At 42.0% G+C, this 72,089-nt stretch overlaps 1 long non-coding RNA gene across 1 annotated transcript; it reads left to right on the top strand.

Annotated features, from left to right (window-relative positions):
* Positions 1-50,235: 50,235 nt before the first annotated feature.
* On the top strand, positions 50,236-67,883 carry LOC109026204 (uncharacterized). The gene is made up of 3 exons (XR_002005166.3): positions 50,236-50,317; positions 59,447-59,929; positions 67,695-67,883. It is a non-coding gene; the product is annotated as an uncharacterized lncRNA (long non-coding RNA).
* Positions 67,884-72,089: the final 4,206 nt, after the last annotated feature.

The following is a 72,089-nucleotide window of genomic DNA, read 5'->3' as shown; positions in this document are numbered from 1 at the left end:
TTAGCATCGTGAATTGAGCCAGTAGGAAAATGCGCCTGATTTCCTCATAACAATAGCATCTTTAGAAATTAGAATCTTTTACATATAAGATTAAATCTCATCATAATATTTTTGTAGAGCAAATATATTGTGTTCACTATAAAACATTCAGAGAAATTCAGAAGAGATAAAGAAGGAAATAAAAACCACCTATAATCCCAACCTTCAGAGGTAGGTACTGCTAAATTTTGATATGTCTTTAATCTATGCTTATATGAGAGTTTGCCAAATTGGTATCCTGAAAATGCTGTTTCAAAACTTGCTTCTTAACTTAATAGTGTATTATGGATATTTTTTCATATTAATAATTTTTCTATAACATAATTTCTAAGGACTGTACAATATAACATTGTATAAATGCATGTACCTTTTTTTCAAAAGCCAATTTTCTTTTATTGGCTATTTATTGTTTTCCAATTGCTTCTATTATAAATACTGTTGCAGTAAACATCTTCGTAAATAAATCTTTGCACATACCCAGTATTATCTCCTTAGAATAAATTCCTACAAGTGAAATCAGTGGGTCTGTGTCAAAGCGTATGCACACTTGAAAGGCTTTTGATAATATTTGCCAAATTGCATTTCCGAAATATTACCTCAGTTTATACTCCCACAAGGAGTATATAAAAGTATGTCCCCAGCCATGGCAATACCGGATACCTGAACTTAAATTAAAAAAAATATATTGTTATAGTATGGTTGAAATGTTTCACTTTTTTTTTTTTTGGTTTGTTTTAGCCCTCGTGTTGACTGGATTTCTTTCGTCTTTCAAGTAAAATTGTATGTTCCCTCTCCTGCAGTAGCCCTAATGATCAAATATGAATGATAGGACTCAGAAGTCTCACATGTATGCACGTATTTTAAAATTTCCACTTAAAACATGAAGGGAATCCACTACTAAAAAGGAAGATAGTAGATTTTGCCCGTGTTAGCATTGCTGTTCTCAACTGAATTGCTTATTTACCTTAACTAATGCTGCATAAGGCGTTCTAAGCACACTCATGTATTGTTAAATTACCTAACAACCATTCATAGAAATTGGAAATCAAATGAGTCCAGTGTATCAATTTGCCAAATTCAGCAAACTCTGGAGCAATCTGCTTATAAGACCTTGTGGGGGACAGCAGTCACGAATGGGTTAGAGAGCCCATTAGCTTATGAAAAGGGCTGTCAACACAATCATAATCTATTTACCTGTGTTTCGCTGACAGATTTTTTCTGAGCTAATGGTGAGAGAAAGCTATTTCCAACATTCATACTCAGACACTCAGCAGCATAATGGCAGGTTCAATCCCAATAAAGCAAAATAAAACAAATATTACTACGATGCAACTCTTTCTAAAACGGAAAGAATGTTAGGCCCCAGGTGGAATTCCATTTCTTTAAAATATATATTTTTTATATTATAAAATCCTAACACAACAAAATAATTGGGACAGTGTTTTGGCCTGAATTCTATCGGGATTTGACTGATTAGTGATAGCTTGATTAACAAGGCTTCTGGAAAGAAATCTCCATTGATTAAAACATCAGCCTAGGGGAAAGAAGTTTGGGAGAAGTATGGACTTGTTTCTTGTTATTCCCGAGCTCTAGAGGGTAGAACTAAGAAGGCGAGTGTGTGAAAGTGACAGAGGGTCTGACTTTAGGTGGTCTGAAGAAATACATTTCTAACAATCAGGGTTGGTCTGAGAATGTCTGCTTTGTGAGGTAGGAAGCATCCTTTTTCCTTAAGGGAGGACTAGTTAGGAATACAGTTCCTTTATCATGGGGACTGGAGTCTGTGATTTCAGGTAGGAATCACATGAACATAGTTTGGTGGGTTGTTCCACCAAAATGGCTGTGAGCTCAGCAAACAAGAAACATGAGAAATGCCCAGTTAATAACTTTCAAGTGGCTTTTTTGTTTTTTTGGAGATGGAGTCTTGCTCTGTTGCCCAGGCTGGAGTGTAGTGGCACAATCGTGGCTCACTGCAACCTCCACCTCCTGGGTTCAAGTGATTCTCCTGCCTCAGCCTCCCAAGTAGCTAGGACTACAGGTGTGAGCCACCACGCCCGGCTAATATTTTTATTTTTAGTAGAGATGGGGTTTCACCATACCAGCCAGGGTGGTCTCAAACTCCTGACCTCAAGTGATCTGCCCACCTTGGCCTCCCAAAGTGCTGGGATTACAGGCGTGAGCCACTGTGCCCAGCCAAATGGCTTGTTTTTGAATAGTATACTGGTCAAAGACAGATCACAAGGGGCCATCATCAGTTGGGTTAGGCTTAGTGTCAGGGCAGATCATTCTCACCTAATCTCAGAGACACCTAGTTCTTTCTCTCAGAACCTTCACTGATGGACAGGTGGTTCTCCAGGGCAGGTCCCTTTCAATCAGTGACTTAAGGGTCCAGTCTAGGTTAATTTTGCATCTCCACTATCTAGATATATGACTTCTCCGTGACAGGGGAAAAGGCAGGATGGAGGATTCACATCCCTCTTCTTTGCTTCCACTTAGGTCAGTTCTACTTAGAGTCTATTGGTCAGAATCAGTTATATGGCCCATTCTAGCAGCAAAGGAGAACGGGAAGTACAGCCGTCCCGTGTACCCAGGAAAAAAAGAGGTAAAATAGGTCTTATGAAGTGTTATTTTTGCCAAGGTGCTCAGGGGTTTTCTTTATGTTTATATTTTACCCTGGTGAAAAACATGTGTACTTTACTGTATTGTAGCACTAATTGTACATGACTTATGCTTACCATATAGCATCACAGACAACTGATTTTATGTAGTTTGGGCAGTATTTTACTTATTCCACATTTGTAAAAAATGTTTTGTTTTGTTTTTGTTTGTTTGTTTTTGAGACGGAGTCTCACTCTGTCACCCAGGCTGGAGTGCAGTGGGACGATCTTGGCTCACTGCAACCTCTGCCTCCCGGGTTCAAGTGATTCTCCTGCCTCAGCCTCCCGAGTAGCTGGAATTACAGGCATGTGCCACCATGCTCAGCTAATTTTTTGTATTTTTAGTAGAGACAGCGTTTCGCCTTGTCGGCCAGGCTGGTCTGGAACTCTTGACTTCAGGTTATCTGCCTGCCTCTGCCTCCCACAATGCTGGGATTACAGGCATGAGCCACCGCGGCCGGCCAAAAGTGTGTTTTGTGTGGGAAGTTGGGGCTGTGTACTCTACCTGTGTATTCATGCCTTCTCTCCTGCCACTGTGTTTATTTGGGGAGGAGCAATCAAAGATGGCTTCTGAGCCTCCAGTCTAGTTAAAACATTTTTCTGACTTTAAGTTCTGGATTCCTCAGTGCTGGGCCCTCTGAACACTAGCTGTTGAGAAAGAGAGGTGTTATTAGTTTGCTGAGGCCATTGTAAACAAAGGAAATGTATCATCTCACAGTTCTGGAGGCCAGAAGTCTGAAACCAAGGCGTCAGCAGGGTTGCTTCCTTCTAAGGGCTGGGAAGGAGAACCTGCTCCAGGCTTTTCTTCCAGCTCATGGTGGTTTGCTGATAACGCTTTGGTGTTTCTTGGCTTGAAGAAGCATCGCTCTGATCTCCGCCTTCATCTTTACATGGCATTCTCCCTGTGTGGGTGTTTCTCTCAGTGTCGACATTTCTCCTTTTTATAAGGACACCAGATGTATTAGAAGAGAGTTCACCCTAACCATCTCATTTTAACTTGATTACCTCTGTAAAGATCCAGTCTCCAAGAAAGGTTACATTCTGAGGTCCTGGGGGTTAGAACTTCAGCATCTTTTTCTTGGGGGCGGAAAAGGTAGTGATGACACAATTCAGCCCATAACAACGAGAAAACTATTCTTCTAAGCACAGACTTCTGACCAGCAGCCCAGGCTGGGCATGACTCCCACATGCTCCCACACCCCTTTGCCGGCCAGTGGTGTTTTGCTCTGGCTCTGCTCAGAGCCATGGCTAGTCCAGGACATGGGGGTGGTGCTGGTGAAGCAGACTGTCCATAGACTTTAAGAGGCAAGGAAGGCTGGACACTGTTCTGACACCAAAGGCCAGGGAATGAATGACTAGCTGTTTGACCATAGCGAGCTAGTGAGTTACAGTGGGGAAGAGAATCCTAATCACCACTGTCTGCCACAGTGAAGTTCCTCTGACAAATGTGTACGAGGATCCGTTTTCTCTGGTGACAGACATAGAGTCAGGTACCCTAGCAGGTATGGTAGGGCAGCAGGGAAAATTATCGGACAAGGAGGTAAGAGACCTGAGTTTATACCTCCTGTATTTCCTTTTTGAGCTTCCGTGCTTTAATCTATAGAAAGACCATGGAATACTATGCAGCCATAAAAAATGGTGAGTTCATGTCCTTTGTAGGGACATGGATGAAATTGGAAATCATAATTCTCAGTAAACTATCACAAGGACCAAAAACCAAACACTGCATGTTCTCACTCACAGATGGGAATTGAACAATGAGAACACATGGACACAGGAAGGGGAACATCACACTCTGGGGACTGATGTGGGGTGGGGGGAGAGGGGAGGGATAGCAGTGGGAGATATACCTAATGCTAAACGGTGAGTTAATGGGTGCAGCACATCAGCATGGCACATGTATATGTATGTAACTAACCTGCACATTGTGCACATGTACCCTAAAACTTAAAGTATAATAATAAAAAAAAAAAAAAAGAAAGGCTGGGGTTGGTAAACTCCGAAGTTCTTGCCTGCTTTCAGCCTCTGTTAGATAGCTGGTGACACTAAAACATACTAAGGCATCATAATACAAGAAGTCATGTCTGAAAGGGTCTATATGCCTTTCTGGGCCCCTAATCTCCTAATCCAGCATGACTTCGGTACAGGGAAAAGAGGATCACAAACTGTGGCTTATGTGCTGAAGGTCTCACTCTGGCAGACATGCTTGAATTCAGTCACTATCTATATCTGTATCTATATTGATGTATCTATCTCAATCTCTGTCTCTCTCCCTCACATACACAGTTTTGTTTTTGGCTGGGGGAGGAAGATATTTTTAATGGCAGGTTTTTTATTCTCTCTTTTTTTCCTGGAAAAAGATGAAATCATCCGTTTATTCTGGACCAATTATAAGCACTAGAAAGCGCAGGAGGAACAGACAGCTTCATCACAAATAAATACACACTGTGGGAGGGGGAAAGGAGGAAACTGTTATTGATTGGCCTTGTAAAATCTGCTGCTGAATCGATAGCAATTTCTGGAAATGCCAGACATTTATTTTGTGCGGCTTGAACAGCGGAGATAATAATAAACGTACTTATGAAGTGAGTCTCCTGACACTATTTCCTAGAGCCCCTTATAATAACATACATACATAATGGGTACTATAACTGTACAAGCCATAGTGAATATACTTCAGATTTAAACCCCCAAGCCGAGTTGCCCTCTGCTAACCTCTCTTCTGTGCTGGATATAGCATCTGAATGTCTTCTCTGTTAAAGAAACACAGACAATTCATCTGCATGAACAGATAAGAGATGTGTCCTCCTCAGTTGTGGAAAGACAGGCCGAGGATTGCTCTAATGGTCAGGGAAGAAAATCAGATGCTGAAACTGCCTGACCCTGCCTGGCCACTCTGAATTTCTGGACCTGCCCCTTCACCTGTGCCTCTCTCAGAGCTCCATTCATCATTTCTTTCTAAAAATGGGCAGCTCACCTTATGTGGATGCTGTCTCATCCCCACCCACCTTTCATCCTCAGCTAGTCTCCTTTCCTCCTGGCATAATGTATTCTTTCTGTAGGCACATTTGGCAATCTTGCCAGGGCTATTGGCCTGAGAAAAGACTCAGGGGTATTTGGGCAAAAGGGAAATTGTTCAATGTGGTTGAGCATAGTACAAATAGCTACCATTTATCGAGCACCTATTACATGCTATAAAATTTATTCACCACGTTGCTTATTCTTCATGACAGCCCTTTGAGTTATTATTTTAAATCAAGTTTTTAATGAAACTGAGGCTCCTCAAGGTAAAATATGTTACCTAAGATCATTAAACTATTAGGAGACTGAGCTGGAGTTGAGCTCAGGTCTGACTTAGAGACTGTATTTTTCCCATCCTTCTTTTACCTGCTTAGGTGTAACTGGGATAGTGAGAGGTAAAGCTATATACCATGAGTGCCTGGTGAAGGTATCTGGACATTATTACTGTGCCATAAGGAAGAGATAAGGTTTCTTTGAAAATGTAGATGGTGCAGAGTCCAGTTTTAGGGAGATGATTTTGGTGTTTGTGTTTAGCATGGACTGATGCAGAGAAACATGCAGACTGGGAGACCATGTAAAAAGATACTGCAGCAAACATGATGGGGAGAAAAGAAGCTCAGACAAGGAGAGGAGGCGGAATCATCAAGGAGTGGCTCTTGACAGTTACAAGAATGGAAAACTTTCCCTCTTCTCTCCTCTTGTTCTCATCCCTAGCTCTTCCTCCCTTCCTAGCCACTTTACCTTCTCCTATTTTGTGACAGTGGGAGAGCTCCTTGGAAAATATTCATTCCCAGGATAGATCTCTCAATGCAAAGCCAATCTCAAGTATATTGTTGGATATAGATATGTTCTGAGCTAAGAATAGATGAAGAAGATCACTTTTCCACCCTGCTTTTAAAATATATGCCCTTTTAGTTTGGCACTGCTAAGAAGAATTTGAACTACTAATTTGGATGATAGGAGGGGTTATTTCTATAAATCAGCAGATTTCTGGATCTCTGTCTACGTCCCATCTTTTCATAATCAACCTGTAGTCTTACAAGAGAGTCTTCATGGTTTTGAAAACCACAAAAAGTCTTTCCCTAGAGATCTGGCTTGGTACAGAGAGTAATGCTTTCCCTCCAATTACTCAAGAAACCAGCTCTCTTTAGATGCTAAGTCAATCCTTGCCTCAAGAGCCAGTCCTAGAAAACAGCTCCCTAAATACTTGAAGATGCAAAGTCAATTAGACTTTTTGGATGGACTATCATGTAGGGAACCATGTGAGTTATTGAGTTAATTCTTCAGATGCTCTTTGTGCATGTATTTTGTGTCATGCCCTGTGCCAAGGCCTGTGGAGAAGGCCAAGAGGAATCATACAGGGCTTCATCCCTCAAGGATCTTATAATCTAGTAGTGGAGATAAGTTTATATTTACATGTAACTTCTACACAGGCAATAGGCAGTCCACACCACAGAAGTGCCACAGATAACGTAGGTCATAATTCTAAGGGAAGTAGAAAAGATAGGTTGTAGTTTCTAAATGACCCTTAAATGGGAAAGAAAAAATTTGCATTTTTGGGGGGTGTCCTAAGTATACAGAATAGCTAGCAAGTTGAGGCAGCAAGAAACCATGAAGAGTTTTCAGGGAATCCCGACAGAAGTCCAATTCACTGAGATTCTAGGTCCTGTGGAAGGGAAGAGCAAGAGATTAAAGAGGTAGGTAAAAGTTACATAACGAAGACTTTAAACAGCAGTCAGATATGTTATATATTATTCCAGAGGCAATAATGAAGATTCATGAGAGTTCTGCAAAAAGGAAAATGGCATGGTCTCTCAGTATTTTAAAGAGGGTATGACACTTTATCTGCAAGGATGAGACACTGGGGAAAGAAATCCAGTTTTAACACCATTTCAAAAGTTCAGTGGAGACTTTCACTTCTGGAAAGATTGAGTAGACACACTTTTCTCTCTTCCTCCTGCTGAATGCAACTAAAATCCTTGGCTGTTCTACACAAAACAAATGTGAGAATATTCTGATAGGTACAAAAGAGAAGGCAGGCTAACTAGGGGTTCAAAAGCCAAGGAACAACATAACGGTGAGTTCCCCCAGTTTTCTTGTGTCTCTTATATTCCAGACTTGGAGCTGAAGCCAGTAACTAGAAGCACCTATGAGTACGGACAGAAAAGCTTCAGCAAAAGCCTGCTGTCTTTAGCCAAAGGATCAGGAAAGGGAAAGCATGGCAAGACCGAAATCTTTTAGATGATAGCCATTCTATCTCAACCAAAGTGATAAAGGGGTCACTCAATCAAGAAGATATAGCAATCCTAAATGTGTATGCACCATACGGCAATGTTGTAAAATATGTGAAATAAGAACTGATAAAACTGAAAGAAGAAATAGACAAATCTATAACTATAGTTGGACATTTTAATAACCACTCTCACTCATGGCATGATCTCTCACTCATGCCAGCAAAAGCCAAATGGAAAACCTAGACTTCTGCCCTCACTGGGCTGTCCTCAAACTCTTCCCTGCACTGGGGTGATATTAGAAAAAGCCGAGTAAGGGGCTAGAATTTTCCTCCCTGCGGACTGGTAATCAAACACCCTCCCTCACCATCATTGTGTAAGTGGAGATCACATGGATAGCCCAGATTCCCAGTTCCACCCAGCAGTAATGAGGCTCCTGTCCCCTCCCCACAGAGATGGTGGGAAAGTTAGCCTGGTGGAGAGTCAGAGCTTTACCACCTTCTTTTTGGTGTCAATGGAGACAATATGGGAAACAGCAATGAGGCATTCCTGCTCCTACTAGCCAGGAGGTATCAGTGCAGGCCTATTGAAAGCCAGAATTTCTCCTCTTGCCCAGCGGTAATGACAAGCCACCACCCTCACATGTAAACTGAGGCTGAGTGTAGAACTTGGATTTTTGCTTCCACCTGGAAGTAATGAAGTGACACCCCTTTGTCTGAAAGAATAGTGTCAAAAAAAAAAAAAGCCAGCTGAAAACTTCTCAGATTTGGCAAAAGACAGATTCACAAAATTGGCTAAGCCTCAAAGGGAATAGACTCACAATAAATTCATACCAAGACATACCATAGTCAAACTTCTGAAAACTAAAGACAAAGAAAATCATTTGAAAGCAGTAAGAGAAAAATGATACCTTCCCTATAGGAGAAAAGCAATTTAAAAGATGTATCAGACACCACATAGGCTAGAAGGAAGTAGCATAATATTTTTCAAGTTTTGAAAGAAAACAACTGTCAATCCAGAATCCTATATCCAGCAAAAATATCCTTTAGGAGTGAAGGGGAAATCAAGACATTCTAAAATGAAGAAAAACTAAGAGGATTTGTCACCAGCAGAGTGTCCCTAAAAGGATAATGAATGGATGTACTTTGAACAGAAAGAAAGGGTAAAAGAAGAAACCTTGCTATGTAAGGAAGGAAGAAAGAACATAGTAAGGAAAAGTATGTGCAAACGTGAAAGACCTTTTTTCTTCTTTTGAGTTTTCCAAATTGTGCTTGACTGTTGAAGCAAAATACAGCAAACCATATCAATGTTACACTTTGTTTTAACATTACGCAAAGCATAACGTTGTCTGACATGGCCCCAAATGTATGTAGAGAAAATATTTAAGACATTTGGATTAAAATAGGGAAGGATAAAGGGAAGCAAAGATGAGTAAGGTTTCTATACTTCGCTCAAACAGAAAAAATTACGACATTAGTAGATTATGATATGTATATGTAATATACTACCTAAAACAACCATTCAAAAAGCTTTACAAAATGAAACACTCAAAAACATTATAAATAAATTAAAATGGAATTAAAAAAATGTTCAAGCAGCATATAGAAAGGTAGGAAAAAAGAAGAGCAACAAAAAACAGAACAAGTAGAAAACATAAAGAAAATGGCAGACAAATTCTAGCAAATCAATAATTACATTAAATGTTAATGGTCTAAATATACCAATTAAAAGATGGAAATTGATAGAGTGGATTGAAAGACATGACCTGATATTTGTTGTCTGTAAGAAATTCACCTCAAATATAATGATTTGAAAGTAAAAGGATATTAAAAGATATATCTGGAAAATATGGATCAAAAGAAAGCAAAAGTGGCTGTGTATATTAATATCAGATAAGGTAGACTCCAGAGCAGAGAAAATTACCAGAGACAATAAGGAACATTATATAATGATAAAGGGGTCACTCAATCAAGAAGATATAGCAATCCTAAATGTATATGCACCATACAATAATGTTGTAAAATATGTGAAATAAGAACTGATAAAACGGAAAGAAGAAATAGACAAATCTATAATTATAGTTGGACATTTTAATAACCAACTTTCAATAATTAATGGAACAACTAGACAGAAAATCATCAAGGATATAGAATTCAACACCACTATCAACCAACAGGATCTAATCCATGTTTACATAACACTGCACTAAAAAACAGCTGTATACACATTGTTTTCAAGCACCACAGAATATATACCAATATAGAGCATGTTCTGGACCATAAGATAAACAAGTAATTAAAATCATGTGGAATATGTTCTCTGACCACAATAAAATCAAATTAGAAATCAATAACAGAAAGATAATAGGAAAATCTCAAAACACTGGGAAACTAACCAACAGTTTACATAATCTAGGGGTCAAAGAAAAAGTCTCAAGGAAAATTACACTGCACTGAGTGAAAAAAAACAAAACAAAACATAGAACTAAGTGAAATACATTGAACTAAATGAAAATAAGAACACATTGCTAATATGTGGGATACAACTAAAGAAGTGCTGGGGGAGAGAGAGATTGATTTATAGTACTAAATGCTTATATTAGTAAAAAGTCTCATGTCAATCATGCAAGTTCCTGCCTCAAAAAAAAAAAAAAGAAAAGTAAAGCAAAATAAACTCAAAGTAAGCAGAAGGAAAGAAATAATAAAGATAACAGAAACCAATGACACAGAAAATTACAACACAATAGAAAAATCAATGAAACAAAGAGCTTGTTCTTTGAAAAGATCAATAAAATTGATAAACCTCTACCAAAGTGCAAGAGAGTGAGATAGAAATGGAGAGATGGAGAGAAAGAGAAGGAAAACAACTTATTAATAGCAGGAAAAAAAACAGAGGATATCATCACAGACTGAATCACTAAAAGAATAATAAGGGAATACTGTGAACAACTCTCCACACAAAAATTTGACAAATAAAATGGATCAATTCCTTAAAACTGTAAACTACCACAACTTATCTAGTATGAAATAGATCATTTGAATAACCCTATAATTGTTAAGGAAACTGAATTCAGAATTTTAAAAACTCCCAAAAAGGAAATTTCTAGTTACAAATGATTTCACTAAAGAGTTCTTCCAAACTAAAGAAGAGTTAACACCAGTTCTACATATGTCCTAGAAAATAGAAGAGGAAGGAATAATCCTTAATTCACTTTATAAAGGTAGCATTGCTTTGATTTTAAAACCAGACAAAGACAGTACAAATAAAGAAAACGACAGACTAACATCTCCCAAAAATATAGAAGCAAAAAAAATTTCAAAAATAGAATGGGACAAAACAGAAAAAAATCTCAAATAAAATCAGCAATTATAAAAGGAATTATGCACCATAACCAAGTGGGGTATATTTTATGAATTCAAGGCTACTAAAGGTTTATTTTGAGGATGAAAGGCTGCTAGAATAGCTAAGTAGAAAGAAAAATATAATATATGATTATATTAGTCAATGCAGAAAAAGCATTTGACAAAATTCAACTGTAATTTGTGATTTAAAAAAACTCTCAGAAACCAAAGAATATGTCTACAAATCCCTTTAGCTTATATTATACGTAATGATAAAAGACTGAATCCTTTCCCCCTAAGATCAGGAATGAGGCAAGAATTTTCACTTTCACCGCTTTTATTCAACATAGTTTTGTTTCTAGTTCTAGCCAGTGCAATTAGGTAAGAAAAGGCAACAAAAAGAATAAAGATTAGAAAAACAAAATAAAATTGCCTTGATTTGTAGATGATAGACTTTTATATCAAATTACAAGGAGTCTACGAAAAAAAGGCTCCTAGAAGAAATGAATTTAGCAAGGTTACAGAATGCAAATAAACATAAACAAATGAATTACATTACTATATACTATCAATGAACAGATGGACATTGAAATTAAAAATACAATACCACTTATCATTGCTCAAAAACTGAAACACCATGTATAAACTTAACAAAATACTTACAAGACTTGTATGCTGAAGGCTATAAAATGCTGAGAAAAAAATCAAAGACGGTCTAAATGGAGAGACACCATTTTTGTTCATTGATTTGAAAATTCAACATAATTGTATCAGTTTCCTATTGCTGCTATAACAAATGACCACAAACTTAGTGCCTTAAAAAATACTTATTTTCTTACAGTTTTGGATTTTTGAAGTTTGATACTGGATCTTACAGGGCTAAAATCAAAGTGTTGGCAAGGCATGTTCTTTATGAAGGCTCTGAGGGGAGATCAAAGTCCCATATCTGCAAAGTCTCCTTTCCCATAGAAAGGAACATATTCACATGTTCCAGGGATTAGAATGCAGAGCTCTTTCAACAGTCATATTCTGCCTACCACCAGAGTAAAAATGAATAATCAATTCTTCCCAAAGTGATATGCAGATATGTCACAGTTTCTCTCCAAATCACAGCAAGATTTTCAGTACATGTCAATGACATTATGCTAAAATTTATATGGAAAGACAAAGGAATTTAAATAGCTAAAACAACTTTGAAAAACAAGAATTAAGTAGAAGGAATATGTCCACTGGATTTTAAGACTTATAGCTACAATAATCTATACTGTATAGTGTTTGTAGAGCGATAGACATACGGATCAATGGAATAGAATAGAAATCACATACATAGGCTCACATGTATCTCTCATCAATTTTTTAAAATGTACAGAAACAATTCAATAAAGTAAAGATAGCCTTTCAACATATGGTGCTGCAGTAATTTGACGTCCGTGGGCAAGCAACAAACAAACAAACAAACACAAAAACTTCAACCTAAGTCTCACCCTTATGTAGAAATTAACTAAACACAGATCATAGAATTAAATATAAAGCATGAAACAAAAAACCAGAAAAAGAAAAAAACCTATAGGGAGAAAATCTCCAAGATCAATGGCTGAGCAAAGAGCTCTTAAACTTGACACCAAAACACAATCCATAAAAGAAAAAAGTGATAAATAGTACACTATCACAATTAAAAATTTTTGCCTTGTGAAAAGGCCCTGTTAACAGAATGAAAAGACAAGTTACAGACTGGGAAGAAAATATTTGCAAATCACATATATGATGAGGGATTAATATCTGGAATATGCATAGAGAGAACTCTATCACTTAAAATTCCTAGAGGGAATGTAAAATGGTACAACCTCTTTGGAAAACAGGTTGAAAATACCTTTTTTAAAAAGGATACATGCAACTACCATACATCCCAACAATTGCACTTTTGATTATTTATCTCAAAGAAATAAAGATTTGTGCTCATGCAAAATCTTGTATGTGAAAGTATACAACAGCTCCATTAATACTAGCCCCAAACTGGAAACAACCCAGAAGATGTTCTTCCATGGGTGAATAAACAGTGGTACATTGGCCGGGCATGGTGGCTCATGCCTGTAATCCCAGCACTTTGGGAGGCCAAGGTGGGCAGATGACCTGAGGTCAGGAGTTCAAGACCAGCCTGGCCAACGTGGTGAAACCCCATCTCTACTAAAAATACAAAAATTAGCTGGGTGTGGTGGCACACGCTTGTAGTCCCAGCTACTAGGGAGGCTGAGGCAGGAGAGTTGCTTGAACCTGAGAGGTGGAGGTTGCAGTGGGCCAAGATTGTGCCACTGCACTCCAGCCTGGGTGAGAGAGGGAGACTCTGTCTCAAAAAACAAAACAAAACAAAACAAACAAAAAAAAAACAGTGGTATTGTGGGAAGTCAGGGACCCCAAACGGAGGGACTGGCTGGAGCCATGGCAGAAGAACATAAATTGTGAAGACTTCATGGACATTTACTAGTTCCCAAATAATACTTTCATAATTTCTTACGCCTGTCTTACTTTAATCTCTTAACCCTGTTATCTTCGTAAGCTGAGGATGTACATCACCTCAGGATCGCTATGATGATTGTGTTAACTGTACAAATTGATTGTAAAACATGTGTGTTTGAACACTATGAAATCAGTGCACCTTGAAAAAGAACAGAATAACGGCGATTTTTAGGGAACAAGGGAAGACAACCATAAGGTCTGACTACCTGTAGGGTCGGGCAAAAAAAGCCATATTTTTCTTCTTGCAGAGAGCCTATAAATGGATGTGCAAGTAGGGAAGATACCGCTAAATTCTTTTCCTAGCAAGGAATATTGATATTAATACTCTGGGAAAAGAATTGCGTTCCTGATGGGGTGGAGGTCTATAAATGGCCGCTCTGGGAATGTCTGTCCTATGTGGTTGAGATAAGAACTGAGATATGCCCTGGTCTCCTGCAGTACCCTCAGGCTTACTAGGGTGGGGAAAATCCCACCCTGGTAAATTTGAGGTCAGACCCGTTCTCTGCTCTCGAACCTTGTTTTCTGTTGTTAAGATGTTTATCAAGACAATACATGCACCGCTGACCATAGACCCTTAGCAGTAATCCTGCTTTTGCCCTTTGCCTTGTGATCTTTGTTTTTGTCCTTTGCCTTGTGATCTTTGTTCTCCTTTTTGCCCTTTGAAGCATGTGATCTTTGTGACCTACTCCCTGTTTGTACACCCCCTCACCCCTTTTTTTAAAAATTTTTTTAGTATTTATTGATCATTCTTGGGTGTTTCTCGGAGAGGGGGATTTGGCAGGGTCATAGGACAATAGTGGAGACAAGGTCAGCAGATAAACATGTGAACGAAGGTCTCTGGCTTTCCTAGGCAGAGGACCCTGTGGCCTTCTGCAGTGTTTTTGTCCCTGGGTACTTGAGATTAGGGAGTGGTGATGACTCTTAACGAGCATGCTGCCTTCAAGCATCTGTTTAACAAAGCACATCTTGCACTGCCCTTAATCCATTTAACCCTAAGTTGACACAGCACATGTTTCAGAGAGCAGGGGGTTGGGGGTAAGGTTATAGATTAACAGCATCCCAAGGCAGAAGAATTTTTCTTAGTACAGAACAAAATGGAGTCTCCTATGTCTACTTCTTTCTACACAGACACAGTAACAATCTGATCTCTCTTTCTTTTCCCCACATTTCCCCTTTTTCTATTCGACAAAACTGCCATCGTCCTCATGGCCCCTTTTCAATGAGCTGTTGGGTACACTTCCCAGACGGGGTGGCGGCGGGGCAGAGGGGCTCCTCACTTCCCAGACATGGTGGCTGGGCAGAGGGGCCCCCCACCTCCCAGATGGGGCTGCTGCTGGGCGGAGGCGCCCCCCACCTCCCAGTTGGGGTGGCTGCTGGGTGGAGGCGCCCCCCACCTCCCAGATGGGGTGCTGCCAGGCAGAGGCACCCCCCACCTCCCAGACAGGGTGGCCGGGCGGAGGCATCCCCCACCTCCCAGACAGGGTGGCTGCCAGGCAGGGGTGCTCCCCACCTCCCAGATGGGGCGGCCGGGCGGAGATGCTCCCCACTTCCCAGAAGGGGCAGCTGCCAGGTGGAGGGGCTTATCACCTCCCAGGCGGGGTGGCGGCCGGGTAGAGACGCTCCTCACCTCCCAGATGGGGCGGCTGGGCAGAGGCGCTCTGCACATCCCAGACAACGGGCGGCCAGGCAGAGAAGCTCCTCACTTCCTAGACGGGATGACGGCCAGGAAGAGGCGCTCCTCACTTCCTAGACTGGGCGGCCGGGCAGAGGGGCTCCTCACATCCCAGATGATGGGCGGCCAGGCAGAGACACTCCTCACTTCCTAGACAGGGTGGCCGCCGGGCAGAGGCTGCAATCTCAGCACTTTGGGAGGCCAAGGCAGGCGGCTGGGAGGTGGGGGTTGTAGCCAGCCGAGATCATGTCACTGCACTCCAGCCTGGGCAACACTGAGCACTGAGTGAGTGAGACTTCGTCTGCAATCCTGGCACCTCAGGAGGCCGAGGTGGGCAGATCACTCCAGGTCAGGAGCTGGAGACCAGCCCGGCCAACACAGCGAAACCCCGTCTCCACCAAAAAATACAAAAACCAGTCAAGCGTGGCGGCGCGCGCCTGCAATCCCAGGCACTCCGCAGGCTGAGGCAGGAGAATCAGGCAGGGAGGTTGCAGTGAGCCGAGATCGCGGCAGTACAGTCCAGCCTCGGCAACAGAGGGAGACCGTGGAAAGCGGGAGACGGAGATGAGGGAGAGGGGGAGACCGTGGAAAGTGGGAGACAGAGATGACGGAGAGGGAGAGGGAGAGGGGGAGGGAGAGGGGGAGGGAGAGGGAGAGGGAGAGGGAGCACCCCCTCCCCTTTTGAAATCCTTAATAAAACTTGCTGGTTTTGTGGCTCGGGTGGGCATCACGGTCCTACCGATATGTGATGTCACCCCCCGTGGCCCAGCTGTAAAATTCCTCTCTTTGTACTCTTTTTCTTTATTTCTCAGACTGGCTGACACTTGCGGAAAATAGAAAGAACCTACGTTGAAATGTCAGGAGTGGGTTCCCCCGATACAGTGGCACATTTATTCACCGAATAGTACTCAACAATGAGAGAGTACCAACTATTGATACACACACACCCTGGATGAATCTCCTGATAGGAATCATCCGGTTTCGACACAGCCAATTTCAAAGGGTTACATATGGTATGATTTTACTTATATTACATTCTTGAATTGACAACATTACAGAAACAGAACAGAATAGTGGTTGCTACGGTTAAGGAAGGGGTTGGGGCAGAAGAGAAGTAGGTGTGGCTGCAAAAAGACAATGTAAAGGATCCTTAGGGTGATGGAAAGATTCTGTATCTTGACTACATGAACATCAACATATTGATTATAATATTACACTATAGTTTTGCAAGATGTTAACATAGGGAGAAACTGAGTAAAATGTACAAAGGATTTCTCTGTATTATTTCTTTCAAGTACATATGAATCTACAGTTACCTCAAAATAAAAAGTTTAATTAATAAAAGTTCAAAGGAGACCAAACTAGGATGGTGATTCTGGGAGTGGTGGAGCTTCAGAGGAGGGTGGTGATGGAGAAAAACACAAATGAGAGAAATAATTTAAAGAGCTACTTTAGTGGTGCTTACTCCCCCACCATAATCATGGTATCTTGGGTTGACTGAGATTGTGTGTATGCCTCTGGATGAGGGCAATTCTTGTTTGCTCAGTTACTTGGTACAAGGGATGGCGAGGGACTTCTCCACCTTGCGTCCCTTGTTGCCTTGGAGCACTGTCCTGTTCTGATCTATTAGTAACTTTTGGAGGCAAATCAAAGAGCCATTCATAAAAGGCTTTGAGGGGCTAAACTGCCCTCTCACTGGTCCTAGTATCAAAGTTTGGAGACGTTACATAAAGAAATTTTCTAAAACTCTCTAAGATAGTGAGGAGGTGGTGGTGGAAGGGTAGTGGGGATGTACTAAATGAATATGAGCTTGCCTATTGAGCCCATAGAATAAAAAGAAGAAGAAAAAGTAGGGGAACACTGGCTTCCAGAGGGAAGGCAAGATCATCCTTTTCCCTCTCCTTCACACCCATGTCCTTGCCACAGCCACACGCCCCTTCAAAGATGAGTCAGGGCTGTCAAAGGCAAGAGTATTATGGACCCCTGATTTGGGAGGTGAGCTTTCGAAGGGCTGAGCTAACAGCTTGAATGTTCACCCTTCTCCCTCCTTCTCCTGGGGCTTCTCTCCCTGTTGCTTGGAAGCGGACTGTGCTTGGAAGGTGACTGTCCCTGGGAAGGCCCGGGGGCTGGGGCATCAGGAGGGTTTTGTTCTGTTTCCTCCTGTAGCCCAGGCAAGAGAAGGCTTGATGAGTTCTTGCGGCCCAGCTAGACAGGAGCCTGACTGAGGTCTAGGATGTGGGCCCAAGCTTGTGGTGATGAGGTGCTCCTCTGCCCGCCCCTGCCCTGCACGGCTCCTGGAGAAGCACCCATGGCAGGGTGCTTGAGGGCTTGGATCCTGGATCCGGAATTTCCAAAACTGAGAGAGAAAGCATGAGAACAAGAAAGAGCAAAAAAGGGAAGTGAGGTGGAGAGAGCAACAGACTGTATGCCTTGGCTCATGCCTGTAATCCCAGCCCTTTGGGAGGCTGAGGCGGGTGAATCACTTGAGCTCAGGAGTTTGAAACCAGCTTGAGCAATATAGTGAAACCCTGTCTCTACTAAAAATTAAAAAAAAAAAAAAAAAGAATTAAGCCAGGTGTGGTGGCATGTGCCTGTAGGCCCTGCTACTTGGGAGGCTGAGGTGGCAGGATCGCTTGAGTCCAAAAGGTTGAGGCTACAGTGAGCTGAGATCATGTGTCTGTACTCCAGCCCAAGTGGCAGACCGAGACTCTGTCTCAAAAAATAAAAGAAAAAAATAAAGATATAGAGAGAAAGAGAGCAAATGAACAGAATATAACCACTTCATTTCTTTCTTCCTTTCTTTCCATATACCCCTTACCTTTTTATCCCGTTTTCCTCACCGTCTTAACCTCCCCTTACATGATTTGGTTGTTTGCATTTTGCCCTTGTCTTGTTTTTATTTTAGCTTTGTCTTTTAGTGCTTGTATTGGTTTTTAGTAAATGACAGAAAATTCTCTAAGTCAACCCCAGGTCTTTACACTGGGCTACGTGCTCTAATCCCCATTCTCCATTCCCTGCATCTTTAGCCTCTCCCCGTCTCTCCCTCCAGTCCAGCCACACTTGACTGCTTACTGTTCCTTGGACATGCTAGGAGGAACCACCTCAGGGCCTTGCATTTGCTGTTTCATTTGCTGCCTGCCTGCCCCACGCACCACCCCGCAAACTGCCACATGGCTGGCTAGTTCCCATTCCAGGTCTTGTCTTAAATGTCATGTTTTCAGTGAGGTAGTCCCTGAGCATCCTATGTGAAATTGCATCACCCCTTCAACACTCCTTACCCTCTTCTTGGTCTGCTTTATTCCCCAAAGCACGTGTAACTCCATGACATACCCTGAATTTCACTCTTTTATCTTACTCATTGTTTGAGTTCTTTAATTAGAATGTGAGCGCTACAAGGGCGGGGTTTTTTGTCTGTTTTGTTCACTACCAAATGTGTCTATAACAGACCCTGGCATATAGTAAGCAGTCGGGAAATACCTGATAAATAAATGAATGGAATAAGGGAATGGATAAAATTCTTACTGGTGCTAGACAAGATATAGTTTACATAAGATACATCTCTAATAGTGTAAATTAAGTATATTAAATATTCTGTCAATTAATGTAATATTATTAAATATATTTAATATTAATATTTAAACATTTCTTAAAAGTATATGACTTTGAAAAGAATACTGGACTGAAATTTAAAGAGTTGGGGTCAGTTCTGGCATCTTCAAAACAGATTCAACAGGGAAGAAGCATTTAATTTCCCTGCCTTGGTATCTACACTTGTGAAATGAGTATGATACTCTCTGTGTACCTCAAGGGATTATCATGAGAATCAAATAACATATTGAATGTGGAAGTGTAAAAATGCAAAGGTAAATCACACGTATCCTCAAATCTCTGCCATGATAGAACAGTGGTATTAATGGTTAGTTATCATGTAATGAAGGAATTCAGAAAGTGCTCTTACTTATCCTCGTGGTGATAGAGACACACAGTATGACAAGAGCGCCAACTATTCTGTGGGACTTAATTGTCATGAGGTACTGTGCGGTTCTCTGAGAAACTTATCCTATGAAACCTGAGTGTCATTCGGGAGCTTATCAGCAGTGCTTCGTGAGGGGAAAGGAGAGCAGAGCAGCAGAGCCTGGCGATGTCATGGAATATTCCTTCCTTTCTTCCATTCCCCGAGCTCTGTGCTGTTGCATTTCTGGCTGCGTATTATTGACAGAGGAAATGCTGATTCATGGGTCTGAGTTATAGGAAACCTTGTTTCCTGGTGGAGAAACAAGCCCGGTGGTGCTGCCAGCATCCTCCTCTGCCAGTTTCTGCCACATGGCCCTGCTTCTGGGCCTGCACCCAGGCAGGCTGTGAAGCAGTAAGGCCAACTCAAGCGCGACCAATGAGGTCACTTTCCCTGGTTAACTGAACTAAGCTGAGACTCCTCTAGGGCCTCTGGAGGCTCTTCAGCTCTGATCTCACGATACCTTTCCAGCCCATCTCCAGCTGCTCCCTCTGGCTCCCCATGCTGCTGTCATACATGACTACTCCCAGTTCTTTGTGAACACCTTGTATTTTCCAGTCTCTATGCCCTGGCTCATGGTGTTCCCTGCCTGGAATGGCCCCTGACCCAGTGTCGGCTCATTGAAATCCTACCCATGCTTCAATTCTGCTAAATTGCTTCTCGCTATGTGAAACCTGCTAGATTTCCTTGTATTTCTTCCTTTCTTCCTTTCTTGCTTTTTTTTTTTTTGTAGGGGATTTTCAAATATACACATAAATAGACAGAATTATCTGATGAACTTCCATGTACCCTCGCCCAGCTTCAACAATTCTGATTCTTCTTGAACAGCACTTGTTCTTTCCTTCTTTGAGCTTCCTCAGCAGCTCTCGTGTTCTGTGCATAACCCATAATTGCTGAATTGAGTGGGAAGAAGGTGACTCTGTGGATATAGGGCACTCCTTTTAGCCACACCCCACAATAAGGAAACTGAGGCCCAGAGAAGTGAAGTGAGTTGCCTGATGTCATAAGACAGGTGGTGGCAAATTGAGATCAGATTCTTTTGAAGGGCCTCACAGTCTAATTAGAAAGCATGGATAACATACTTATAACATGTGTATGTTAGCAGATCTCAAGTACTACAGGGGCTCAAGTTATTAGTGAGTGTGTATTGAATGAATAAATTAAACTTCCATTCAATTGATTAATAAGATGACCTCTTAAGCTTGGCACTGAGTAGTCCACTGGTCCTCTCCATTCTATCATCTGACATCAACACGCTGAAGGAGATTCCTGACTTCTATGGAGAAAAATCCTATACAATTATAATGGCCAGTATGAGTTAGTGAGAAGTTTAAACTGGTAAATATTCAAAAATAAATTTTGTTTTCTTACTACATGGAGTAGAGAGTAGGCATTTTGTATCTGAAGAACCTAAATACTCAGAGTTAATTCTTACTGGAAAGGTAAGAATATAAATTAAGGGAGTCCCAAGTTCTGTGGTTTGAAGCACTTGTACATTTGATGACTTGGGAAAAAGGCATAAAGAGTGTGGCAAGATAAAGCAAGACATAAAAAGCCAGTCCTGGGATAATGGCAATTTTTCATCTTGATCCAGACCTAGCTCAAACCTGGATCTTAGAAGTACGGCAAGGGGTCATCTGGATGTCCAGTCTGAGGTGCCCTGACTTTACTCTGTAGCCATGGGAACACAGATCTGGTCATCAGGCAAGCACCAAAGCTGTTGCCAGTGGGACAGGGTGGTGGATAGAAAATGTGTGTGACTTTTCTTCATAAAAGCGAGTTAAGACACAATTTGAGACTCTTTTTTTTTTTTTTTGAGACAGAGTCTCACTCTGTCGCCCAGGCTGGAGTGCAGTGGCGCAATCTCAGCTCACTGCAAGCTCCGCCTCTTGGGTTCACGCCATTCTTCTGCCTCAGCCTCCCCAGTAGCTGGGACTACAGGTGCCCGCCACCATGCCCGGCTAAATTTTTGTATTTTTAGTAGAGAAGGGGTTTCACCGTGTTAGCCAGGCTGGTCTCGATCTCCTGACCTCGTGATCGGCCCAAAAAAGATGGCCTGAATCAGAGTCTTTCTGCAGGTTATGCAGAAACAGCGCATAATCACTGTATGTCTTGGCAGGGGTCGCACCCAGGCATCCACCAGGCATTCTGACAGCTCTGTCCCATGAGCTCATCTGAAGGATGGTGGTGGTCACCTCAGTGCCTAGGTCACAGGGTGGTTCTGAGGTTCACCAAAGTAAAGGATGAGAGAATGATTTGTAACCTGCGAAGTGCCTCGTTAAGGTCCTGACAGCTTCATATCTGCTGTTCTTATTAGGGATGGCTAGTGGTACCTGCCGACATCAGAGACATTGCCCTGAAGGCGAGACAGGATACAAAGAGGAGTTCTTAGAACTAGGGGTTGCATTTCACATTTTAGTGTGGGCCAGAGACCCGGGTAAGGAGAGCACTGGGGACATTCCTGGAACTTTTGTCCCTTCCCTACACTCATCACTTTCTGTTGGTATCCCTGTGCAGATGATCATAAAATGTATCAAAATAAAACTCGCCCTAGGTGCCAGTTTTAGGGGCAGCAAGTTGAAGGGTGGGTACTTGTGAGGACATGGGGTGGTGAGAAGTGTTTTGCATTCTGTAGGCAGCCTGCAATTATGAAGAGAGAAAAATAGGTAGAATTTTAAACTTTGTGGGGGAAAAGGAGGATTTTAGGACTATAGGGCAGAAGGATGGAATGTGCCCCTGAATTGGACTGGTGGGGAGTCCTTTCATGTACAGGAAGGAATAAAATACTGCTAAAAGGAGATTTATGACATTCACTACAGTCAGATAGGATAGTAGATGACAGTTTGCTCTCTAAAATCCGTAAGGACACATTTCCTCCTAGGGAAAAGTATCCTTACTCCCACCCCACCTGGCACAGGCATACATCTATTTATTTCCTTAATAAAGTATTTCTTCAAGGAGATTAGATAGGTAAGTGCGTCCTAGCACTAAGTAACCATTACTCATCCCAAATGTGGTCTTCAGTACAATAAACCTTAATTAAACACCATAAAGGGACAGGACACTTGCTCAGGCCTCTAGGGGACACAAATTGGAACAGAACTTGAGTCCTCAACATGCTTATAGCTTAGCAAACTCATGTGGCTCAGAGCCTTCACAACAAAGCAGGAAAGGCAAGGCCTCCCTTTTCACCTACAAAGGATTCATCTTCTTCTATACCCTCTTTGTTACAGGACAGCAATGCTTCCAAGCTAGAGGCATTCAAGGAGTGGCCCAGAGAACATGTCATTCAGGGCCTGGAAGATTTCCATCAGCATTCAGGTAAAGGCCTTGGCCCCTGGAGCCTGTCTCACCAGGAGGGAGCCCAGCAGGAAAAAAACAGTTGGGTTGTACTGAGCTGATCTCATTAGTGCTAGGGTTAATCCTGAGGTTAATGTATATTCGTTAGATTTTTTGTTTGTTTCCTGGTGTAATATTTCCATCCCTAAGCTGAGTTACTCTGTAAACTTCGGCATGGATTTAGCTGCATTCTCACTGAAATGCAGTGCCAGTCAGTGTACAAAAAAAAAAGCTCTAAGATCTTCCTTTAAAAGGGCTATATTTGAGTGTTCAGGTCAGATAATAAGGCCCAGAGAAGGTACAGAAGAAATGAAGAGTCTGCACTTATGTGCCTGTAAATGTTTAACAAATGGCTCTGTGGGGTGAAGGGGAAGCCCTGTTTGTAGTATTTGCTGATTTCTGCTGTGTAAATACTCCCACTGTGCCTGATTTCAAGCTACCAATATGATGCTCACTGAATGTGGAGCTGGGAAGAGATGCCAGGGTCAGCTCTTGTGAGCTGGTACCTGTTGGCTCCCGTACACTGCTAGCCAGCAGTCAGAACAGACACAACCAGAACACACTTGGAGGAGAGGAGGAGTTGGAACTCAGATGAGGAGGTTAGGTAGGTGTGATGGTGAATGTGGGAGTGTCAGCAGCACACGAAGATAAGCAAGAGGTGGACAGGCTGAGCGGCAGCCAGCATCAAGCCAGCCATAATAAATGGTCATCCTAAGAAAGACAGCTACTATTCACTGAGCAATGCTATGTGTCAAGAATTTGGTCTGCTTTGTGATGTATTCTCACAGTATCTCTGCAAAGGTGATTTTATTCCTATTTAACAAATGAGGAAATTGAGGCCTAGAGAGATAAAGCAACTAGTCATGTAAGAAGTGGTCGGGTAAGAGTGCAAACCTGCTGTTTGTTTCCACTCTACCATCAAGCTAGGGGGAGGCTGGGAATAGGCTGTTCCTAGACAGGCAGGCTATGGAGCTGTTGGTGGTAGACTTTAATTCCAACAGTTTTGTAGGAATGAGGACCCTGGGTGGATTATGAAATCAGGGATAAGATGAGTCACTGGACCCAGGGTGCAAGGTCAGAAAGGGACAAACTTGATGCTGGGTCACCTGACTGCTAAATGTCCTCTCACTGAAGACAATAAAAGCCCTCAATCCTGGAGTGGAGCTGGGAATTAAGTTGAGAACTCTTGCAGTGTCAACCACGCAAGGTATCAGTGACCAAGTCCTTGTGGATGCAGTTGGGACTTCTGAGGAAATACCCTATATAGGATAACCATGGATATCTATGTTTTATATCAATAGGGGTCTACAGTCCTACAGAACTGTAATACAGCCTACGGAAACGAGTTTGAAAACGGAAAAGTATGCTGAATAAACTGCTTATGACCCAACATCATTCCAAAGCAGAGTTGAGACTATTGTATAGCCGTGCACAGTGTAAGGCATGAAGGTTGGACGAGGATCCAGGTGAGTTAGGTAATGGAAGAGGGACGTGACAAAGCATGCAGAACCGAAAGCCTCAGGATGAGATGAAGAAGGAGTGAAGGAATCATATTAAAGAAAACTAGAGGAAAACCACCTTTCAGGTAGAGGGTCAAGAAGGCCCAGGACTAAGAAGAGCCTGAAAGGTCTCCAGGGAATGTGACACTGGTGCAAAAGGGAAACGGAGTAATAATAAGTTGCTGAGAAATCAGATTAAACTTTGCTGGTATTTGCTATCTGTAGATAGCTTATGTTCCTGAAGTTCCTTTCCTGAGTAGCAGAGTTTAATGGTGTCTCTTAACTGTCAGTATTCTGTGTGAGCATTGAGAGTTGAAAGATAGAATTACAGTGACACAAGGTGGGGAATTTATTATTCAAAGAAAAACCAGATTGAAGCGGGATGTCGTGGTTGTAGATGCCCTGTCTATGAAGGACAAATCTCCCTTTTCGTTCTGGAGTGCAGTAGCCAAAATCTGTGCCATTACATGAGTGAGCCCTTTACTACAACAGCCTTATGAGATAAGGTCTCCTATTCTTCCCATTTTAAATTACAGAGAAGGAAAGTTTACCCTGCTAAGAAATGGCAGAATTAGGATTTGAACCTCATATACCCTTTAGAACCTGAATCTATATTATTAGGGCAAACCATATAAAATTGTCTGGGTTTTTTAGTATTTTATATTGGATGTCGGTAATTCCCAATCATGTTATTTTGACCCTCAGTGTACTGAGAATACCATAGAAGTAAACAGATTTTGCTGTTTCAAGAAGCAGAATAGTCAGTTTCAGCTGCAACACAGTGTCTTGTCTTTTGTCACTTGTGATGCCAGTGGTGGGAATAGAACTTTTAAGGAGCAGAGAGGATAAACTTGTGAGATTTTCAAGCATGTGGAAGTGACTTGAATGGATTCCCTTTAGGCAATGGACACCTGGATAGAGATCCAGGAAGAGACCACCCAGACGGTGAGCTACTTGAAGAGCCAGCATGGTTTCTGGCAGACAGTGTTAGTTAATAAACAGTGAACACTGAACGTGTATGCCTGTGTCAGATTTCACACTGGGATGACATAATAATATGGCTCTCCCCTGGTGTGTACATTCACTACTCACCAACTCAACATCTTGGCACAAGGTTGAAAGTTTGGACCAGAGCAAATTTTGGCAGAGCAAATGGTGTTGGGGTGGAAAAGTCAGCGTTTGCTCAGATTGTTCTTGCACTGGCCAAGCCAGGTGGCTTCAGGAACATTGTTCATACTTCCTAAGTCTTCTGTTAAGTGAGCAGGCTTATTCTTTCCAAAGTTCTCTCTAGATGGTTAGGAGGCTGTTAACAGCTTAGAGAAAGTCTTTGTGAGCAAAAAAAACCAAAAAACAAAAAAACAAAACAAAACCCCACAAAACCAAAAACATTATTTGAGGTGGGGAATAAAATGTTTAATCTTGTCGGAAAAATAGGGAAGCAACATGGTGGCTAGTTTGGAATTTCTGAAAGGCTCACTATTAGGGAGATAGACAGTACGTGGGTCAAAAGGGAGAGTGAGAAAGCACTTCTGACACTTCACGCAAACCTGGCCCCATGCCTGAATGTCTACGGAAGCCACCTCCCTACTGCCTCTGCACTTTGACTCAGTACCTTCACCTGCTGCAGAGGGTGATTAGCAGCAAGGCCTACCACCACAGCTGTGGGCTTCCTGCCCCAGCCTGCCCTTGGGGCCTCCATCACCTCATTTCTTCTGGCCTCCTCCCCGTTCCCCATTTTGGAACAACTGTACATAATCCCCTCTCCCCTGCCTTCCCCCTCCCCAGACACCCCCACCTGCCCCTTCTGGCTCTGTGCCAGCAGCTGGCTGGTGAGCAGTGCCAAATCAAACAGATGTGTGTGGTATTGACCAGCACGTGTTACCAGGCTCCCTGTCCAGCCCCGTGCCTGATCAGGGCTCTCTCTCGACTGGCCGACACCAGAAACCCCCTCTCAGGGGCACTGCAGGGCCTGGAACAGAGAAATGGCGAGATGCTATTGCCTTCTGGACATCTTAGTCTCCCTTCTCCTCACCTTGCAATTCTTTTTGTTTCTTTCAGTTCAGCACCTCTTCCCCTGACTTGTTTACTTGTCTTTTTTATTTACTTATTTTTAACTCTTCCTCATTAATCAAGCTCCTGAACATTTAAAGAATTACAGTTTAAAAAGGCAAAACAGAGTCTTTAAAACAAGCTTTAAAATTCAAGTTCTCTTAGATTTATAAAAGATATCACAATAGGCCAGAACCAGCCAGAAGAATAATAGCAGCTGGTCTTCTTCACCGCAGCTCGCCCAAGCCCAGGATCTTTAAGATGTCACTTCCTTCCTTCCTTTCTTAGTGGCATGCAAAATTCATGGTAATTCTCAGAAGTAGGTAGTCTTGCAAGCAAATGTCTTTGATTCTCTGTACAATTGGCTAATTCTACTCACTCCCACCTACCTGTCTGAGTGAGGATGACTTGAGAACAGCAGCAATTAACCCAAGAGAGCCCTGTGACAGATCAAAGCTCTCTGGAGCACTGAAATCTCATTGAAAATAAAATTATCGAGTCTAGCCTAATGATACAAATATTGTTCGGGTTTTAGAGTATATATATTAAACATAAGAAGTGAAACAGCTTGCATTCTTCATAGCTGCTACCTAAGAAACAATCCTCTCAACAATGAAAAGCAACAATATTTTAGTGATTCATACTAAAGATGATGATTTTTCCAAAATAATGGCCTTAAATGTTGATAATCAACAGTGCTTACCTGAATTCCACAGACATGCATGCTTTTTGCATTTTTCAGTTGAATCGAAAATGCAAGATTACTGAATTTGGCCTTGTCTACGCTTCTGAATATTACTTAAGAGATCATCAACATGTAAGAAATATTAAATTATAATAATATGTTTCCCATTTTGATTTTGCCCTGATGTCCAGGATGCTCACTTGAATTTGATTCTCAATTCGATAATTACATTAGTCTTTGCCACATCTTTTTGCTTTAATCTAAATATCTAGTTCCTTTTTTAAAAAAAACCCAGGGTATAACTTCTTCTATGTTATAAATTGTCCAAAATTCTTTTTGGAAAAAGAGATGATATAATAAAAAAGAGAATTCAATAAAAATGACATCTAATAACAATGATGAGAATAATTCATGACACTTCACTTTCTACCTTTAATTAGTTATTTATGTACTTGTTGGAAGGCCCTCATTAGACTGCAAATTCCCTGACGACAGAGCCAGGCCTGCTATGTCTCTGCATCTCCCATGGGGTGGGTGTTTAGTAAGATTCTGTTGGATAAATACAACCTTAGGATTAATTTTAGGGGAAATAAAATGAGGTTGTCCTTCTCCTTTCTTTTCCATGTGTTTCTCTTTCTTGTCTTTTTTCAGGGAAGACTATTGATATAATGTTTTACAGTCAGAGCAGAGCTGAGTTATATGGGGCTGCTTTTATATTGCTGGGTGAGATGTTACTTTCTCCTCTTTCCCCTTTGAAGCCCATTGTAAATTTTTTTCTTCCTCTACATTGTTCTCTCCCTCTTCCTGCATAATAGTCAGTAATGTTCTCCTACATAAATAATAACCACTTACATTTACATAAGCATCGGTAACACTGGCACATTCTTTCCAAAAAGGATTTGAGATGAGCGTCTTGGAGGATTTTTCCATTTTACAATGCACTCTCAGATGCTATAGCTGCTGTTGTTAGCTAATAATTTATAGTGTACTTACCATGTGCCAGGCACTAGGCAAGGGCGTCTTGTACACTATCTCATTTAGTCTCACAGTAATCCTATGGGGGAGCTACTGACATTGTCTGCATTTTCAATGCAAAGAAATGGTGAGGCTGTGGAACTTGCACGTGGTCACACAGCCAGGATGGGGCAGGAATGGGATTTGAACCCTGGCCTCTGGCTACAAAACTGAGGCTCCTAACCTCTGAATCATGTTATCCCTTTGGGTCATTACTTCAACCCAGTGAAATAGGCAGAGGGGAGGAATGAGGATGAAAGTAGAGGAACAGCGCTTTCTGAGTGTCTATCAATGTCCAGGACATTATGCTTTCCTTACAATATCTCCTTTGGCACCTCAGACATCCCACAAGGTAGACATCAATACCGTTAGCGCAAATGAAGAGACAGAAACTGTCTTAGTTAACTTGCTAGGCACTCAGATGAGAAGGCAGGGTTTTATCCCAGGTCTATTTGGTTCTAAAGTTCATATTTTTTTTCCGTTGTACACGTGGAGAAACTGGCCCAAGTTTACACAGCAGGTTATCAAAAACAACACCAAATCTGGTCTTTTAACCGCCCTTTGAGGGTTCTGGTGTCCTACTGGGGTCAAAATGTGCAGTGCCTGGCTACTGAGTGTCCTTCCCTATGTAACCCTGTGGGGCAGAAGGAGCACTTTAGTATGAGTTGACAAAGAGAAATGCAATTGAATTTCCATCTCATTCAGAGCAGAGAGAGAGAATAGCTTTGGGAACCAGGCTAGTTTGAAACAAGGGCTCCTGAAGCTAATTAAAAGCTAGTCTGGAGCTGTGCTTTTCATTCCTTAAGAATGTTTGACCTCATTAAATAGGAAAAAGCATGTAGAATTTTCTGATTTTTTTCTAGTTTCTGCAGGGGATGGGGATGCTGAGTAAGTGAGACACGTTTCTACAGCTTCTAGCCTGCCCAGTGCCTGCAATGACATCGCTGTTTCTGATGAAGACTTACTGTCCTCAAGTGCTTATCACACTGGGAGGATGGCAACTGGGCAAAGCAGACGCAGAAGGACATCATGCTGCTGACTCGTGGCTTCAGACTCTCAGTCTCCTGTATTCCTTCCTCCTGCAATTGCAGGGGGTGCACAAAACATTTGCAGGCATGAACGCAGTGAAGTAAATAGTTGTTCTTAGGAACAATTTCCCTTGGAGTCTTTCACAGACACCTGGAGCAAACTGGTGCTCAGGGGCACAAGGTTCCAGCTAAAAGAAACAGAAAAGTTCACAGGCTTTCCATATGTCCTCTGGAAAAAAACAGAAAGCCTCAAAGATTGTTCTAATGTTTGGACTTCAAGTTCACAGGGGTCAGCTGTAACTCAGAGGCCATGTGCTCAAGCCATGAAGATGCCTGGAATTGAGAAGACAAGAGATCAGGTTGGCAGAGTCTTATACTGGATATCTTGTAGTTTTGATTTAGGAAACCATTTATGGAGCACCCACTGGATACCAAACACTGTGCTAGCAGATTTGCATATATTATATCTAATCCTTCCAAAGACTCCACAAAGTAAGTGTTCTTTTCAATTTAGAGGTAAGGAAACAGGAACACCAGCTATGACCCTCATCTTCATGGCTTTTGGCCCTTGCTAAGTTAGTAGAGTACAGCCTGAGGAATCTTGGTTTTGCAAGGTGTTAGAACTGAAAGGGATATTAGAGCTCATGTCTACCTTTTGAGGATAATGGTGAAAAGAGATCCAAAGCCAGAAATGTAAATTAATTTGCCCAGGGACACAGAGCAGAGCTGACACATCCACTCAGACCTCTGGTCCTGCATGTGGACCAGTCTTTTCTTCTCCATGTAACAGCAGGAGAGCAAAGAGATTAAATTGCCATCTGGGGTGGATGGAACAAATGTCAAGGCCTGCCCTGGCTCTCCCTCTAAGCAATGATTACCACAGACATGGCGGTTTTCAAAGGGCTTCTCACTTAATCTGCTCACCATTCCTTATAAACGAGGAAAGGGGAACCTTTGAAGTTATGGAAGATAAAGTGACTTGCCAATGTACAATGATAAAAATGTGCATCTATATCTATAAAATATGTTAAGCTCTTTAGAAGAAAGGTGAAGGAAGAGAGCAAACGGTTTTGGCATTTTCTTATTTCCATCATCTTGTGATCTAAGTTGTCTGACACTGCTAAATCATCCTTTCAAAATAGTGACACTTGTTTCTCTCCCTCTTTGATTTTTCTCCAAACTGCTTGGGGTTCCAGAGGACAGCTGTTCTAGAAATGTCCCTGTCTTATCTCACAAGGCCTGCAGGAAGTGTATACTCTACAATCACAGCCATAACATAAACACCAGTCTTTCTGAACCACATGCAGCATTGCCCAGCTCTGGCATATCGGAAATGAGAAATGGCTATATGTTCTGGGGTATGACTGCAGCACTGTGTGCAGGGTGCTTACCAAGCATTAGGGCCGAAAGGGGTTGAAGACTCCTTCAAACTCTTGTTTTCTGAATCAATTTTTACCTGTTTTTCTTCTGACCCATCCTGATAAATTTTCAGATAGCAAACCTTTTGGTATAGTGACAGTCAAAGTCATTTGCAAAGCATAGAATAAGTGGTTTAGATGCTTAGGTATATTTTTCACTTTGAATGTTCATTCTGAGCCAGTTTTGTTTATGTATTAAAATAATAAAATAATGGATTAAAGCCATGTTTCTAAGTTGAATGAAATATAAGATCTATGCATGTTTAAGGGTGTCTCCAAGCTACCCTTAGTCATGCTCCCTACACTTCAGCCACTGGATGGCTTGCTGACTCCTGAATAGAGCATGTTAATTCCCACTTAAAATAATACTAATAACTTCTTCAGTTTGATATCAGTGCTTTACACTCTTACCATAAAGAATTCTAAGCTGGGCATTTCCTGAATTGAGTTAAACCTATCATGTTCATGATCTCACTTATCCCTCAAAGGGACTTATAAAATAGATAGGGAAGAAATGTTTACTTCCATCTTTCAGATGAAGATACTGAGGCTCAGATGAAATGGCCACCAGCTCAGGGTCACATGGTATTCTAGATAGAAGAACAATGGGTCTCCTGAATTCCAGTCTAGAATTCCTTTCTCTATATTGCTGGGATTCGTGCTTAACTCTCCCAGATTTAGATTGTATGTTTGGTCACTGATACTTCCTATCAACATAAGTGAAAGCATCTGGTTGCTTCTTGCAGGGGTAATGACCACATACCCCCTGCATCCCTGCACTTCCCCACCTTGATTCATGCTGTTCCCTCTGCTGGGAATTCTCTCTTCTCTCCTCTGAATGGTCAACTCCTCCTAACTCAATTTTAGGCCAACTGAAATCACACCTACTCTTTGATTAATTTTCTTTTGTGTGTTGCCATAGTGCTGTGCATGCTTCTGTTACAGCACATCAGTGGGCACCAAGCTGTAGCCAGGTGTCTCTCATGAAGTCACAGAAGGGAGGGAATTCAGTGACAAGCTAGAGGAAATGCTTGTTGAGATCCAGGAACAGTCTTTGTTTTTATATTTTTATCACTTACCACAGTGCCTGGAATATAGTAGATATTTTTTGACTAAAAGTTGCTCAGGGCCTGAAAATTAGGCTGCTCCTGAAAAGAAATGAGATGGCAGACAAGGAGTTATATAATAAAAATGGAAACTAGGATCTTAGGCTTCAGGTTTCAGAGTGGATGTCTTGAGGCATTGGATAACTTCCTACAGTTCTGTGAATCACGAGATGGTTATGAACTCTTTGGAGCTGAAGGGACTCTTCCATCCTTTTTGTAAGATGGGTCTACCAGCATTTCCTGTTCTGAGAGAGCATGAGGTCCCTCAACTAATGCCTTGAGAGTTGAATGTTGGTTTGCCACTTACTGTTGCCTTAGCCCCGATTTTTCCTTTAACGAAGTGTCAAAAAGAACTTTAGATGGAGAAAATGAATTGAGTGAGGGAAAAAGTCCATGAGTCCCAGAACAACCTCCAGTTTGGTAATGATTTATCCTATTCTATTGTTAATTTTGCAATTAAGCAAGAGTACTTTATATGCCTGAATGACCCATGGATTGTATCTTAATCAAATTAATGTGTCTGCAACATAAGACTGATTCAGTCTTCAACTATTAGAATGACAAATGATGCAAAAACCTCAATTTTTTTTCTCTCCTTTCTCTCTCTTCTCCCCACAAAACCCTCTATCATGAAAGGTCAACTGACTGAAAGCCTGTTGTTTTGATGGCTAACATGAGATCCTATTGGTTAAAAAAGTAAGAAGGCTGGCTACCGCCCCTCACCCCACTTCAAACCAACTGTATGTGTATGTGTGACTGACTATGTTTGTAAGTTTGGATTAAAAAAATTGTGGTTAATTCTTCTTGTTGTGTACTTCCTGCCACTGACATTTGTTGCTGTTGCTGTGTAGTGAGGTTGAGGCTGGGTGGGAGAATCAGATACAAATGACCTATATATTTATTCCCCAATTTTGACTACCCCTCTCAACCACTATTCTTGGAAAACCTGGAAAGTAGAAAAAGATGGCCAGGAATGCCAGCTAGAAATTGCATTGCCCTGAACCAACCCACATGACTTTGGGTCATCTTAGTTGATAAGACATTTGAAAAAATATGACTCTGCTTAATAAAATGGCATACTGTTTTTTTAGATTATAAATCACAAGTAATGATTTTTTTTTAGAAACAGGCCTTTGTGGTTTGAGTTATGGTAACCGGGATTTAAGCCTCCCTAGGCTCTATTCAATCATCTTTTACAGTAACTTCAGTAAATAGTCTCTCACCCTTGTCCAATCCATTTCCACAATTAGTGGGATACATTTTTTAAAATGTTAATTAGATCACAACTCTTCCCTGTTTAAAACTCTTTGATGGGCTGGGCTCAATGGCTCAAGTGTATAATCCCAGCACTTTGGGAGGCCGAGGTGGGTGGAACACAAGATCAAGAGATCGAGACCATCCTGGCCAACATGGTGAAACCCCGTCTCTACTAAAAATACAAAAAAATAAAAAATAAATAAAAAATTAGCCAGGTGTGGTGGCTGGTGCCTGTAGTCCCAGCTACTTGGGAGGCTGAGGCAGAAGAATCGCTTGAACCTGGGAGGCGGAGGTTGCAGTGAGCCGAGATAGCACCACTGCACTCCAGCCTGGTGACAAGAGTGAAACTCCTTCTCAAAAAAACAAAACAAACAAACAAACAAACAAAAACTCTTCCATGGCTTCTCACTGTACTTAGCACTTAGAATCAAGTTCAAAGTTCTTGCCATGGCTTAGAAGGCCACATAGTCTGCCCTTGCCTTTCCCCTTGACCCCCTCTTTTGTCCTTCCTCTTCTATTCTGGCCACCCACTTTCCAGTCTTGGGGCCTTCAGGCTGGTCTTGATGCCTGCTTGCCTCTCACTTTTTTTTTTCTGGCTCACAGCATAAGGATCACTCCTTCAGAAAGGACGGATCGGACCCACCATGTAGGTTATGCCATCCCTTCTGTTATGTTTCTTTACACTATGGTATACTTTTTCTCCCATCACAAATCATAATTTGTGATTTTAGATATATTTCTGTGCTTATTTTTTATTTTATGTCTGTTTGCTCACTAGCCAATAAGCTTTATGCCTGCTTTGTTTGCCTTGGTATCCAGTTCTGGGTATATAGGAGGAGCTTAATGAATATTTATTGAAAGAAAGAATGGGCAACCCATTGACTTTCATAATACTTAAAATTCCTCAGCCATAATATGGAAATAGTCTTGTCATCATTATTCTACAGCTAGCTATGGAATTCATTCTGGTATTTGTTTCACACTGAACTTTGAGATGTTAGGATATCAATTGACTATGGAAGAAACATGAGACAGATAGTTTTTTGTTTTTTCTTTCTCCACTCCATTCAAAGTTCAGTAGCTCATGCAGTAGGGAGTAGAGACAACCCCTGTTCTTTAACCCATGAAGAACATGAAGGGTAACCACACCATTGTGGCATCTCCCTTTCTGTAACCCCGTTAGTCACTGTCTCTGCCATTAACAAGCCAGGTAAATTATGAAGGAACACTTAACACTTTTAAGTCAACAGTTGAAGCCTTATTCCTCACCATCTACCTTTTCTTTAGAAATTTCTTATTGTCTAAATAACCTTGGAGAGATTTAAAAAGATGCTCAAAAGTTGTTAGAGAAGATACTAAGTGCGGAATTCCACTGTTCTCCCAATCCTTTATCAGAAAACTCAAGGCCCAGTCCCTCTGCTTCCTGGGTGGCCTTCTCTTTGCTTATTCCCTCCAAGCCTTGAGATATCAGAGCCCAGAATTTCTCCAGATATGTTCTCTTAGAACCCTAGTTCTGATTTCTTTCTAGCTCAAGAATTTTTTCCAGGGTGGACACAGAAACCTGCAGGGAGGTAAGAATAAAAAGAGTCAAAGGAGCAAAAGAAGCTACAAGTCTTTAGGAAGCCAGTGAGTATCTCCGAACTTTGATTTATCTGTAAAATCAAAGTTTAGTATACCGACCATATCAGGGCATTTAAAACTAAACTGAATTACAAATGTCATAGTATTTTTTACAGGGTGACACTCAATGCTCAGTAAACATCAACTGGTTATTTCTATCACTTTCAATTCTTCCTGCTCTTCTTTGGCCACTCCAGAACACATGTGATTCAGTTCAAGATGGGAGAAGAGTATCACTTATCGTTGAACCACCTGGTTGTTAAAGAAATGGATTGAGTTCAGGTCCTCAATTGGTTAGAAGCATTGATCTCACACCAGATTTTCGATCTCAGCTCTGTATGTATGCTAGATTTTAAAATTCCAGTATGTGGAGAGGTTTTAATAATAAGCAAATTCAACCTCCCCCGCTCATTCATAACTAGAAATCTAGTAGACAAAGAGTCTTTGGTTGGAACCATCCCACTGTCTTGTTTGGCATGCATGTTCCATCTCTACTTCCCAAGGAAAGAAAACCCTGGAAAGAATGTGAGATTAACAGAAGAGAAACAAAGATGTCACCCAACTACTGGCAAATCCCATCATCAAAATAAAACTTTAAGCTTGCTATGTTGGGTCTAAAAAAATGGTTGGGTTCTCATTCAGGAAGTTTTTTTTTTCTTTTTTTTTTTCCCCCTCAAAACAGAGGGTCCCTGACCCTCAAGAAGCTAAGTGGATGAAAGATATAGAAAGATACGCATAGAAGATCGAGGATCCACCTTGGACAATATGATGTTTGCCTGGGAAACATAGCTAGGTTGGTAACACCTTAGATACAGAGTTGGAAGAGTATTTCAGGTAGAGAAGCCAGCATGTGCAAAGGCCTCAGGTGAAAGAGCATGAAGCCGGGTAGAGGACTGAAGGAATTTAGGTTGGGATGGATTAGAGGATGGTAGACGGGGATTAGTCAGAGAGGGTGGCAGAAGCCAGCACATGAACATCTGGGAAGCTACATAAAAGGATTAGGCTCCATCTTGGAACTAAAAAGTGTTTTGATCAAGAAGCGATCACAATCAGCAATGCTGAGTGCTGGGTGTGACATGTCTAGATGAAAGAGAGGAAGGTGGCCTGGACTCAGGCAGTGGCGATGGAGAAGGAGAAAGGAAAAGAGATCAGGAGAGTTTTAGATGGAACATTAATGGGACTTGGCAATGGGTTGGATGGGGCATGCTTGAGGAGGAGGCAGCTGTTGAGGATGATAACTCAAGAGTTTTGTGGGGGTACTGAGTACCATTCAGGGAGAAGGGAACACAGGGCAAGAAGCAGGTGTTGGCAGACAGGTGGTGTGTTTAGTGTGTGAGCCAGGTTGGGAGGTCTAGTTAGTAGACTAGTAGTAGTAGTAATAGTTAGTATTCTAGTAATAGTAGTAGTAGTTAGAGTAGTAGTAGTAGTTAGTAGTTTAGTAGTAGAGAGATAAGGTGGAGATAAAGATTTGGGTGTTATCAGCATACAGATAATAGTTTTTCAAATTATTCTTCAGGTACAACCTATACCAGACCCACCTGCTGTACTCAATAAACATGGATATTACTTGGGGAGGATGGGATAATGGCTAAAGAGTTGTTAAAAGTTTTACCTGTGAAATGAGCATAGGAAATATAAATTTGAACATTCTCTCAAAGTAATGGCCACCTAAGTAATGGTGTCTGAATATTCCTGACGTAGAGTGATGGCAAAACACTGCTGGAGAAGTAGGAAGTGCTCCTTTTATTTCATCTTTTCTCCCCCCTTTTTTTTTCATGTTATCCATTCCACACCCTTTGCCTCCAGCATACACTAATTCTGTTTGTTTTGTTTCTTGGGAGGAATGGTAAAAATGAGGCCCAGCCCCGTTCTTTTTTCTTTCATGTTTTCTTCTTCTTTTTTTAGTCTAATTCGGGACAAAAAAAAGCTTTCATCGAAAGAGCAGATGTCATATGCTTTGGTCTTTTGTGGTGGTTTTATTTTATTTTATTAAAAAAAAATCCTCCTGCAGATGAGGCTCATTTAAACATAATGAGGAGGCAACAAAGGCGTCGCACAGAAGAGCTTCAGATTCGGTTTGACTCAGGGGAGGGAGACCAAACAAGGAGATGTCCTGTCCATTTGGCTTTCCTCTATAGGGCCCAGAGCAGCTGCATTTCAGATGCAAATGGGAGATGCAGGAGGTGGGGAGGGGGAGGGTGTGGAAATGCCCAGGAAGCTGGTGTGCAGGTGTTAAGGATTCCAGGCATGGCTGCAACAACAGGCTCTGAAAACACAGAGCTCCCAGACAGAGCGGGCTTGAGAGTGCTTGCTTGGAGGGCTCAAGTGGACCCGCAGCTGCACTGGACATTCCTTTTTGTGGTCATCAATGGGCCCTGTATTGAAAATATGAGAGTGAGCAACTGGCACGTTCAGAGAAAGGAAACGCTTTGGAAATTGAGCAAACGCTAGGCTGAAGGGGCCACCCCTTGGCTGCCCTGATTACTTAAACCCACGTGCATGCATAAAACAGATACTGGATATAGGATACTGTGACTCCTGGGGCTGGAAGGAATCCATGGAATCATCAAACTCTTCTCTCTCATTCTATGGTGAGAAAACATGCTCCAAGGGGCGGAGCGATTTGCCCCAGGTCACACAGAGGGTTAGTGAGACAAAGAACACAAAATGGGCAACAGTGACACTTATTGAGCCCTCTCTGTCCTAGTGACTATTCAATATTATAGTTTTTCAAAGTGATTTACCCAGCAGACTTATGAGCTAAGTTTTTTATTTCCATTTTTTAGTATGGGGAAATTGAGGCTTTAGTAAATTTAAAACTTGTTGTCTGAAATACCGTTAGATAGAAGGAATAAGTTCTAGTATTCAATAGTACAGTAGGATAATTACAGTTAGCAATATTTTTTGTATATTTCAAAATAGCTAGGAAAGAAGAGTTATAATGTTCCTAACACAAAGAAAAGATAAATGATGTCGGTGATGACTATTCCAGTTACCCTAACTTGGTCATTACACATTGTATGCATGTATTGAAATATCACAGGTATGCTCAAAATATGTACAACTATTACATATCAGTTTTTGAAACCTTATAAAAAATGAAATAATAAAATAATAAAAACATAAATAAAATAAAAATAACAAAAAATAATACAATTTGTCCCAAGTCAAAAAGCTAATAAGTAATAATCAGGATGTGAATCTAGGTGTGTATGTTTTATTTCAAAATTCATGCTTTTTTTTCATTACACTTCATTCCTGACTCATAGGTAGTGTTTTCTTCTCAAACACAAACACACACACACACACGAAAATATTATTGCATATATGTCCATAGTTTCATATTGTACATATGAAAATATTATTTCTCTTTCCATTTATGTAAAATGTACTAAAATGTATATATATTAAAACCATGAAATGTGAAACATTTTCCTTCAGACACAAACATACTACAGCACTGTCTAACACAGCTTTGAAATAGTTACTTATGGTTGGTGATAATCCCTTTCATGTAATATGTATTCAATAACTATTTGATTTTGAATTGTCCCTTTTTATTGGAAAAGGAGCATTTCATCAGAGCCAGAAACTACTGTCCACCAACATTATTATTTCTGTGACTTCCACACATTTGCATTGTGCCTGTGTTTATGAGGTGCATTTGCATGCATTAATTCAATACTTATTGAATTAATTAAGTAATTAGTTGGCAGTACCTATGTAAGAAAAGAGTAAGCAGGGCCACTAGTCCCATCTTATAGATGAGAAAACTGAGGCTCATGGAAACTAATCAATTTTCCCACACAAGGTTGGATGGTGAACTCAGGTTGTCTCATGCCAGCATATAGGCAGAAGCTGTTCAGTGAGGACCATGCTGATGATAGAGATCAGAGGGAGAGAGCCATGAGAACACAGGTGCACTTATTTCCCTGCTGAAGTATGCTGTGGTCCAATGTGTAGAACTCCAGATTTGCAGACAGACAACCTGACACCCTGTGGGTGTGTGAGTGTGTGGGTGATGCTGGGAGGTGCGGGGATCACGGAGATTGTGATCTTGGTGAGGTGAGGCTCTGTGGGTGGCTTTCTTTGCACAAATGTGTCACCCTGTGTGCCTGCCTGAGGACTATGACAATGCTCATATGAATGCCTGCAAATGATCACCCATATGGGTGAATGATACCCATGACTGTGCTGGTGATATGGCCAGAGTCCTGGGTTTTTTTGGGTCCTTATGTAGTGCACTGGCTTTCAGTAGTTTTGTGATGTCAACCTGAGCTTCTGAGATCAGCCTTTTTGCAGTGTCAGTGGATCCAGAGTTCCACTCTCTCCTTGGGAAAAAATAACCCAGCAATATCTCCTACTACTTAGAGGGCCAGGAGTGTGACATGTGTATTTGAAGAATGATACAGTATAAAATCTGAGGCTGCTAGGTTTTAAGGCACCTAGATCAGATACATATTTTATAGATGAAAACACTGGAGACCAGAGAAAAAATTGCTTGATTTATTACTTTGTGCCTGTTTTTGATATTTCACGTATTCCACAAACATTTGTTGAGTAGGTATTCTGTGGAAGGACCTGCCTTCAAGGATCTGTCAGTCTAGTGGAGAGAAGCACGCATAAACAAGAAGTCACAATGCCAATCTGTGAGCCAAGTGGACATCTGAGAGGCCCACACAGCAGAGACAGCATTTGAACCCAATCTGGAAAGATATGCAGTCTTGCCCAAGGTGGAGAAGTGTGTCGCTGTGAGAAGGAGTGGCATGTTCAGAGACCCAGAGATGGGAAGTGTGAGATCTGATAAAAGGACTCTTGAAAGCTGGCTGAAATGTAGGGTGTGTCTCTGTATGTATGAGTTTATGGGGTGGGGTCAGCAAGCAAAGCCAGAAGATGAGGAGGTGCTGGATCATGAAAGGCTTTATACACCAGATGAAGGAGTCTAGACTGTTCTGTAGAAACTGGGAAAACCTTGAAGGATGTTAAGCAGAGGGATAGCAGAATTATAAATTAGTTTTGAACATATCATCCTGTGCACAGTCTAGAAAATGGACTGGGGTGACCCTTCAGGCAGGGAGACTGGTCTAACCTTGCTGCATGTGCAATATTTGGGGATTTCAAAGTGGTGGTGTGGGTGGAAAAGATTGTCTGGGGTCGAGGAGAGAGACCCAGCTGGCTGTCAGGATTAGAATCCATGCACGCTGATCTCAGTCATACGGGATACTTCTTAAAAAACACTCCATCAAAAGTGGCATTCAAGTGTGCTCTAGTGCCTGGTCTGAAAGCCTCCAGAGGACAGAGAATGCTCAGCATTTGTTCTGGAAGACCTCCCTGGGTAGGCAGGGAGTTCCCCATGAGATGAGGTGGAGGGAGTCATGGAGAAGCACTCAGGCCCCTGTTCACTTGCACCGTGTCAGAGCCAGGAACCCGCTAGGGCCAACCCCTTTTTATTTTGGAATCATCCTTCATCAGATATAGTGTTCACTCACTTCCTTTTCAGCCCCCACCCCGTTCCTACTACCACCACCTCCTTGCTTTAGTCACTGGAGCTGAGTCATCCTTCGAGCCTATTCCTGTCTCCCCCCACTGTGTCAGGGTGAAAAGGTTTGAGCATGAGCCACTGGGCATGGACATTCCCATCTGCTGGACAATCTCTGTGCCTTCAGGAAGGAAGAGAGAAAAGGAGCTGATGTAGCCTGGGTACCTCCTGTGTGCCACGCCAATGCCAGACTCATCAACATCTATGTCTTGTCACAATTGTCTTAGGCAGTGGTGTTATCCTCAGTTGGGGAACATGAGGCTCAGTGAGGTTCAGTCATTTTCCCAAGGCCACACAGACCTGAAGGATTTCAAAGTTTACACTATTTCCAATATATTACTTTGCCTCTTTACATCATCTCTGGGAAAGGATGGCGTGTGATTCAACTCACAGTTTAGTACTTACTATGTGCAACACAGTGTGCCAGAGGGGCTAATAGAGGGTTCCTGCTGTCAAGGAGCTCAGCATCTCATGATGGAAACCTTTGATCCTTAGATTTATTCACTCAATGTTATTTGAGTACTACCTACAGGCAGAGCCCTCTTGGGGGATATGGAGATAAATAACCCAGGATCTCAGCCCTGGCACACAATAGCACTGAGCACAGGATGCTGTGGTAAAACAGAGGAAAGGATATTTAACAGTCTACAAAGAATTCAAGGAAGACATTGCAGAGCTACTTTTAGACTGACATTGAAGAGTGAGTGTTTTGATAGACAAAGAATCTGGGGCAGGAAAACCAGCGCTGTAGAAACTACAAGCACACTGAAGGGAAGTACAAGAAACATCAGGTATAAATAGAGAGTGGGAGTGGCTGGCAGATGATGGGTAGTTGTTGAGCCGTTGAAAGAAGCTTTGAAAGCCCCACTCACAAGAGAGGAATTCCTGAAGTCTTGAATAGTTGCTCATTCTTCTGTTGACCCATCAGCTCTTCATTGCATGCTTCCTCTACACTAGGTGCTGGGCAAAGTGTTGGGGTACAGTGGAGGCTAAAAAGTACGAATAGGGCCGGGTGCAATGGCTCACGCCTGTAATTTCAGCACTTTGGCAGGCCGAGGCAGGTGGATCACCTGAGGTTGGGAGTTCGAGACCAGCCTGACCAACATGAAGAAATCCTGCCTCTGCTAAAATTACCAAAAAAAAAAAAAAAAAAAAAAAAAAATTAGCCAGGTGTGGTGGTGCATGCCTGTAATCCCAGCAACTCAGGAGGCTGAGGCAGGAGAATCGCTTGAACCCGGGAGGCGGAGGTTATGGTGAGCCAAGATCACACCATTGTACTCTGGCCTGCACAACAAAAGTGAAACTGTCTCAAAAGAAAAAAAAATATATATATATATATATATATATATATGGATAGTCCCCAACATCAAGGTAGTCAAAGACTCATCAGATGGCCACAGTTCAATGGATGCTTGCAAATTGGGATAGTGTTGAGAAGGAAAGACAGATGGTGTGAGAGACCACAGAACAGGAGGAATTGTTTTAGGGGAGTGTTGATGATAAGAAAGGGGTTATTTGAAGAAACTGCATTTAAGCTGAATCTGAACACTGAATAGGAGTAATTACATCAAGTGTGAGTGTGAGTGTGTGTGTGTGTACGTGTTTGTGTGTTGAGAGAGTGGCTGGGATAGGGGATAGGGACAGGGAATAAGACTGCTTCAGAAGGATGCTATTAACAAAGGGAAGACAGTTGATATAACAAACATTCTAGTAAAATAACAGCGTAGGGTGGCCGGGAAACTGGTGGCACCTTGCCGGGGTCCCTGAATTCAATTATCGAGGCCATGCCTTTGTGTTCATCCTGGGAAACAGCTGCTAAGCCCTGGTCTCAGAGCTTTCACTGACTTCCACTCCTGGATTTTGCTGTGTGACTAGGATGTTTGTTCCTCAGAGTCTTCATCTGTAGAGTGGAATAGAACAACACACTTATGTGACTTTCAGAATACGGAATCTAATAAAAAGTGACAAGATACAAGTTGTTTATAGACATTCATTCAACAAGTTGGAGTTGATGTTTAGAGTGAGAGAGGAGCTTTGAAGCTTTAATTACACACACACACAAACACACACACACACACACAGGCCAGGACTTAATATTGTCAGCCTCTAGTAGACAGATGTGGGTATTCATTTCCATACTCACATATCTCTAAATAAAGAGGTGGGCTCTGAAGAGCTGCAGGGCACTGACACCATCACTGTGCTCCTTGGCATGCTCCTAAAAAGAGAAAACTGCCTTCATTTTCTCTCTCTCTCTCTCTTTTTTTTTTTTTTTTTTTGAGACGGAGTCTTGCTCTGTAACCCCCCCGGGCTAGAGTGCAGTAGCACGATCTTGGCTCACCGCAACCTCTGCCTCCCTGGTACCAGTGATTCTCCTGCCTCAGCCTCCCGAATAGCTGGGATTACAGGCACCTGCCACCATGCCTGGCTAATTTTTGTATTTGTAGTAGAGACAGGGTTTCACCATCTTGGCCAGGCTGGTCTTGAACTCCTGACCTCGTGATCCATCAGCCTCAGCCTCCCAAATTGCTGGGATTACAGGCGTGAGCCATCATGCCCGGCCCATTTTTTCTTGATTTATAGCACCCTTTTTCTTCCTGGGGCTACAAAGGGGTTTTTCAGTTTGGAGCCAAAGTGCATCAGACACAAGCATTAGTGTGTGAACTGAGACTAGAGTCCAGATTTCCACAGCACTGAACTGCCACTTTCTGGGAGCCAAAGCCCAGGCAGTTTTCCTGTTTGCTGTACAAAAGCCTAAGAATGCTCAGACTCTGTAACCTTCAGAGACAAATGAGAGAACGTTTCCATGTTATTTGATAAGTTCCCATCCCTGAGAGCTTGACAGCCTGACAGAATGTCACTGTGCTGTAGGAACAAGTGTCCTGAAGTTGGAGCATAGCATTTTGATTTCTAGCTTTGGTTCTGCCATAGGCTGTGTGACCTTGGACGTGGTCACGTCCACAATCTGAGGCCCTGCTTCCCCATATCTACAGCAAGGTGGGTGGTACGTGATTTTTGAGTCTTGGTAGCCTTGACATGCTATGCTCCTAGGACATGAAGCTCTCCCAGAAGGACACTGGGTGGCATTTAACCTGGCCTTGGCCTACCATTCGCCTATGTTTATCATCTGGAAGAGCCTTCTCTCTTTCTTGCTGGTGTTCTGTCACCTAAAACCAAACTACAAACAAGTTTTCTCCACAACACTTTCAGTACCAGCATTTCATAGATAATTTCTACATAGTTTCAAGATTTTCTGTTGAGAAAGGCCCAGTGGCTCTAAACTGATGTCAAATTATATTTGATGCGTAATACAGGCAGTGTAGTGTTCAATCAGTACAGGCTAAGGGAAAGGTGATGAACAGCATGATCAAGAGTAGCTGGGGTGGAGATGGGCAGATGGATTGATTTGGTCCAAACAGCCAATCATTAGAGCTTTCTCTTTTATCTCTATTATCCAATACTCTCCTTCCAAGTTTCTAGCTAAGAACAAACTTGCCTGACAGATAAGTTTGCTTGTGAAGATTAATGTTTTTCTTTTCAAGATATTCACAATGATGTGTGCAAATGTATGTGTGCATATAGCTTATATTCAATACTTTTCTTTTTTTTTTTAGATGGAGTCTCACTCTGTTGCCCAGGCTGCAGTGCAGTAGCATGATTTCGGCTCACTGCAACCTCCATCCCCTGGGTTCAAGCAATTCTCCTGCCACAGCCTCCTGAGTAGCTGGGATTACAGGTGTGTGCCATCACACCTGGCTAATTATTTGATTTTTTTTAACATCACCTGATTTTGATTACATCTATGATTCCTGTGACTGGTCCAGAGCAGGGAAGGAAAGTGACAAAAACCTTAATGCTTAAGAAAGCCTTTTATAGAGGGCTTTGCTGATATCTCCTCTACTGAAGACTTTTAGAAAATAAGAAAGTAGACATCATCCTCCCAACTTAAATCAAGGCGACCCCAATTCATGTCACTTCCTTGGATGCTCATGATAACTCTGTGAGGTCGGTAGGCCTGGATGAGGAAACAGAGACTCCGAAAGTCACCCAGCTAGCAGGTGGCAGCAATAGACTCCAACTGCTACCTTAAAAAAAATAATATGTAGTTGTGTAAGTCTCATGAGAGCATGCGCAGTGTTAATATAATTTTGTAGATGAGGAAACAAATCTCCAAAGTGTTCCCTGGTTTGTGCTTTGGCCTGGCTGTGCTGTTGATTGGACAGATTCCCATCACACTGTGGTGCTTCTTTCTGTTCCATTATGAACGTTACCACTCTGGTGAGACAGTTTTACTCACGGCTCACACATCTGTCATTCTCTGTCCCTTTGAAAACCCATTTCACGGTCCAGTAGAGCAGAGTTTCATCCAATAGCACTAATGACTTGGTGGCTTCAAAGTGCAGTGCCCACCCCTGGCTGGGCTTGGGGCAGTAATGTTTAACAGTCTGGTAGTTAAATTAGAAGCAATAATAACACAATAGTCAGGTTTGGTTCTAACACACGAATGAGTCCCAACCCTCTAGCTGTAACTGAAATAAGTAGAAGGGGAGGAATGGATTTGGGATTCTTCTGTAGGAGTCCTGATCTGTTCTTCTATGGCCAGACAGAGCAAGAAAACCCATGGGACCACAACACAACCCCATGATTGGAAAAACTTGTGTTTTACAGACCACCTCTCAAGACTGAATGCTGACAGGCTGGAAATAAACTAGAATAATTAATTCTAAAATAGTCACGAAGACAAATCTTCCCTCCGATTCAGTCCAAAGGTCTGGATTGGCTTAATGTCTAGAGTGTGTGCTATTTGACTATTTCTACTAAACATTAATTAAATAATCCATCTAGCTCTGGCCCCCAGAGCTCCAGGGTCCCCAGAAGTGGAATATCCTAACTGGTATCTGTCCCTTTCCAAGTTAGCCCTTGTATGAGTGCCCCACTGAGATGAGGTAGTGGGCTTTCAGCATTCAGTACCCTCCGAGGCTCCAACCAGAGCAGCTTGGTTTGCGGTTCACCTCAGGACAATGCAAACTGAGCTATGCATTTACTGTAATTCTAATCAGATGATTCTATAATTGGAAGAACACCAGTGGCATTCTGTCTTTGGAGTCTTTTCCATTAAGCAATTGAACAAGGGCCAGGGGACCTTTACTTGTCCCAAACGCAGATCGTGATAGAGACTCTGAGATCTGGATACTATGTTCCATTCTATAACAGGATCAAGTTCTTAATTTTTTCTTGGTAAGATCATAAAACGTGTGTAGCAGTCATTTCACCCGTACTTTCAATAAATTCTGACCAACTGCTCTCCTAACAATGAAAAACAAATGAAATGAGCAAAGTGTTTGTGTGTATTTGCGGTGGGGAGTGTGTGTATGTATGCTTGAATATAGTGACTGAGTATTTTAGGTAAATATTTCCAAGTCTAGATCATAATCATATATGATAATTGTTGACTAAAGTAATAAGAATAATAACCTGAATTTCTTAATCTCTCTAGATACCTCAATTAGAAACAGAAAGAAATATTATGGACAAATGCATTGGGGAACTAATTTGCAGTAGGAACTGTGCAAAGTATTGCATTGCTTTCGGAAATATAGGAATGAATCAGACCTCGATCTTGACTTTGAAGAGCTCATAATTTAAAGAGGGAGATAAATCATGATCATAAAAATCATAATCTAAGATAGAAAGTGCAGGGCCTGTGGCACTGGGATTTAGAGGAAGGAAAGTTTACTCCCTCCTGGGAAGCTCTGGCTTGGCTTTTCGGAGGAGACAGACTTTAAAGCATGGGAAGGATTTGGTCCAAGGACAAACAAGGGGAAGGAATAATTGCAGGAGCAAAGGCGAGATGTGAAGTGAGAATGTATAACTGGACAGTGTTGCCTTCACAGGCAGTTGGGGTAAATAAAGGACTCTACCAGTGACCCGAGGGATCTTGTTAAAATATAGATTCTGATGCAGTTGGTCTGGAGTGGAACCTGAAAATTTGCATTTCTAATAAACTCTCAGATGACGCCGATACTGCTGGTTCTCAGCCCCCTCTAAGCAATAGGGAATCATTACAGGTCTTAGACAGTGCAGAGTTCCTGTTATGACCTTCAACCTTGGAAATCCCTTTAAGGAGACATTTTGAGGTTGCGGACACCCACATGATGACGGGCACAACAGCATTTGCTTTTCCTTCTCCAGTTGTACTGATCAAAATAAAAACCCAGTTAGGGGTGAAAATGGACAAGGGGTGAAAAGGCTAACTAAAGACCTGGATTCTAGACACCAGATAATACACAAACCACAATGTAAATGCTGTTTTGGTTTCAGAAATGGTTTCTCCTCCTAAATTGTTAATTGAAGGGCAAAAGAGAGCTGATGAGTACCTATATATTTGAGAGTGATTTAGACCCTCTAGCTTGATTGTTAATATAATTTTATAATAAGATGATAATACCTCAGTAGTACCATGGGGAAAGAACAGGAATTAGAATCAAAAGATCTGACCTTACATTCTTTAACCTCTCTGGGCCTCAGATAAACTTTCTCATCCATAACACAGCAGAAAAATCCCTTCCTCAGCTACCTCTCAGTTCTTCATAAAACTCAAATAAACTAATGGGTATGAAAGTGCTTTGCAGACTAGGAAGTGCCTTGCAGGTGTGATGGCTACCTTTTGTTATTACGGATGGAGGCATTAGTCTTTTCTCTGTTCCTGGGACTTGCTGGCAGAATGAGTTAGTGCAAACTCTGAGGAGAAACTGTGTCAGCCTCAGGGGCAAGGCCCCAGGTAATATGGCATGAGAGATCCTCCTGTAGAGTTTGCGTCTCCTGTCAAAGCAGGATGCACCTGCTGCCTGTAGATCAGACATACACTTGCATCTGGTTGCGCAGCTTCCTGTGATCTCTGGGGAAATGTTATCAGCAGCAATATTGCCATACAGGGCATCCCCTGGGAGTGACTTTGGGGGCAAGACTTATGTCTCATGTTCTCTGCTACCCACTGAAGGCTATTCTGGCCAAGCCCCCAGAGCAGGTAACAGTGGCAGGTAAGAATATTTGTTAGGTAAGAGGAAAGTCCAGAGCATGAAGGCTCCAAGGTCTAAGAAAAAAATTAGCAAGACACCCAGAAGCATTTTTTTAGCAGGAAAATAGGTGGCATTCAGAGAGTGAATAGGGGGACAAGAAGATAACTCCTGAGAGCCAAACCTACAAAGTCAATACCTGGACCAGAAAGCTCACTTTTCAGGAGAACTCTACTGCATTTTACATGTAATAGAACTGAGTGTCACTTAAAGTAACAGGCATTAGAAATCACCATGGAGGTCAGGTTCAATCCCCGAATTGCCTGCGAGGAAACAGGCATTTGGCAAAAAGGGGCTTGCCCTGAGTTAATAGAAGATCCCGGGATAAATCTCAGATCTCTTGATTGTCTTTCTCTTGCTGTTTGAGAAGGGCCATCCTTTTTGCCCCTCCTGACCTAAGTTTCTTCATTTCAAAAATGATGGGAAAGGTCACTGTTTCCCTTGTGTGCTCTTCCAGCTCCAATATTCCATGGGTCCCAGAGACCCAGGCTTCAGTCTAGGCCTAGAGCATCTCCCCATTCAGGCCGTGTTCATAGGAATCATAGCCTCTCCCTTTATTCTCCCCTGGGGAATCTGCAGTAATGCTTAATCCCCGCTCCCAGACTCACTTTCGCAAGGGGAAATCAATAGATTCTTCAAGTAGTTGGACCACAGAATGATGCCTGGGTCTATTTTGTCAACCAGGTGGCTCTGGTGAAGGAAGTTGTGTGAGTCATTGTCGGCCAGAAATGTAAATCTGGACTGAGGCTTCCCTTGCAGTGAAATTTAGGTCTTTAGTAACAGCGACCTTCTGTACAGCACGTTACAGTTACAAAACACTTTACATACTTCATTTGTTTATCACAACTATTCAGAGACTTAGTGTTATTGTTATGCCCATTTTACAGAGGAGGAAAATAGACATGGGCACTATGGCAATTTGCCCAAGGTGACAGGAAGTGTGAGTGGCAGAGCTGGGACTGACTTAGTGAAGTCTTTGGACCTTATAATCCGTGACCTGCATACCACATCTCTTTGTATCAGGGTTCCTATTGCCTACTCAGCCTCAGTGGATAGAAACAAAAGCAAAGAAGGTCAACCTGCTTGGGGTCATTTACATGGACATGCATTTCTGGAGAAGGGATAATTGCAGCATCATTGTGGATATTACAGTCATGGAGACAGGCCTGGGAATAGGCAGACATATGGGACTGACAGCCTCTGTCCACTGCTGTCCACCACCTACTGACGCTTTCACCTTCTGCTTCTCAGACTAAAACTCACCCTTCCCGATTTAAAAACCAGGGCTTTTCTTCCCATTGTGTAAAATATGAAGCATAATCGAAACATGTAAAAAAGGATGACAAGTACTGTAACAAACATCCGTCGTAGTGAAGTCTCACGCTGTTAGCTAAATATTTCCAGTTCTTTCCATTTCTGGGAACATGGTAGAATTGCACTCCTGGCCCTTGAGCAAGGTAAATCCAGGTGCTAGTCTGGGCCACTTAGCTGTGAAAGGAGACAGCATGTGTCACTTCCAATCTGGAGCACGTAATTGCTCTCTCTTTCCTTCTGGTGCAGCTGCCAGCAAGGAGGTGGTGACTGCTCTGTCAGCCTTGGTCCCTGAGTGGCAACAAAAAGCAGCACCTTCTGCCAACCTACAATGTGTGAAATAAAAAAAGAAATCTTTGCTCTTTTAAGCCATTGAGATTTGGGGTTTCTGTTATTGCAGCAAAACCTAACTTATACTGACCCTTACATTCATATTCCCACCACCATGACTTTTTGAGAATGTTAACATTTCCTTATACCTGGTTCAGCTTTTTAAAGAAGTGAAATCCAAAAATAACTGTATCCTTTGTAGCTTGCCTCCTTCCAGCCCTTTTCCTTCCTCCCCAGAATAGCTACTGTCTCAAAGATATATGCATCTGTCCTGTCCATATTTGGTAGATTTACTCCATAAGTATGTGTACAACACAATATATAGTATTACTTCATGTTACTAAAATTTGCATGAATAATATTGATTTATTCTAAAAATTGCTTTTGTATTCAACATTATTATTTTAGATGTATCAATATTGATACGTTAGTTTCAGTTCACTCACTTTAAATTTGATATAATATCCCTTCATATGAATGTATCACAATTTATTAAGCCTTTTCCTACTAATGAACTTTTAAATTACTTTTTTCTTTTAAAAACAATTCTCTTAAATACAAGGCTCTTTATGTAGGTATGCAAGAGCTTTTCTTGCTTGTATACCAAGAGTGGAATTGCTAAGATATAAGGTATACTAAACCTCAAATTTGATAGATATTGCCAAATTTGTATCCAAAATGACTTTTTTCATTTACAGTCCTATCATCAATGTCTACATGTTTTGTAATTGCTTTATCATGTCAAACATTTCATGTTGTCCGACTTTTAAAATTTTAGCCAATCTGATGGGTCTGAAATGGCATCTCCTAATTTTTCATTTTGCATTTCTGTGAGTATCAGTGAAGTCAAGCATCTTTCCATTTCTTTTAGGATTATTTCCTTTTCAGAGTTTTCCATGTTGATATAGTCTGATCATTTATTTCTATGTTTTTTTCTCCTTATTGATGTGTAGAATTTTCTTCCTCCTGTGTTCTGGGTACTAATCCAGTTACATAAATTGTAAGTGCATTTTCTGCATCTGTGACTTGCTTTTAATTTTGTTCTTTGCCCAGTTATCCTTCTCTCGCAAGCCATTGGCTGCCTGCTTGTGCACACACTTGATTTTTCAGATCATAGCAACTACATGGTAAAAATGGCTTGGAGGCGTGTTTTGAAAAACCTAGGTGAATAAATGTTGCTTGCTCTAAATATCTGTAGTAGGATATGGAATGTGTTTCCACAAGATAATCGGTGAAGGACCTGTTTTGCTTACTCAAGGATCTCATTTGCTAACACGATTGTGTGGTGAAAGCAAAAGAACCAGGTGTAAGTGGAAAAAACCTTAGTCATTAAGAGTTGTTTGGGCTGCTCAATGGTGAATATCAGGGGTGACTGGTTTCCCCCTGCCATGATGAATCCTGGCATGATTTGCCTGGCTGTTTTGACATTTTGTAGACCTAGCATATGTGGGAGGGCACTTGAAAGACGTCTCATACTCAAGTGGTCTCTCCTCTTCCCATACACACCTTACGGTTTCTTCACAGGGTGTGATGATGGGAAGCCTAGACACGCTTATCAGAAGGTAGGAAAAAATGGTGTCTTGGAAGTGCTTGTAGCTTTCCAATGAGGGGAGTCACTTTAAAGCTTTGTTTATCTTTCTGTGCCTCAGCTAACCCCAGAGGAAAATCTTAGCTCAGGACAGGAAGCTCAGAGCACCCAAAAGGATGACTACTGCAGTGCAAGACTATTTATGTCTGCCTCTTACATATCCCTCCGTGTTCTCCCCCAGGAGGCCTGGGCTGTGCTGCAGCTCCAAGGAGGCCTGCATATATCATCACTCCCTAGGAAACCAAGGGGTATGGCAGAAACCGAGCTCTGGGATCAATTATACTGGTAAAACTACAAAGGCAGGGGGTGAGCCAGAGTGTTGTGGCTTAGGAACAACTTGCTGAAAAAAGACTTGATGTTCCCAAGTAGAACCCTGTGGCCCCAGGGGAGGTGACCTTGGCTGTCTGGTCAACCAGCCAGAGTGCTGGGTCTCAGAAGCCAGGACACACCTTCTGTTCCAGTTGACTCACTTGAGTGGCAAATTCTTTTCTCCCTCACAATCCTCTCATCTTCAAAGGGAATTCATTAAGCCCCACCATGCCATCGGCACTTGGCCAGGTGTTATACTGGCCCATTAGGTGGACACAGGCCGTAGCCCCAGGGAGCATGCCAAATGAGGTGGAGGGTGGCAGCTGTGACCTAGTGACATCCCCTGAGGTGGTTTTGCAGCACCTTCTATAAACCCTCCAGCTGTTTCAAACTATTTGTGTGGGGCTTTCCACACAAGCTGTGTTCTCTCCCGTCCCCTTGCTTTAGTTCACTCTTTTCCTTTTGCTTGGAATGCTCTTCCACTCTATCTGTCAATGCACTCAAATGCCCACTCCTGGATGGAGACTTTCCTGGCAACCCCAGGCAGAATTAGCCACTCCCAATTCTGTGTATTCCCATAGCACTCTATATCATTAATATACCACATGCCAATCTGTGCTGGAATCATCTGCTTATATGTCTGTCTCCCTAATGGACTCTAAATTCCTTGAAGATGCATTCTGCGACTTATCCATCTTTGTTTCTTCAGCAAGAATTTGGTTGGTGCTCAGTAAATGTGTGCTGAGTTAAATGCAGAAAGGGACACAGCTCATGATTTTATCTGATTTTACCTTGTGGTATAACTGGAAGCAGGTCACGTCTGTCTGAGTTTTAGTTTCCTTTTCTGTAAAATGAGTCGGGGGAGGATAAATTAGAAAATGGCCTCTAAGAGGTTTTCTGGCTCTACTGTCTATGATTTTAAAATTCTAGTCTCCTATTGAAAAACCGAGAGTTCATCATAACTCTTTAAAGACCAACATGTTTTCGTTTACATGTATTAAAGAGCCTGATGTTCCCTTCCCACCTCTAGTCTGCCACCTATAAAAAAAGGTGTGTATTGCTTAGCAGTTTGCAAATTTTCTGACTGAAGTTTCAAGAGGTTTGTGGGATTGATTGATCACAGGAAGCGTATAAATTTTATCTTCCCTGGGGAATAAAATTGTGGGACTAATTGATTCTTTTAAAGGCTTGTATTTTCTGGTGATTTTGTCAGCCTGGGTACATGTGGAAAGGGGTCTTGTGTAGCTGCTTGTGGCATCCCTGTGTCTCTCTTCTCACCACAATGCAGGCGTCACTGCACGTGCCACACCTAGTAGTCTGTGTCCCATGAGGCCCATGCTTTTCCTAGGCTACCTCTCTGCCCCTTGAGTTACATGTTTGGAAATTCCTGCATGGATAGAACTGAGTATCCCTCACCTTCTGAGAACATATTTACAAGGTGCTAATAACACCTAACTATGATCTTAGAACTAGTCTACATGGTGAGTCAGACGGGGCTTATTTTCGACCCATTTTTCAGATGGAAGTAAGACACAGGGAGGTGAAATGACTTGCATGAGGTCTCACAGCTAGGAAGGTCTTCTGGACCTGGCTTAATAAAACCCAATGTTCTTAATTTCATCAACTCCTTTAAAAATTACTTTGATTGCTGCTTTATTGATTGGCTGCTCTCAGGCCTCTTGGCTGATGAAACCAGAGGCAGGTGAATTCTACCAGAAGGAAAGAAGGGGTTCTAACCCACTATTGATTTTGTGGGACAAAGTGGCTGCATTCATTAGTGAAGGGGGAAGTCAGATTAGTTAAAACTGTCCATTTGGTGGTTTCTATCATTAGCATCTCACTATGCCAGTAAATGAGCTGTTGAAGCCTGAAGTAGGGGCTCCTCCTGAAAGCTCGGGAGGATTCCAAAGCTGCTGGGCTCCGTGGAGGAACATCCAGGAGCACATGGTCTCCATGTTTCCTTTTTTAACTCTACAAAGGCAGCTAAGAGGGAGTGCAACTTGTTACTGCACATCTCTGAGTGTCAGTTTTTCTATCTGTGAAATGGGGATAATAAATCCTCCCTAGCTTACCTCAGAGGATGGCTGTGAGGGTCACATATTATGATGGAGGTGGCAGTGCTCTAGAATCTGAAAGTGCAGGGCAAAAATCAGGGAATATCATTTGCTCTTGTTATTATACTTTTTTTTTTTTTTGAGACTGAGATTCACTCTGTTGCCCAAGCTGGAGTGCAATGGCACAACCTCAGCTCACTGCAACCTCCACCTCCCGGGTTCGAGGAAATCTCCTGCCTCATCTTCTCAAGTAGGTGGGATTACAGGCACCCACCACCACACCTAGCTAATTTTTGTATTTTTGGTAGAGAGGGTGTTTCACCAGCCAGGCTGGTGTTGAACTCGTGACCTCAGGTGATCCACCCACCTCGGCCTCCCAAACTGCTGGTTTTACAGGTGTGAGCCACTGCGCCCAGCCTTGTTATTCTACTTTCATAACTGTGAATGATCTTAATAAAGGGAAGTAAGCCCAGCTTGATACGTGTTTCCTAAAAGTGGCCCGAGGTGACATTATGTGGGAATATGTGGATCTATGAAGTATGAACGATGGCAGTTTTTGCCCTAACCTACCCATCAGAACACTGGAGAAGACTCAGGTAGATAATGGATTCAAGGGCATTGTTAAATGATAAAAATTATCATGCTGATGACTTTTTTTCTCTAAGGTTAAGGATCTCTCTTAATAACTTGAAAGAAATGTACTCAAACCCTCTCTGATGCTATTTTCGTCATGGCCTTACCTCATCTTGGGAGTAAAGCGTTCCACTTGGCTGAGAAGTAGGAGAGGGGCTGGGTCGGAACTCATCTGCTCAGGTTTTGTTCCTCATACCATTCGGATTCTCTTTTTGAGTCAATGGCTCTAGCTTTTTGTAATGATCTATAAGCTTCTGGCTCCTTTGGCTCTAAGTAGTCCCTGAGGATCAATTCCCTTTCCAAAGAGGGTGGGCTTTTTTGTTGTTGTTGCTGTTGTTTAATTTTCTCTCTTTTATCTGGGGAAAAAATAGCCACTCTCATAGACTGTAAAAAAAAAAAAAAAAAAAAAAAAAAGCTGCTTTTTGGGAGCCTTAAAAATATTTGAAATAAATAGGGCCCAACCTTAACTTAATAATATCAAGTGAAAACATACATACTTTTTATTACCAGAGAGAAGTAGAGGCAGCTTTCAATATACGGGACATGCAATGGGATGTTACACTGCAAATAAGAAGATAAAACTAGAACAATAGCGAGAAAGCCAATGCGTTATGTTGTAAGGCTTGGTGTAGTTACTGCAACTGAGCATGAAATATAAACTGAGCTTCCTGGCAGGCAGGACAAAAAAGTAAACATGATGACGTACATAATATTCTTTTTCTGATTGAAGTATGTGTCCTGATTATTTGAGAGACATTTTTCCTAATATTAATTTTGAAAAGGAATGTATCACTGAGTACATTATCTGAGTATATTCATTAGAAGAGTAATGAATATGTCTTTAGCAAGAGTTTTACATCTAATGAAAAAAAGTTCTTATATTTCCATCTCATTCCTTGTTTTGAACTGCAAGCGCATATTAACTAGTGACTAAATTTTTTCACTTGGATATTTCAGAGTCATCCTAAACTGAACATATTCCAAACTGCATTCATTAACTTCTTTCTGAAATTGGTTCCTCTCCCTGTGTTTATTATCTTGGTTAAAGCATCACACACACAAGCTCTCCCTGTCAGAAAATTTCAGGTTGTTTAGATGACTCCACCCCAACCTCCAGCCCACACCCAGTGAATCCTGCAGACACTGTCTCGTTGATTTATTCAAAATCCTTCCTCTCTTCTTCACCTCCAACACCCCTGCTTCAGTTCCGGTCCCTATCGTCTCTCATCTAGCCTATTTCGATGACTTCTTAACTTGCTGTCTTATTGTTTCAGCTTGTTCTCTACACTACCTCTCTACAAACTCATCTATAAAAAATGCAAACCTAATCTTTCTGAATAGGCTGCCCATTGCTTTCAAGGTGAAATCTAAACTCATGGCCTGGCAGATGAAGAGATTCACCTGCTTGGTTTTCAGTCTGATCTGCTGCCACACCCTTGACAGATTTTCTGTTCCAGTAACACGGGCTACTTGCTCCCCCGGTGCACATCGCTGCCCCTGTGGCCATGTTTTGCACAGGCTACTACTTCTGTCCAGAACTCCTGCCACCTTTGCAAACCTGGTCCCCTCCTATTCTAGGAAGCTTTCCTGATCCCCTTCCAACAGCCACCATAGTGTGGTTTTCCCTCCTTTGTATGCCCCAATACCTGTGTAAATCTCAGTTATACTTACCACATGGTGCTGCAACTGTTTGCTTAGTTTCTGAATCCTCCAAGACTAACTTTTCAAAGACAGGAATGGAACCTCAGTCATCCTAGATTTCCAGCTCTATACATGTGCTTGACACAGTTGGAGCCTGATAAGTATTTTTTGACTAAATGGGCAGATGAAAGATAGAATAATGTTGTACATGGAACAATAAGGTTGTCTTTAGGATATGTTAACTGGTGATACAGAATCAATAGGTGTTGTGTTGATCAACAGAACTTTTCCTTTAGGATATATAAAGGACTGAGTGGATAGACAGTGCTTTAGACAAACCTCTCTGAAATCATCTCTTTGTGCTGGCTTTGGGTGGGTGCTGGATGGCAGACAGTGAGTGGTTATGCTGTTAGCAGAAGCCTCAGTGGCTGGCATTCTGTGTGCCCAACCTAGGCACAGCTGTATATTTTATTCATCTTATGTGTGTTTGGGTAGCTAAGGGCAGTGATATTGCATGAAGGAAAGAAAGAAGCCTGACCAGGAAGTGGATTATAAAGGTATCTCCCTGCACAGCCAGGATTTCCCTCAAAAAGTATTGCTTTCTATCAAGTACCTGGCAGAGAATCAATGGAGAATCTTTTCCTTGTTCTGCTCCATCAAGTTTCACACCATATAAAATTTTTTTTGACCAAGTCCTGCTTGTAACTGAATTAACTGGGGTGCTTGTTTAAAATGCAGACCCCCCCCCCCCCCCCGCCAGGCACCCCTGCCAACAGACCCTAGCCTCAAATATGGCCTCAAAGTTGGTTGGGGAAAATTTTTGAGCATAGTCCATTGCCCAGCTCTTCAGGGATAAAGGTAAAGCCCTAGAATGACGGTGTCTGGGCTGGATCATGTTTTTAACCTCCACACGTTACTTGCTGTGAAAGTTTGTGGGCAAAAGCAGTTTTGGATGCTCCTAGGCCCGATATAATAGAGCTACTCCACAGGCCTTAGGGGCCATTCACTTTATGTCTCGCAAGCCCCGCCTGAGCCTGACTGAACTTAGCAGAGCCATGGTATGGGCTTGTGCTCTAGATAGAGGACTCAAGTTCCTGTGCAAGGCTTGCCTAGCACAGCATGGATTAGTCTAGCAATCAACTTTTAAGCAAGTCATATTAATAATTCAAAGCCAAATAGGATTTTGCTGTCCTCAAAACTCATGCACTTGCATTCTTTCCTTTGATCTCACAATAGCCCTGGAAGCAGGCAAAACCAGGGCTCTTCCCATTTTGTAGACAAAGAAACTGAGATTCAGAAATGGCAGGTGACTTGTGCAAGGTCACACAGATGGGACTGCAACTGCCTGATCTAAGATTCTGACTCCATTTTCATGCTGTGCTGGATTCCACTGTGCTTGCTGATCTCTCAAGTCATCAGAGTTGAAAAGAACATTACTAAGGATGTTAGAACTATATTTTAGGGCTCGGGGATGTCCATAAAAATAAGAATTTCCATTTCTGAATTATTAGAGCAGACACTTGTGGCTGAATGTTAAAACTTGAGTCCCATATGTCAAGAAGGCTTGCAAAGTTCATTATAGGATCCTAAGCCTCCAGAGAAGTTTCCAGTAGTATGTTGACTTGCATAAAAGGGAGAGACAGTGGTGGGCATCTTTTCCTCACTCCATGGTTACTGGTGTCACATTGAGAGCTTGAATGTGCCATGGTGCAAGTATTTATACCACAGAAATCAGCAAAACCTATAATTCAGGGCTTTTTCACCACTGTAGAACCAGTTAAACATTTTCCAGCTTATAGCTCATGGTGACTGCACAAACTAGAGTCTGAAAATTCTCCTCTGTCACCTGCGTGGCACAGGCGTTGATTTTGCCTCTAACCACAAGTCATACCCCAGTGCCCATCTTTAAATGGGAGACTCCTTTTATCTGAGCTTGCAAAATCAGATTCATGGGTTTCTACTAATAGTCCCTTGCATTTGTGTAGTTTGTAACGTGTTTTCACATCCCTCATCACTTCTGAACTGTGTATAATCTATCGGGCAGATGTCATCTACCCTTGGTAGGACAGAAGGGCCTGGAGATCTGACAGGTAATGTGACCACTCTCAGTGTCACAGGCCTGTAAGTGGCAGCCAGGGACTTGAACTGGGTCTTCTCCTCCTTGTTCTGTGCTCCTTTCCTTTGTACTAGCTACCTCCTTCACGCAGGACACTTGCAATGTCTGGAGATGAAGCCACTGTCTAGGGCGCAGAGAAGAGTTGCCTAGCAGCAGTGTAACATTGGAGTGTAACTTAGCCATTGACAGAAAAGAACAGACATGTTTGCTTGAGAGTATCCACACTTAACTGCTAGTCCCACTTTACTGATCCAATGCAAGGAAAGAAGTCTACGTTCACTTCTCCTCTGTCTTCCATCTTCTCTTTGTTTTTTTTTTTTAAACTTTTATAGGTAATTTGTGTCTTTAGGTCCTGCTGAGGGTTCTGAGCACAACAGATATTTGGAGTCTCCTGAAATGATGTAGCAGTAATGCCCTGTTCCGCCTGTTGCATAACTCCCAGCCTCATACTGCCTGGTGACGGAATTATTGATTGTTAAGCATTTCACAACACATTTTCAAAACATGCTGAAGGTCAAGAATGGATGACTCATAGGCAGTAACAGTTCCTTCTGCCTCAGTCCCTCTACATGATGTTGGTGAGATTGGTAATGAAAGTCATTGAAGAAATTGAGGCAAAACTTAACTCTGTCCAATCCTGGCCAGCAGGATTATTAAGTAACTTGAAAAAAATAATTCCTGATACTCTATTTATTTAGTGATTGATCTTCTAAATCACTTTGTTTTGTTGTTGTTGTTTGATTGATTGATATTTTTGAGACAGTCTTGCTTTGTCACCCAGGCTGGAGTGCAGTGGCATGATCTCAGCTCACCGCAACCTCTGCCTCCCGGTTCAAGTGTTTCTCCTGCCTCAGCCTCCCAAGTAGCTGGGACTACAGGTGTGTGCCACCACACCCAGAAAATTTTGTATTTTTAGTAGAGATGGAGTTTTGCCATGTTGGCCAGGCTGGTCTTGAACTGGCCTCAAGCAATCCACCTGCCTCAGCCTCCCAAAGTGCTGGGATTATAGGCGTGAGCCACCATGCCTGGCTTCACTTTGTTTTTTAATACCAAGTCTCATAAATAGTATAAAGTGGGAGTTAAGGGATTTCAGTGCTGATTTTGCCACTAACTTGTTCAAAAGCACCAGAGAGTACCACTGAGGTACTCAGCTGAGGAAAAACGCTTAGATGATATCTAGGGAACTTTACTGCTCTGACAGTCTGTGATTGTACATTAGTACTTTAGACAGCAGAGAGATAAACCCTGATTCCGGTTTACAGATAGTTACTCATCTCTCTGCCTGAGGCCAAGAAAAGCTCTCTGTGGAGCAGTGTGGAAGAATGCCTTAGAGCACAGTAGCAGAGAGTTCCAGACCCGCAGGCAAGGGTATCTGGGTTAACTCTCAACGTTGCCAACTGTGATTTGAATCTTCTGACAGGGTGCTGGGCCTGCTAGCATCTCAGTTTTCTCACCTGTAAAATGGAGACAATAACAGTGTGTGAGCTTTTTTTGGTACAAACTTTAATGCATGAAAAGACCTACAACATGTTTCCGCATGGGCTAGTTGAAAGTTTTGGAGGAAAAAATATCAAGCTGATAATTTTTAATTTTTTTTTTTGTTTTGAGGCAGAGTCTTGCTCTGTCACCCAGGCTGGAGGACAGTCCCACGATCTCGGCTCACTGCAACCCCCACCTGCTGGGTTCAAGTGAATCTCATGCCTCAGCCTTCCCAGTAGCTGGGACTACAGGCACGTGCTACCATGCCCGGCTAATTTTTGCATTTTTAGTAGAGATGGGGTTTCACCATGTTGGCCAGGCTGGTCTCGAACTCCTAACCTTAGGTGATTCACCCCCTCACCCCCCAACTGCCAGCCTCCCAAAGTGCTGGGATTACAGGTGTGAGCCACCTCACCCAGCCGTAAAATTCTTAATATGTAAGTATTTTCTTCAAAAATGAATCTAATTTGCATAACTAAAGTTTCTGAATGCTTTATCTAGAATAATCATGGGACTGGAAGTTTCTTAGTAGTTCTTCTCTAGGTGTTTGCATTTTAAATACCCTGCAGGTCTTTTCATTCTAATATAACATAATCGCAGTAATAAGAAGTGTGACAAAGCTCTAGTAGTTCATGGTGCCTGTGCCTCATTCGCTCGTCAGCGAAGCCTCCCTCAGCATCCCCTCCCCACATCCATCCCTGCACACTGCACCCTCTCCAAGCTGCTGCCAGCCATGCTGCTCCCCTGCCTCCTGACTGGAGGGCAAGCCAGTAAAAAAGGAAGCAAATTCGGTTATGTAAAGCACATTCTGGGTGAGGAAAGGCAAGCATGTGTTTCTGCTTGACTGAAATTGCTTTTTTTTCCCCACCAGTTTGTCCTCTTATCGGGATACGTCAGAAATTAGAGAGACCCTGGCAATCACAGCTTCCACCTCCTCATTTTACAAATGAGCAACTAGGCTCAGAGTACAGAAGTGGCTTTCCCAGGGTCACACAGCCAGCTTGTGACAGAGTCAGGATTCAAGTACCATCTCCTGACTTCTCCATTGCACCAGACGTTGATAGAACACAGAGAACCTAAAAGAAGAAATAAAAAAAAAAATAGAGCTTTTGGGAATATATTGGGCTTCTGGTTTTCAAGGACAATTTTATGATAAGTAGCAATGATGCCTCAAAAGCTCTGGTAGCTAGCTTGAATGAACTTATGTAATAAACATTTATCACAGAACATGTGTCATCAAACACCTGCCAGTTCTGAGCGTTGGCACCAAAGCTGCTTTCATTGTCAAAGAAAAGAGGGGGAAAGGAACTTGGCTGAACAAAGCTGGCAGACGTTTATACTAGAAAATTTAGAGGTAATTTCTAGAGGAACAGAAACACATTTTCAAAGTCTTATAAAATTTATTTAAATGTGATTGGGTGAATTTAGCAGTTAAAGAAGTGAAGAACACTGAGGTCCAATTGGTGCCTGAGGCTTCTTCCAGGCCCATGTCTTTTCTGTCTGCCTTGGGCACGGATTTCTAGATGCCTGGAGATGGACAGGCCCAGAGGTTGCCCAGAGCGATGTCTGAGGTTACTGATCTCTATCTAGGCTTCCATAGAAGCACATCCCAAAACGTTCTTGGTTCTTATTGGAATCTCATCTCATTTGCAGAACACGGCCAGAGTCAAAGAGACATGGACCATGTGTCACTCAGACTGAGTCCATCCATACAAAGAGAATTCTCTAGCCTGTATTGGAAGTCAATCTACATCAGCATGACAGGGCATGTAGCCGAATACGTGGCCACTTCCCTTTGGCTACCCACACATTTGTGAACTGCAAGATCTGTTCTTTATCTACTCATCTAATGGTTATTACTGGGAGAGCATTGGACTATAAATTCTGTTGCACTTGCAGGTGTAATGAGCTCTTTGAACCTCAGTTTCCTCACCCATCAGATACTATTCATTATCTGCCTTGCGGACAACACCTAGTTGTTGGGAACATTGCATGAATGGCAGGTGGAGGTGCTGTGTAAACGCTAAAGCCTGCCATGAATGTGAAGGAGTGTTGCTACTCTTCTGTGCCCAACAATGTGCTAGCACCAAGGGAGTTCAAAAGAAATGTGAGACATGGTCCCTACCCTCCAGGAACTTACAACTCATTGTTGGGAGACCAAGACACATCCCCTGAAAACAGATATATAACACCTCAAGTCTGTGAAGTACTTACTATTTAAATGATGCCCAGAGCCTCTGAATCCCCTAGAAGTACAGAGGAGGGGGAGATCATTAATGGTGTGGAGAAGCTGGAGGAGGTGAGACGATGCCAGGTGATAAAGTAGACAGAGAAGATGAAGGTCTTTTTTTTTGAGACAGGGTCGCACCCTGTTGCCCAGGCTGGAGTGCAGTGGCATGATCGGCCCACTGCAACCTCCACCTCCTAGGTTCAAGCAATTCTCGTGCCTCGACTTCCTGACATAGCTGGGACTACAGGCGCGCACCGCCACACCCGGCTAATTTTTGTATTTTTAGTAGAGACAGGGTTTCACCATGTTGGCCAGGCTGGTCTCGAACTCCTGACCTCAAGCAATCCACCCACCTCAGCCTCCCAAAGTTCCGGGATTACAGATGTGAGCCACTGTGCCCTGGCCTGAAGAAGGTCTTTATGGGTACAGCATGACTGCTGGAGAGTTTTGTCACCGCCGCTTAAGGAAGAGCTTTCCAATGTTGGATACGTCCGTAACTTCATAATTTTTTTTTAATTTTGCGCTTTTGTGAATTTCCTCAATTGGCTTTCTTATTGGCCCCCAGGATCACACAGAACACTTCAAACTCCTCTTACATATTCTTGATTTCATCATTTAGCTGAAGATGCAGGCCCTGTCTTTCTTTCTGAGTTTTCCTTAGCACCCTCCTTTTAAATTACCTTTTTCATTGGTTAAATGCCATGAAACTTCATCAATTCTAGTTTTAGCTGTCACTTGACCCAAAGACAAGAGAGTTGAATCCTGGACCTTAAAGAAAAAGGAAAAAGGAAAAAAAGCTTGTGGGAACCTTATTTACCTCAACTGGGGAAATTTTTTGCTCTTGCGCAAAGGTCAGGTCCCGTGAAACTTGTGAAATAGGTGTTTTTATCTCTTTTCTTTTCCAACTGATCAGATAGATATCTTTCCAGGAATTTGGTGTCAGAAATCAAATTCAATGAGTGGGAAGTTTGACAAGATTCAGGATAGTCTTGCCAAATAGCACAAGAGAGGAGGTGAAGTTAGGTCAGGTCAAGGGGGCAGCAAAAATGAAGTTTATAATAGATATACTGTATATTTGTCACGGGAAAGGGCTTCAGTCAATAGCAATTGATATTAATAAAACATAAAAGAAATGACAATAAACAATCAGGATAACTTTGAAACAACTTCTTTTTATGTAGGTAACATTAAAGAAAATTAAAGAAAAGAAATCTGCTTTATTTTATAAAATAAATGCACTACTATTTGCAAAAAAAATTACCTAAAAATGCTGCTACTGAACAAACAAAACTACCCAAAACTAGAGAACAAAAGCATAAAAATTGTTAACAAATAAAAAAATTATATTTTTGAAATGTCTTAGATGATACACAAAAAATGCAGATTTGTATAAATACACCATTGCCCTGGGATGACCTCTTATCATTGTCTAAGCAAGTTGTAGTGCCACGGTGTGTTTCAGACTATGCTATAGAAAATCTTTAGTACTCACCTTAAAAGTTTAAAGTACAAAGAACAACCTTTAACAGGATCATAGAAAATGTTCCATCAGATCAAAACAAACAAGCAAACAAACCGAAGCAGGTCATTTTTCTCTTTTTGGCACTGTGCAGGACCATATGCTTCCAGAGATGGGAATTTAAAAATAGCCTGTCACACAGCTCACATTGTAATGCTGGGACATGATGCGGGTGGGAAAGATTGCCTCACACTTAATAATAGTGACACTTCACATTTACACCAACCTCTTTGCAGAGTAACCAAGAGTATTTCTCAGTTCTTTTTTTCCTTTAAAAATAATATGATCTTCTTGATACCCTGTAAGTGGAATAGGAGGGAGTACAATTCTTCCCACCTTACAGAGAAGACGATTGAGGCCTCCAAAGGTAAAGTGACTCACTCAGGATTACAGAGTCACCCAGGGATTAGTGCTGTGCCGTTCAAAATACACCAGGCTGCCAACTGCAGCAATATCCTGGGCCTGTGAGAACCGTGGGTTCATAGGATGTTGCACAAAAAAGAGAGAAATTTGCTTCCCATTGCCTCTGTTTTGAAATGTACTGCCTTTCATCTTGAGCATTTCATAAGTTTCTAATTTTAAGGCAAATTGCTTATAAGCCATGGTGACCTATATTAGCTGACATTTGAAATCAATCTCACACCAGTAAATGCCTTAGATTTGCATTTGGTACCCCCTTGCAGAGTCATAATAACAATGTAATTTCTCACATCTCCATAATTCTTTACACTTGAAAATGGTTGTACATTCACCATCTCATCAGATCTGTATAAGCAGCTATAATTTAAGCCAGGCCAGAGTTATGATGAGAGGGAACAGAGGCTCAGGATATGAAAAAAACTTTCTCATTTGGTAAAAGCCACAGAAACTGATGAAACCCAGGTCTTCTCTCTGCATGTGTAGGGTATTTTCCTGCCAGCCACGCAGCCTCTTAGGTCTAAATAATGTGTTGAGACTCCACTGCAAGTGTGTGTGCGCTCAGGAGTGACTCTTCTACCCAGTTTGGTGCCCAGCACTCAGTTCCTAATTGGCTGCAAAACCCTGAAGGGGGATTCTAGATGTGGCAGGCACCAGGTGAAGTCAGTAGTGAGCTTCCTTTTTGGAGGGAAGGAAAATTCTTGGCATACCGATGGGTCCAGGCAGACACTTTGGATATGTGTGGAGCCCAGTGATGTTGTGTTACTGGGTAGCCTTAACCCTTATTCCAACCTTGACTCCCTCTACTCTGTGCCATAAACACTCTCCTTCCAATACCCCCCATTCCTCTGCTGCCTTCCCCTTTATTGTACCTGGCAAAACTGCAATCCTGGTGAAATGCATATACTCTAATTTCTCCTTTGCTTGCATCCAAACAGTGGAATGTTGTTAAGAACATTGTAAACCATGCTGATCAGTTCACTTTAAATTTGTGATCACAAACCTGAAATGGACCGTGCCAGAGGATCCTATGCTACACTTAGAAAATTCACTTTTTGGTTTCTGGGTCAACTCTTTCAAACCTTTAGCTCCCTACTTGAATATCCACTATGCTCTACACATCCCATGCCCTGGGATTACGACCTTCCTTTTTGCTATCAGAGGAGAGTTATTGCATTTTTCCTTAACCCACCTGCATCTGTGCCCACATACACTACCTCCCTCTTATTATAGTGGAGGAAGTGGCATAGTTTCTAAGGCCAACCCTTCCATTTGTCCTCTGTATCCCATCTCCTTTCCTATGCTCCTCTCTTGCAACATCAAATTCTGATGTTCCTTTACATCTATCCCATCAGCATACAAATATGCCTTTATAACAACTACTAAAAATAAAAAAAAACCCAGCTCTCCCTTGGCCCTACATGTCCCTTTAACTGCCACCCCCTTTCTTTGATGCCTTCACAAAAAGACCTTTAAAAGTAAGATCTACATTTCCTGTCTCCACTTCTTTAGCTCCCTTTCTCTCCTCAAATCTGCTCTAATTTTCTTCAGACTCTATATCACTCCACTTAAACAGCCTTTATCAGAGTCACCAATGACCTACATATTTCCAAGGTCAAAGTGTATTCAGCTAACTGAACTATTGAGCTGAATTGAACATGGTCAATCCTTCATACTTCTTTAAACACTTTCTTCTCTAGGCTTTGTGATCCCACACTCACCTGGTTTGTCCTTACCTTTGTGTCTCCTTGTCTGGCTGTTTCTCCTCGACATCAGACTTTGGCGTGCTCTGGGGTTCTTTTCTCTATTCTGTCTGTACTCTTCTTGGATGAACTCATTGAGTCCCCTGGCTTTAAAATACCATTTATATGCAGAAAACTTCAAATCTCTATCTCTAACTCACTTCTCCCTTGAGCTTCAGACTCCATAACTCTACTTGTATATGTAATAAGCACTTCACACAAACCGTGACCCAAACCAAACTATTGATTTAGTCTTTCTCTACCCCGAATTTCTCCTCCTCAAGTCTTCCCTATCACAGTAAGTGCTACCTGGCCTCCTAGCTATTCGTTCAACGCAAATAATTGAGTCATTCTAATATTCTTTATTTCCCTGAAACCCTATGTGTAATCTCTCAGCAAGTCCTATTGACTTTATGTCTAAAATATATGTCAAATTAGACTATTTCTCACCATCTGCACTGCTGACTATCTTATTCCAAGCTATTATCATGTTCTTCCTGCCCACACTTTTTCCCTCTACAGTCAGCTCTTCATGCAGTAGCCAGACTGATCTTTCTAAAGCCATAAATTATAAGTTTATCTCTTTGCTAAACCCTCTCACCATGAGCTATAAAACCCTACATGATCTGGTCCCAACTGCCTGTTCAGCATCATCTCCCTCCACTCTCAGCCTCATCCATGAAGTTCACTGGCCTTTTTCTCCCTCAAACTTGCTCAATACTTTCAGATATGAAGAACGTTCACTTACTTTTCCCTCTGTTTGGATGTTCTTCTTCTGGATCTACAATGGCTGCATCATCTTGTCATTCAGGCCTCAGTTCTAATGTCATTTCTGTAGAGCAAGTTCACTTGACTGATGTAACTAAGGTATCTCTCTTTAGAACCAGGTAAGTATCCTAACCTCTCACCAGAGAAGTGTTTTCATTATGTTGAATTTTAGTGAATTATAAATTGAAATTGTCTCTTGTGGTTTCTGAGGACATTATTTGCTCTGTCACTTGGTGGCCTTTTCTATAAAACCCCATATGAGGAATTCTTTTAGGTCTAAGTGCTAGAAAAGCTTTGCTTCCCTTGAGGAATTGATAATGACACAACTGATTTTGCTTTGTTTTATTTGGCTTTGCCAACACGAAGCTCAGAGCCAAAATTTTGGCTGCTTTATTGCAAATGTGTAAGAATATATGACTTGGTTGTCTGTCTAGACAGCAGTGTCTAATAGATCTTTCTGCAATCACGGCAATATTCTGTATCTGAAATGTCCAATAAGTAGCCACTGGACACATGTGGTGACTAAGCACTTATAATGTGGCTTGTGAACCTGAGGAGCTACATTTTAACTATATTTAATTTTAATTAATTTAAATATAAATAGATACATGTGCCTTGTGGCTGCCACATTGGAAAGCACAATCCTATATATCCTATGGTTTATTTATAAGATATTGTAGTTTATTTTTAGGTACTCTTCATTATTCATTATTGTATTTCCTATAAATTGCCTCAAACCTTTGTGGCTGGAGGTAGAAAAAAAAAAGAAAGGAACAAAGCACAATTAAATGAACAATTGACTTTGCAGGACATGTCAGCATGTTCATAGGGTTGAAGGAAGTGGCAAGTATACAGCAACAGTGGATTTTAAATCCTATTTCTCCTTGTGAGATCTATGGAATGGGCACCAGCATCAAGTTGGAGATTCAAGTTCTAGTTCTTGTTTTACTGTTGGACATGTGTGGCTCTGAGTCAACCAGAGGTTTAGTATGTTCATATGTGAAATGGGACTCCTGTATTGTTGACCTGAAGCCTTTGGCATCTGAGATGTTGATGTACAACTGCTGTACCCACTTCTGTGCCTTCCAAAGCCAAGGAGGCCAGCCCTTGGCTACCTACCTGAAATAGGAGGCAAGCCTTTGAGAAATCATCTCATTCGAGCCCATGCTTCAAGATAGAGTCACCGGTAAACTAATTTAAAACAAATAGGAAGAGTCCTACCTTCCAAATGTCTTCTGGTGGAAAATAATTCATCCTACATACTTAGTAATTTGGATGTTTTTAATACAGAATGAAGTATCATACCCCTTAGTATATAAAGGCACAGGACTGAAATCAGAAGACTTAGGTTCTAGTCCCAGTTCAGCTACTAACTATCTGTGTGACTTTGATCAAGTCAAAGTTTCTTCTTTGTTAAAATGAGAAGATTGGACCAAATGATCTTTAATTTCCTGTTTAGCATTAGCCATAACCATAGATAATATTTATTAAGTAGTTGGAATGTACTGAAATGCATTACCTTATTTTGTCCTATGGCCACTGAGAATATTATTATTCCCATTTTAAAGACAGAAGAAACTGAGCTTTAGTGTTTCCCAAAGACATAGAGTTGGTAAATGGTAGAGTCTTTATCTGAACCCCCGTGGTCTGGATTCAGGACCCACTTTCTTACCTGTTTTGTCTTCTCTAGAATTTTGTGATTTTTATAGGCCAGAACACTCTTGTTATTCTGGTTAGACAAAGAGTTGACTTAATCCTTTAAACTGAACTTTCCCAAATCTGGGTTTCAAATGGGCCCAAATAGTGTCTCTTCAGTGTTTGGAGTGGCCAGGAAGAGCTCAGCACAGCCACAATTAATGAGTTGGTTGCTACCGGGCAAGAGTGGCCTTGTTCTTTCACCCAGTTTGCTGTACAAATAATACCATGTTCTAGGTATGCTATATATAAAAAAACATTGGGAAGCGTGTGAATTTAGATGTATGTCATGACAAGGGTTTAGCTTGGACTTTTCACAAGTCATATCATACACATTTCACAAGATCCTATCACAAAGAGAAGGTTTATCCCACAAATCTCAGGCATCACTTCTTGAACATGGAGCACCTCAATCATCCCTGTGTCTCCAACTTGTTGATTTCAGAAGCTGATCCTAAGCTCATCTTCAATTGTAAATGATTTTGCTAATTGTTAGAAAAGCACATTGTTAGAATAGCTAATTGTTAAAACAGTTGGTTAGAATCCATGGGAGCTTCAGCAATTTTGAGTTCAATCCCAAGAGGGAAGAGGATTTTCTTAAGGTCAGTGTCAGAGTTTGGACTAAATCCCCGGTCTCTTCCATGCCCAAGAAAGGGCCCTTTTTCCCTTTTCTGACTAGTAGTCAGGTTTACTTCCTTGGGAGATGGAACAAATGAAACATAACTGAAATTTCATCTTGCCTCTGCAGATGTCAGGAGCAAGGGAGCACCAGTGGTAGAAGAACCTGCCTCCCCTGGCTCCATCAAAGGCCACAGGCCCATGAGAATCACCCGGCCTGCTCTGAGCAGCAGACTCGGAGGCCACAGCCGCGCACAGGAAAGTGAGAGGAAGTGGAAACGTGCGAGCAGAGGGCTCAAAGCGACGGGCTCACCACCGGAAAAAAAAAATAAAAATAAACACGCTCAGAAATAGTGTAACTGATATGCAAAGAAGATCAAAACAAGGGTTTTAAAATATCTTGGCTGCTTTAGAGGAGATGGGGGTGGTAATTAAAGCGAGGTTGCAAATGCGTGTTAGGGGAGTGGGGTGGTTGGGTGGATGGTTCACTGAAGCCTGCCAGGACATGGGAGCCTGGGAGCCCAAGGGTATTTCAGATGAAAATGTGGCACTTATATGTGGAATGTAAAAGAAAGTTGAACTCATAGAAGCAGAGAATAAAATGGTTATTCTCAGAGGCTGCCAGGTGGTGGGACTGGGGAGATGTTGGTCAAAGGACACCTTTTAATAAATTCAAGAGATTCATTGCCCATCACGGTGACTATAGTTAACATCAATCTATTTTATATTGATATATATATATATTTAATTATTTTGTTGGGCTTTTTGTTTAAGTTCCAGGGCACATGTGCAGGATGCGCAGGTTTGTTACATAAGTAAATGTGTGCCATGGTGGTTTGCTGTACCTATCAACTCCTCATGTAGGTGTGAAGCCCAGCATGTATTAACTCCTTGAAAACTGCTAACAGAGTAGATTTTAAGTGTTCTTGCCACAAAAAAATAAGGCGCTACATATGTTAATTAGCTTGATTTAGCCATTCTATAATATAGATATATATCAAAACATCATCTTGTACACCATACATATATATAATTTTGGTGAATTAAATAACAAATAAAGAAAGAAAATATGAGAGGAATAAATTCCCATGGGTAACTCAGAGGCAGATATGGACTTGAGAGCAAGAAGCCCAGAGTCCCTCAACCCCAAACTCTGCCCTCCCCAGCCCTTTTACTGTTCCCTGAGATTCTGCTCCATTTAGAGTCCTGTACATTTGTCCCAGGGCAGGGCTCAGACAGGCCAGCAGTGGAGGCACCAGGAAGTCCACCCAACTTGGCTGAACTTCAAGGCTCAAGTTCCAGTTTGGAACAAATGTTCTAGGGTTAACGGCTGGGGCTGGGCAAACTCAGGAAAGACAATCTCCCCAGTCTTGCAAAGTGAAATTCTCTTTTCTTTCAGTGTGTTGTGAAGAACTACAGAAATGTGTTCTCATTAAAAAAAAAAAGAAAAAGAAAGATTTTATTTTGAAACTGATTCCTGAAATGGGAAACCAAAAGGTTAGTGATGGCTGTGCTGGCCGTTTTTAGCCTCCCTCCACCAGTTTACCCATCCCTAATAATAGTCCAAGGATCACAGGACATTGCCAGCACCAGAAGGCCATCAGTCAACAGCATAGGTGCAAAAGGGAGCGTTTGCTCTTCTACAGATCCCAATGGTCTCATGTATTTTAACAGATGAAATGCTCTGAAAGTGGGGTTGGGGGCGGCCTGGCCTTTGGAAATTAGTCACCACTCACATAGTTCTTGCATTTACACTTACAAAGCACTTTCACAGCTATTATCCAGTGAGATGGGCTGGGCAGAGAAAATTACCCACATTTTCCAGAAATCTAAGACTCCAAGTGAAATGGCTCAAGGTCATCGCTGTTAAACCCATAGCACTGGGTGTGTTCTTTCCAGGGCCTTGAAGAACCACAGATGGGAATCAGTTACCTTTGCTCTAAACTTGAGCCATCCCTCTCGATGTCTTCCTTTTTCTTCCCACCCTTCCTCCTCCTTCTATGATAAAGTAGGGTACAATTAATATTTTGATGATGAAATAGAAATTTTATACCTTTGATCCAATATTTTTTTCTTCTGTTTCTCTTATTTGTCTAATCATGAGAAAGCAAGCCCTACCCTAAACTATTTTTGAACCTGATATTTAGTAAATAACCACCAGCAGATGCATGTGAGTTGAGGTGGGAGACCCTTTTCTGAGCTGAGGTGGGAGATGACAGGTAAAGGCTAGCCTTAACTTCTGCCTGATGCACATTTGCTCTCTAGGCCCAGAGAGTATTATGGTTTACACAAGCTCTGGAATTTAAGAAGAGAGAGCTCACTGTGTGCTGGGAGCATCCAGAGATATTCTAGCAATGGGTGCCATTATTGAAGAAGCACCTTGAAGATGGGGTGGTGTGGGGAAGCAACATGATAAGGTCCAGGCCAAGTGTGGTGGCTCATGCCTGTAATCCCAGCACTTCGAGAGGCCGAGGCAGGTGGATTACGAGGTCAAGAGTTCGAGACCAGCCTGGCCAATATGGTGAAACCCCATCACTACTAAAAATACAAAAATTAGCTGGGCGTGGTGGCGCGTGCCTCAGTCCCAGCTACTTGGGAGGCTGAGGCAGAAGAATCGCTTGAACCTGGGAGGTGGAGGCTGCAGTGAACCGAGATCACGCCACTGCACTCCAACCTGAGTGACAGAGCGAGATTCCATCTCAAAAAACAAAAAACAAAAAACAAAAAACAAACAAAAAAAAAGTTAAGGTCCAGAGGTTTAAAAAGTACGTAAGACATTGTGGGAAATTCACGTAGCTTCACCATGCTGACATGGTGGAAATAATGTTAGGGAGACACTTTGGAGTCATACTGTGGAGGGCCTTAAAGGACAAGCAGAGTCTTTGGAATTTTATCCTATGGGCATTTAGGAGTTGCTGAAAGTTTGTGAATGGGAGAGCAGTCGAAGAAGAATGGTATTCTAGAAAGCTCTTTTTAGCTGGGTATGCAAGATGGAAAATAACGGGAGTAGCTGGCAGAAGAAAGATTATAAGGAGCACTGAACATGGAGTCAAGAGGCTGACTATAATTTCTAACCTTGATTAGGTTAGTCCCAGATATAAGCATAAACATATATGATTATCTCCTCTCTAATATGCAAACCTGTGTGGCCTACCCTTCAGGAGGTCCTGAACATCCCCTGAATTGAGGGAGGTTAGAGTGCTTTGTACACTCTGAAACTACAGAACAAACATGGGAGATAGTGATGCAGCCTGGCAGATGCATTGAAAACATGGGCAGGTTGGTGCCTTGGGGATGGGTGGTTGGAGGGAAGGTTGAGTGAATGCCAACTCTCCATTTAGGAAGCATCTTGTCTCTGGAGGAGTATCCCCTTTCCTTCCTGGAAACTTCTGTGTCACCTGGCACAGACTGGGGGCTAGTGGAAGATGGAGGCATGTCAAGCTGGTAGTCAAGAGTCAAAGACAAGAAATCCCTGAGGTCTCTAGTAACTTCCTCAAGGGGAATAAAAAAAAAATGACAAAGCTAGCCCTTTAACCCCAAGCTTGAAATCAAAATAAACAGTTGGGTTACTGTTTTGCAGAGTTGCTGAGTAATTGTAAAGGGCAAGGAAGAGTCAGTTTTCACAAGAAGATTGCTCAATGGAAAGGTTTTACCAGTGGAGGTGTCTGGGAAGGTACAAGCAGAAGCCGGCTTAGTTATTGTAAGGAGCTGCTCATTGGAAGACAAGCCTTGGCCTCATGGAGAAAAAGGGTTAACATGAAACAGTGGGAAGCAAACTGCTGAACTGGGACTAGGTTAGGAGGGTTAAGAGAGAAGCATCTGGGCTTTCAGCCACCCTTGGGCTTCTAGTGGAAGCATTTCACAATCTCCTTTCTTCACGGGTTATGTCCTTAAATTGAACAGCCAGTTGGGGCATCTTGGGGTAGTGGAAAGTGTGTTGCAGGCCTGGCTTCAGCACTGCCTGGTGGTGTGACCCTTCCTCTCTGGGCCAGGGTGAGACTAGATGGGATGATCCCTGGGGCTCCTTTCAGATCTAGACCCCTAGGAGGTGTGGGGCAGGCGCAGCCTGTTTTATCAGATTTAAATTCAGAAAGGACAGCTACTGTAAATGACCAGGCTTTAGTGCTGGCAGTGACAGCTACATAAGGAATTTCAAATGAGGTCATCTTAAAGCAAAAGCAACTGTGTGCTTGCTGACCAAGGCTTATGGATCAGATGAATCAGAAAGCTGGGACCCTTCTGAGTTCATGCTTACCAATCTGTGGGGTTCTGTGTAACTAGATGATACTTTCCCTAATCAACATCATGTATGGGGCAGCAAGTTCCCTTTGAGCTTTAGAGAACATAAGCCACAGATGATTTCCCTCCCACTTCCATTTTCCCTTCTCAAGTCTTAGAAAATAAGATCTCTTCCCTTCCCCTTTCCCCCATTTCCCAAGCAGGTTCTCAGCGATAAATGTGCCACTTTCTCTCTTGCACTCACTTGCCCTTGTCCTTTCTGGTGAAAAGAACATTACCAGTCCAG

Source organism: Gorilla gorilla, chromosome 2 (assembly GCF_029281585.2).
Source record: "Gorilla gorilla gorilla isolate KB3781 chromosome 2, NHGRI_mGorGor1-v2.1_pri, whole genome shotgun sequence".
In the NCBI taxonomy this organism is placed as follows: domain Eukaryota; kingdom Metazoa; phylum Chordata; class Mammalia; order Primates; family Hominidae; genus Gorilla; species Gorilla gorilla.
Note: the sequence above shows the minus strand (reverse complement) of the source record. Positions and strands in the feature narration are given on the sequence as shown.